Below are 72,089 nucleotides of genomic sequence, written 5' to 3' on the forward strand. Positions count from 1 at the left end.
ACTTACACTCCAGAGTGGCAGACCACACTAGACGAACGCAATGACAGAACAGGAGACAACAACATAAACAAGTTTCATTTTGCAAAAACAAAAAACTATACATGAACAAGAAGGTCACCATTGACTGGTGAGGCAACCACGTTACAGGCACACCACTGACGAACAAAAAAGCGACGGCGGCAATGAGAATGAAAACGTTTGAAGAAAATCGGAAGGTGAAACCGAACGCGTGCAGGGACGTTTGCTAACACATCGATGGCGTTAGGACGGACATTACGAAACCAAAAATCATTGCGAGCCAGCCAGAGGAAAAACTTACACACATTCAAAATATAAACGAAAACTCTTGGGATGTTGGAAAACTCACCAGAATTAAAGCCAAACCGCACATGACGAACCAGTAAAGACGGAGCAGCCCAAAACCATCGAAACATAAGAGATTGAAGCCAGGAAAGAACAGACTGAGGGAGAGGGCATTCGAAAAAGAGATGATCGATGGATTCGGGAGCAGAATTACAAAAACGAGATAACTGAAGGGAGTAGCCAAAGGAAGCAAGACGATCAGCAGTGTAGAGAACTCCATGCGCAATTTTCCAAGCTAAATCAATGACAGGGCGATCAACATCGAACAAAAACAACTGATACCAAGTGTACGAGGCGAATTTGGCAACACAATGAGGGACAGAAATATTATCAGACAACAAAAAGATATAGACCGACTTCGTGGAAACAGCACAAACCGGAGATACAGTCAGGCAGGAAGAAACTCCAATGGCGAGAGAGCCATGACAAGCAGAAAACCCCCCGTCTACAGCACGCCAAGCAGAAAGGAAGGAGCGATAGAAAGGGGTTAGGGGGCTAGGGTCAAAGGCAGCAGGCCAGGAAAGAACATCCAGAGGAGACGCACCAAGACAATTCCAAAAATAAAAGTACAAAAAATGGACCACGAAGCCGGGCAGGTAACGAGACGCCTGGCCCACTGCACATGAAGTGCCCAAACTTTATGCTTAACGGAGACAACCAAAAACCCACCAAGAAGGGAAGGTTGACAAACAATGTTCCGTGCAACCAAGTCCCTTTTACCCTTCCACAAAAACGTAAAAGTCGAAGTGTTGAATTCATGCAGAACCCAGTCAGGCATGTGGACTAGAGACGCCACATACCAGATCCGGGAAAGGGCTAGTGCATTGAGAACAAGCCATCTGCCATGATAGGACAGGTGGCGCTGACGCCACGAATTAAGGGTGTTATCCACTGCAATGATCTGCGGACGCCAATTAGCTTCCTCCACGTCACCACGCCCAATAAACACACCCAAAACCTTGGTCATACCAGACGTCCACTCTAGAGGAATTGGAGGGTCAAGACGGCCGCTCCACCCCCCAATCCACAAACCCTTAGATTTAGATAAATTCAATTTACTCCTGGACCCAAGCTCAAACACAGAATATGTATCAAACACAGCTTTTATGGAATCATTAGTGGTAACAATGAGTGATGTATCATCAGCATACTGAGACACAACAGGCAGCGGAGAAGTAGAACCAGGGAGGGATAGACCAATGATGCGACGGTTGGCGCGAATGTTACAAGCCAGAACTTCAGCGTATAATACATATAACAAAGGAGAGAGGGGACATCCCTGCCTGACACCACGGGATAAACAAAAGAAAGAAGACCGGTAACCATTAAATTTTACAGCACTTTGGACCCCAGAGTAAAATAAATCAACCCAACCAATAACGGAGGACCCAAAACCCATGCGGACCAAGGCGGATTGGAGAAAACCCCAGTCCACCCGATCAAAGGCCTTTTCTTGATCCAAAGATAAAATAGCAACAGGGGTGCCAGACAAGGAAGTGTAAGAGACAACATCACGGAGAAAGGCCACAGAATCACCAATATAACGCCCCGGAACACCACAGGTTTGATTAGGATTAACGACTAAATGAATGACTTTAAGCAATCTACCAGCTATAGCACATGACGCAATTTTGTAATCGACATTAAGTAAAGTAATAGGACGCCAATTGAGGGGATCAACACGATCCCCCTTTTTAAAGGACAAGGCAATAAGACCACGGCGTTGACTGCGAGACAAAGACCCAGACAGATAACAAAAATTTAAAACTTCAACGAGGTCCGCCCCCAAAACATCCCAGAACTTTAAATAAAATTCGACTGGCAGACCATCGCAACCCGGGGCTTTTCGGAGGGCAATACCTAACAAGGCAGAATGACACTCCGAAAGAGAGAGCAGACCATCACACAGACCAGACACCTCGGAAGACAATGAACTTTCGAGGTTACCTAACAAAAAGGATTGAGCCGAAGGAATGGTAACCTCAGAAGAGAAGAGAGACGAGTAGAAAGAGGACAACAAACGAGAGATACCATCCACATCAGCATGAATGATGCCATTCTCGTCCTTTAAAGCAGAAATCCAACGGTCAACTCTATTTTTCTTTTCAAGGCGGAAGAAAAACTTAGAAGAGGTCTCACCCTCCTCTGCCCACTGGACCCTTGCATGCACACGAGCACCATTGGCGACTTCAAGGTCCAGTTTACCAAGATTACTTAAAGCTGATTTGTAAGCATCAATACATGAAGTAACGCCATTATCTATTTTACGTTTAAGATGATCTACTAGGTTTGATAACAAATTACGTTTCTCCCTCTGAGCAGCAACACGTTTTTTACAGTAAACTACAGTTAAACCCTTAACCTTAGATTTGCCCAATTCCCACCAATCAACAACCGAAACAAAACTGGATTTTCGAAGTTGCCACGAACGCCAGAAGGAAGAAATTAGATCAAAATAATCATCGTTCTGCAGAACAGAGATGTTAAGCTTCCACGTACCAGGTCCCGGAGGGATCAAGGACGTGAAGGAACCAGATAGGAGAACAGCACAGTGGTCGGAAAAAGGGAAGGGCAGAATATCACAGGATGATACAGAAGGGGCCCAAGCCACAGGACAACCAATTATATCTATGCGAGAGGCCAAGGAGCCGTTCCAAGCAGACCAAGTAAATTGATTTCTAGTTGGAAGTAGGTAGCGCCAGATATCCAAAATGCAACATGCATCAAAAAAATGGGACAAGGCACGCGTGCTCTCGCGGGAGTAATCTGATGCATCTGAACCACGTCTGTCCATGGACCTGTCCAAGAAGTCCCCGCAAACAAAGGTGGGGAACGATAAATCAATAACCTCGACCAGTTCGTCGAAAAAGTCATCACGAGCGGGGTTCCAGTTAGGGGCATACAAACAGGAGATATTAAAGGTGATATCTCTAAACGAAAAAGAACAAAGCAAAAACCTGCCCTCTAAATCAACATGTGAACTGAGCAAAGTATAAATGGGACGGTAAAGGATGATACAACCACAGGACCTGAGTGAGCCGCAGGAGGACACCACACAGTAACCCGAGGAAGAGAACCAAGAACACGCCTCTTGATCCGTAACACAATGAGTTTCCTGAAGACAAATGAAATCAGTGTGGGATGGAAGAGATCTCAACCATTTAACTAAACCGGAACATTTATCCACATCACGAAGACCATAAACGTTTAATGACAAAACTGTGAAAGACATGACAAGGAAAGAGAATAAACCCATTATCGTGGCACGTGTATAGAAGCCACTGCAGCCTTAAGGGCGCATTCCGGAATATGAAGGGGCTGACTCCGTTTTATGCCAGGATTTGCAACACCAGGAGTAGACCGATCTTTTTTACGTTGGCCCGGGTCCCCGGAATAACCCGGCCTTGCTCTTCTTTGGGAAGAACCAATGTTTGTTACAGAGGACTTTCCAGGATCATCATCTAAGTCCATAACATCCATAATCAAATCTGAGTCCCAGCTACTCAATTGTACATTGGAAAGATCCTCCGCCGAAGATGGAGGAACACCAGCAATTTCAGCCCAAGAACGATTGTCAGAGGAAGAGGAAAATGACTCAATTTGAGTATCGGAGTTAATCCCCGAACCACTAGATTCATTAACTTCAATTTGTATAGGACTTTCACAAGAATTAGTAATAGACATACCACTAGATTTGTTGACTTCACTTTGTACAGGACTTTCACTAGATTCATTAACATCACTTTGTGATTGATTTTCACATGACTTAGTAACAATTAAAGAACTAGATTCATTAATTTCACTTTGTATTTCAGCGTGGCTGTTGCTTGGTTTATCATTGACAATATTTTCCATTTCACTATCATTACTACTATCATTTACTTCATTACTACTATCATTTACTTCATTATAGCATTGCTCATCAGCCGAAAAGAGAGGCTGACTATCGGTGAACATGGCCTTGGAAGGCTGGCTGCTTGGAACACCCTCAGCGGCCTGACCCTCACTTACACAAGATGTATTATATACAGGGGGTCGTTAGGAAGCGCCTCAACGGTAGACTCAGGCGCAGTACTCTCTCCAGCCTTAGGGTTTAAACACTCCCTTCGAAGATGCCCGGACTGGTGACACCAAAGGCATTTGCCTCTGAGTGGGCAGTCACGAGCCACATGACCCTGTTCATTACAAATGTCACACTCTACAGGCTGACCATAATACGAGACTTTAATGCAAAAGCCATCCACAACTAGATTACGAGGAATGGGCTCTGAACGGATAATGGTGACAATACGGACACTGTCACAAACATCAAGCATGTGTAACCAGCGGCGGTGCGAGATATCTTTTACCTCGCCATAACGCCTCATAACAATGGAGAGAGAGTCCGAGCTAGCTTCGAACGTATAATTGTGCACGAAGATTTTTCGGGGGCGCGGACCACCCCCCTTTACAGGACAGGCAACATCACCAATATGGACCGACTCCAATCACATAACTAAATCTTTACTAGCCGTGTTGGCAAACAGAACCCGCGCAATATTCCCAACTAATAGAACAGCCGAAACCTTTAAGGAGAGAAACCGATTGGCGATAGCTGACGCGACCACGTTCCGATTGATCGAGGCCGGAAATCCCGAAATATCCAATGCAACAGTACGAGCAAAGTTTTGTACCATAATGACAATAACTACAATCCCACAACGACGAGAAAATGGAGAGGAAAGACCCAACCGGGCAAGACTAGACAGTAAAGCCGGATGGGCGACCCCAAAAACGGGGGGACATACTGACCAGACGAAACTAGAAAGTTAAGCTGGACAGTGCACCCAAGTTTACAAGAAAAAGGGAAAAGCAGAAAAAAGCAACAACTACGAATTACAAATATACTTAGGCAAATTCCTGACTTGAAGGTCAATCAGAATTTGGGTCTTCGAAGGGAACGCACGAGTAACCAAGCCCACCACTACTTACCACACGTAGAAGATACGCGCGTCAGGTAAGTATAGACTTTTTCAGCCTCTCCATGGACCGCAAAATGCAACTGCTCTGCACATAGCTTGTGGTGGCTTCTTGTCGTCCCAGAACTGGTAAGGCAGGCCGGTGACTCGCTCCTTCCTAGGGAAGACAAGAGAAGGTGGAAGCTGGTCAGTCAGTCTGTCTGTCAGTCAGTTGTTTTACTTTCAATTGTTTATTTCTTCCCCGGAGGGAAGTGGGCCACACTCGGAGGTAGTGCTATACCGAGGCAACCCGTGGCCGGGACGAGGCAAGCCTCTTTTCCACGGCCCAGTTCCAAAAATCAGTTTAATATATGAGCTGCTCGATGAGCAGCGTATCAGATATTAAGCTGATAAGAACAGATTTTTTTTCGTAAAAGGAATTTATTCACAATTAAAATTATTTACAAGAATCAAACAGATACGAAAATCAAGCAGGTTACAGATATCCTAAGTAACTGAGTAAGGCGAATTTACAAGCATTCCTTAATAACTTAAGCGTTACGTAAAGCAAATTTACAGGTATTCCAAGGCGAATTTACAGGCATTCCTAAATAACTTAAACGTTACTAAGTAACAAATAAGGCAACTTTACAGGCATTCCTAAATAACTAAGCGGTTAAATAAAGCGCATTTACTAAATAACTAGGTAGCTAAGCGGTTAAAAAAAGCGAATTTACAGGCTAAATAACTTAAGCCCTACTAAGTAACTAAGTAGAGCGGGTATACAGAAGGTATTAAGTTACTTAATAGCTAAATATCAAAATGCAGGAGTCCATTCTGTACGGAGCAGAAATTATCTGCAGCCCAAAAGTCGGAAAAACAATTATCTGGAAGACGGAAATGATCTAGTCGAATCCTACGCCTGATATCATCTAAAATAAATCGAATTATAGCTTTGGAGTCTTCGTGGCCATTGTGGAAAGTCGCCTTATTCCGAAAAAACCATACTCCGTACGGGAACAGTTCAAAAAACAATGATCAATGGTCTCTCGCCGAGGGCAAGAGGCGCAAATAGCAGAGTTAATGTAACCCCAATTTTAAAGGGAGTCACGGACCTTAACTGCATGCAACACGATGAGCCAGAGAAGGTCATTTTTATGATTCTCGGTAAAACTATCACAGACGAGAGACCATTGATCATCTAAGGAAAAATGGCGGCCCACAAAAGGGGCCCAATGACGAGACAAAATCGGGGAGGCCGAACTAGAAGACAGAAGTTTCAGGTAGATTTTTTTGGAGGAAAGTTCAGAATCGCCAATATCGGAAAGAGTCTGAAGACAGGCACCATAAAAAGGGGTCGGGAAAGAGGCACAAGGGGCAGAATTATCTCTAAGAAAAAACCAGCAAGGACGCAAAGAAGACAAATGACGGCCAACAAAATATTTACAGAGAGAAAACCTACTGTCCCCGGGAGAGTCCAAGGTACCGGCAAGGCCAGCTAAAGAGAGGGCATGGCACTTAAGCAAAAAATTACATAAACCAAGACCGCCAGAGCCAGGACTCAAAAAACAAGTATTGCGACTAACAGTCTCAAGACGGGAACCCCAAAGGAAAGGCCAGGTAAGAGCATTACACGGGAAATAACCCAAGCCGGTAACACAAGGACTCTTGCCAGGTAGAGCAACTTACTTAAACCTAAGACATTAATAATAAGGGCCTTGCCAGGCAAGGAGAGAGAACGCGAGCGTCACAGGTTGAGGGACTTCTCTAACTTGTTAATCTTAGGCTGCCAGTTATCAGCTTCAGTCGGGATAGAACCAAAAACAATACCTAAAATCTTCATTTTATAAACCCAAGTGAGGCCTAAGGGCTCGTCCGTACGAGACCTCCAGTCTCCAAGCCACATTTATTTAACTTGGCACCAGTACCGCGCTCATAAATAGAAAGGCAATCAAAAAGTCTGGTGAGGGATCGAAAGTCTTTCAAAATAGTTGTCGTATCATCGGCGTAGAGACGAACCTTAGCTTGGCAACCAGAAGAGCCGGGTAAGAGAAACCCCTCAATCTGTGGGGAGGTACGGATAAGATTAGTTAAAATCTCAACACACAGAACATACAGGAGGGGGGACAGGGGGTCCCCCTGTCGAACCCCCCGTTCAAGGGGAATCTGCGCCGTGAGCCAGTCATTTAAAATGATACGCATATTTTCGCCAGAATATAGGGTGGCGACCCAGCGGCAGAAACTAGGGCCGAAGCCAAGCGAAGGCAAGAGCTCAAGTAGAAAGGAACGGTTAACTCGGTCAAAGGCCTTCTCCTGGTCAAGGCTCAATAGAATAGCAGGTTCATTAGTTCGTTCAATATAATCGAGAGTGTGATGCAAAAGAAAAGTATTCGCTAAAATTGAGCGACCCGGAATGGAACATGTTTTATCAGGGCCGACGACGTATTCTAGGACCTTGGAAAGGTGGACAGTGATAGCTTTAGAGATAATTTTGTAATCAACATTGAGCAAAGAAATTGGTCGCCAATTCTTAAGATCTTTAATGTCGCTGCGTTTTTTAGAAAATAGACGGGTGACACTTCCTTTCATTGAGTTAACCAGCTCCCCACCACGGTAGCAAGAATTCGCCACACGAAGGAGGAGAGGGGCTAAAAGATCCCAGAAAAATAAATAAAATTCTGTTGAAAAACCATCAGAACCCGGCGACTTGCCCAGGTTAAGACTTCTGACAGAAAAGGAAAGTTCATCAAGCGTGAGAAACCCCTCGCACGAATCGCGTTGTTCACAAGAAAGGACTTTTAAAATAGATGCTAGACAACGTTGTTTACACTCGTAATTAATGGGTTCTTCAGAAAAAAGCATTGTGTAAAAATCAACATGGGCACACTCAATCTCAGCACGTGCAAAAACTTTGTCACCATTTGAATTTAGAATAGAGGAAACAGAATTGCGGTCAATGCGCTCACGCTCGAGGTGAAGGAAAAAGCGCGTGGGTTTCTCACCCTCCTCAAGCCATTGAACACGGGAACGGATCTTACAACCTTCGAGATCATTCAAGGTGAGTGTCTTCAAATCTGATTCAAGGCAAGAAATCTCAAAACTTAAATTATTTTCACCTGAGGCAAGTTGCTGTTTCAAAACAATCAAGCGGTTTGTAATTAGTACACGTTCCCTGGAAGAACGTCTGCATTTATCTTTTGAAAAAGCAATGATTTCTGCACGGAGAGAAGATTTAAAGAACTCCCACCAATCTTTGATGTCGGAAAACAAATCAACAACGCTTGAAAGATCAACAATGCGAGACTTAACAAGGTCACAAAAGGCGGAATCTTGCAACAAAGAAGAATTAAATTTCCATAAGCCAGGACCACGGTGAATAATATTATCAAAGCGCACGTGTAAATTAACGAAATCATGATCAGATAAACAGCACGGGAATATAGACGAAGATATGATATTATTCCGTAAATTGCGAGAAACAAAAAATTTGTCAAGGCAAGAGCCAACAGAAAAATTGGAATTAAACCAAGAAACATCGCAAGGACGGGGATGCAATTTGCACCACGCATCAATAAAATGCAGCGAGGATCGAAAGTCAGTCAAATACTAGGCAAGAGGAACATTGCCGCCAAACTTATCGAGATCATGTTCGTAGCAGTTAAAATCACCGCCTAAAATAGTAAAATCGGCGGGTAAGAAAAAATGATGAATATTCTCAAAAAAAGTTGTGGGGGCATAAATATTGATTAAATTACATGTAACGCCATTAAAATCAAGAATAAGGGTAATAACGCGCCCACTTGAATCTCTACGCCATGACGAAACGTTGCAGTTGAAATTATCAGAAAGCAAAGTGATAACACTGCCCTGTCTGCTGATGGCTGGTGACCAAAAGGGGCGTCCAGACCATCGACGCGACAGGGATTGGAAGAAAACAGGATCAGAAATCTGAACCTCTTGAATAAAACAAACATCAAAAGGTCGATCAAAAATTAACTTCTCCTTAGCCGAATCAAAACCACGAGAGTGCAAGGCTAGATGCGAGGCAGACTTACAAACGGAGCAATGAATGATATCTGGGCAATTCTTAGCCACATGGCCATGCTGATCACAATTAAAACATACAACACGGTCACACGCTTGAGCCAAGTGATCGGGAGAATTACAGAGGCGGCAAGTTTTCGGCTGACCTCTGTAACTAAAACGAAGCAAAAGACGACCAAAACGCAGAAAACAAGGAATAGGAGAGACAACTTGTACTTGAAGAATACGGAGACCATTGAAAATACCAGGATAATTAAAAAGCATTCCATGATGACACGCAATAACATTACCATAAGGCTTTAAACGTTCAATAATAGCACTATCCGGAAGTTCATGGGGGGCATCATGCACAGTAACAAAGGTCACAGGACGAAAGGACGAGCGAACAGAATAACTACCATTACCAACATTGAACGTGGTTAAGGACAAAAACTTTTCACAGTGGAACGGATTATTAAAGGTCAACATCACACCATTGTTGGGTTTACGCTGGAGACAACGAATACATTGTGGAGCAAATCCCCCACGATCCAAGGCATCAAAAATCACACTAGTATCAATCCATTGAGACGGGAAAAAAAAGGCAGTACACGGACGATCAGGTAAAACGTTGGCAGGGTGATTGTGTTCCTTCTCAAAAGTAGACATATTCTCCACAGGACGGTTCGGCGTATCAGCAAACAGAAGAGAGGCATTTGAGGTCGAGGACTTATCAACATTTAAAACAGCATTATCAGCAGCACGTACTAATTGTGTATCACTCAAGGAAGATTCACACTCCACAAGGTAGACATAGCTGGGCCGGCGTGTTTCCGAAAAACGGCCGGCAATCACAAGTACCACAAGGAAGAGCACAAGAACAAACTGGTAGGGCTTCACCCTGGGCTAACCCGAGAAACGCACGACCAAAAGGACTTAGCCAAAAGGCGGAGAATCGATGCCATAACATGCTCGCAGCAGACGAAGTGCTGCTAGTCTCCTGGTCGCGAGATATGGTGGTCTGATTATAATCCGTCCCAAGTAGGGAATCTACAAAGCCACAAGTACCACAAGGCAGAGCACAGGAACAAACTGGTAGGGCTTCGCCCTGGGCTAACCCAAGAAACACACGACCAAAAGGACTTAGCCAAAAGGCCGAGAATCGATGCCATAACATGCTCGCAGCAGATGGAGTGCTGCTAGTCTCCTGGTCGCGAGATATGGTGGTCTGATTATAATCCGTCCCAAGTAGGGAATCTACAAAGCCAACCTGAAAGCGAGGCCGGCACACACAACGATTGTCTACTTGCACAGTGGATGGACTGACGGACGAACGGACGGCAGGCAGCCACAGGCACCAGCACTGCATGCCATTTGCGTTGACGGCAAGAGGACAAATCCACATGGTGTTTCCTCTGACCTCTTTTTGACTTTCCCCTTATAAAAGAGTAAATTTTCACGGCAAATTACTTGTCTACGACCATACCACAGGGAAAACACCGGTTCTCGTCCGATCACCGAGGTTAAGCCCTGTCGGGCGGGGTTAGTACTTGGATGGGAGACCGCCTGGAAATACCCTGTGTTGTAGGCTTCCGTTTTTCGTTCTATCAACTTCATCATCTCAAAGAATCTCAGTTCCCCCCACCAAAGAAAGTTCCAATACAGCTTTTTTAAAACACAACATGTCAAGCAAATGTCAAAAATGAGAAATGCAATGAAAACAAAATAGTTCACACGGGAAAGGCGAACTTGTATTCCCGAGGGAGCGCATGCATGCAAGATCTTATCAAACCAACGTTTATGACATCAAAGCTATCTTTTTGTCTGAGCAAAGAACAGGACACGGCAAGTGTGAATTTGACGCACTGTTATGCATTGGATGAAAAGACAAACTAGTTAGTGGGGAACATGTGGATACAACGACGGCTAGAAAATTATAAAATTGATCTAGCGAAAACGTCACTTGGTGGAGTTGACATTTTCACTGTTCTCTGCTCAACACGGACAGTATTCAGGCCCCATTTGTTCAAAGGGTGAACAACATTATTCAGAAAATAAGTCACTATCCTTCCTGAGTATAATACATTTACTTTCGCGATAACAATTCAATTAATTCATAACACAGAGAAATGACAACGTGCGTGTTGGCCACAGAAATGTGACGCCAACTGCCCTGGCAACTTCTCGTGTTACTCAATGCACGCCGGATCGCCAGAAGGCAACATAGTACAAGGGAGGCATAAGAAATCTATCACGCTTACAGATAGGCGATCGAATATTGCAAACATACATCTACTTACGTTTTCCAAACGATGGAAGAGGATAAGAGCTCGATCCGCTCTCCGGTACTTTCTTGTTTCACTCGTCGATCGATCTATCCTCGATGATTTCTCTGCAGCAACGAAGAATGCAAGAAATGAAGTGAGGTTCCGCTCCGCACTGCACCCACCAAATAACTCAAACATTCAACGAGATTTCAATTCACGGCAAACTCACCTTGTCCTTGGTTACTCCGTTCCGTCCAGTCCCGTGGCGTCAGTAAACGACAGGGCATCTTTCCATTCTTGCCTGACTGACTGAAATCACACCAACAAACCATCCCATTAGTGTCATTCCTTTCCCAAGGGGGGTGCGGGGACACGTAAGTTTTTTTTATGTTTAAGGCGAATGGCAGCCTCCCAGTAGGGTGAGTGCAATGGCTGCGAGACATTCAGACTCATCCATCAACAACAATGGTTTGCCTCAAACGGGGGTTCACCAGCACGTCAAACGTCACCGGGGAATCGAACTCCGCCCCTACAAACAAGAAACAAAAACAAACTAACAAAGAAAAGCATTCACGAGACGCCTTGTCCGACTTACACTCGAGAATGGCATTTCCACAAAACACACAAACAAACAAAGCAACAGGACAAACAAAACAGCTGAACTGATCAGCGGCGAATGGCAGACCTGACAAGGACGCCAGTCAGAAAGACTCATCCTACAGGAGTAGGTACGCCGCGAACAAGCAACCAGCCTAGGGCGATAATGGGACTAAAACAGGGACAGAGAAAAACGACCATTGCAAACAGAGCCGATAATGCCAGACGCACCCCACTGATGATGAAAATAATGTAGACGACGTGGGGACTTGAAACCCTTAAAAAGGAGAGGAAGATTGAACTTGACACGAGAGCGAACCTTAGCAATAACATCGAGAGCACTAGGCGGCACATTACGGAAACGAAAGTCGTTCCGAGCGAGCCAGATAAAATACTTACAGACACCTAGGATGTACACGAAAACACGAGGAACTCGACAGATCTCAGCCGGGTAAAACCAAACAGCACGTGACGGCAAACCAAAGAGGGGGAGGAAGACGAAAAACCAAACAAGAGAGACTGTAGCCATGAAAGAACACTATGAGCAAGAGGGCAGGAGAAAAACAAGTGAGACGGACATTCAGAGGCAAGACGGCAGAAGCAAGACGGGTCGACCGAGTACCCAAAACCAACAAGGCGATCGGCAGTGTACAACAGGCCATGGGCGACCTTCCAGTTAAGATCGATCACCGGGCAGTCAAGATCAAAGAAGACCAATTGGGACCAGGTCGAAGGCCAGTAGAGTAAGCCATATAATGGGAAAAACTTGTCAACACAGTGGGGAATCGGACGATCCTCAGAAAGCAAAAACAAATAAACAGATTTTGCAGAGATAGAGGAAACAGCAGCAACATGAGGAGGGGACAAAGATGCAATGACAAGGGACGAACGCCGGCGGGAAAAGGAACCACCAACCAAACGCCAAGCAGACAGAAGAGCAGAGTAAAAAGGGGGGAGGGGCTTGAAAGAAAAGGCCTCAGGACGGGACAGAACATCAAGAGTAGGAACACTAAAGCGAGAATCACACCAAATGGAAAAGAAAGAGACCCAACTACTCGGAGAAACAGTGAAACGCCGAACCCACTGGACAAGAAGCGCAGAAACTTTAAGACAAAGGTCAATGACAGAAAAACCACCAGCAGATGTAGGCTGAACAACAACAGCACGAGAAATCATATCACGCTTGCCCTTCCAAAAAAACCCAAAAAACAGTTTACAAAGCTTGGAAGAAACCCAAGGGGGGACATGAATTAGGGAGGCAATGTAAAAACCCTAGAAAGGAGCTCTCCCGCCGTAAGACAGGGAGCGTTGCCTCCAGGAAGCCAACACATTCTCCACGGCATCAATCCTAGGACGCCAGTTCATTTCCTCCAAATTCCCAGGCCCAATAAAGACGCCCAGCACTTTGATCTTGGCCGAGGTCCAGTCCAGGGTGACAGGGGGGTCAGTCCTGCCACACCATGAACCGAGCCACAATCCCTTGGATTTGGATTGATTAAGTCTAGCACCAGAACCCCTTTCAAAAAGAGCATAAACCTCAAAGATAGCAGTAATAGCAATATCAGACGTGACAATGAGAGAGGTGTCATCGGCGTACTGCGAGATCAGAGACAAGGCCCGCGGGGCCCCAGGGACAGAAAGACCAATGATACGTGGATTGGAACGAAACAGCAAGCACTTCAGAAACTAGAACATACAATAACGGAGACAAAGGACAGCCCTGATGCACGCCACGAGACAAAGGAAAAAACCGAGACAGATAACCATTAACAACTACAGAGCTTTGGACAGCAGAATAGAACAGAACAACCAAACGGACAAAAGATGGGCCAAAACCGATCCTCGACAAAGTACCAAACATGCAGGACCAATCCACTCTATCAAAGGCCTTCTCCTGGTCTAAGGAGAGGACGGCAACCGGGATGTCAGATTCCATGGCAAAGGCAACCACATCATGAAAAAGAGCAACGTTCTCGCCCTTAAACCTGCCAGGAACACCGCAGGTCTGATCCCCGCTAACAACTAGATGGATGACTTTGAGAAGGCGCCCAGCAATGACACGAGAGGCAAGCTTATAGTTGACGTTAAGAAGGGGGATGGGGCGCCAGTTACGAGCGTCCAACCGATCACCCTTCTTAAAGATTAAAGATATGAGACCCTGCCGTTGAGACAAGGACATAGTACCCGACATATAACACAAAATCAAGACCTCCACTAAATCAGGCCCAAGAACGTCCGAGAACTTCAAGTAAAACTCCATGGGGAGGCCATCGGACCCCGGAGCTTTACGACGAGCCATGCCAACAAGGGCACGATGACACTCCTCAAGAGTCAGAAAGCCCTCACAAAGATCAGCTTGGGCAGATGAAAGGACTGAGGACACATTACTGAGAAGAGTATTTTGAGCGGCGGAATCAGTAGGACAAGCAGTAAAAAGGGAGGAGTAGAAAGTGGCAAACGAAGAACACAGATCAGAGGGTGTTGAAACAATGGACCCATCAGGGTTCCAAAGTGCAGAAACCCACCGGTCAGCGGACCGTTTTTTCCCTAGACAAAAAAAGTAAGCCGATGAGACTTCGCCCTCCTCAACCCATCAGACACGCGACCGTACTTGGGTACCTTGAGCAGCCTTGATGTCATAGGCGGAAAGCTGTTCAAAGGTGGATCGGTAAACACCTAAAACTGGCAGGCAACCAGCATCAAGCCGTGCCTTGAGGTGTGCCGCCAACCTAGCCAACAAATCACGTGACCAAGAATCTTTCTGCGACCGGCGCACACAGTAAGATACCGTAATGCCCTTGATCTTTGCTTTACCGGAATCCCACCACTTGGAAAGAGAGGAAAAACAGACCTTGCAGTCCCTCCAATCGGCCCGAAAGTCAACAGTATTCCTCCTCCTCCAGGACTGAGGTATTAAGCTTCCAAAGCCCCGGACCACGAGGAATAACGTCAGGAACGGTGAGAGAACAGGACACAGCACAATGGTCCGAAAAGGGACACGGAAGAATTTCACAAACAGAGACAGACGCAACCCAGACATAAGGACACCCGAATAGATCTATACCGGAGGAGATAGAGCCATCCGCCTTAGTCCAGGTAAAGGCGGAAGAAGACGGGTGGAGGTATCTCCAAATATCAATACAACAGACATCGTCAAAAAGACGACCAAGGGCAACAACACTCTCACGCGAGGTATCACTGACCACGGAGCCTACACGGTCAGCAGCGCGATCAAAGACAGTATTAAAGTCGCAGGCAAGGAGGGTGGGAACCGAAGGGTCTAATCGGGAAGAGACCTCGTCCAGGAAGGCGTCACGATCAGGGTTGCAATTGGGAGCATAAATGCAAGCAACCCTGAACACAGCGCCACGCAAAGAAAACTCACATACCAGAAACCGGCCACAATTATCAGAGGAACATTTAACAAGGGACAACACTGGATGAGACAAAATAATACAACCACAAGACTGGAACCAGGACTGACACTCATTGAGGGAGATGCAATGGGCCTTTTGGAGGCACACTACATCAAGAACAACAGGTAAAGAATGGAGCCACTGTACAAACCCAGCTCGCTTAGACTGGTCCCGCAGACCGTTGACGTTGACAGAGACAACTGACAAAGCCATAATGGAGTACAGTAAAAGAATAACTATGCAGGTGCTTTGCGTTGGGGGAGGCAAACCGACACATCAGGCAAACCTTCATCCTTCGCAGACGTGACGGTATCAGCTGAAGCACGTGTCTTCGATTTAGCAGAAGAGGGCCCAGCGCCACCCTCCTTAGCCACCTTCGTAAAAGCCTTCTGGGAAGGAGTAACAGAGGAGCTATCGGAGGAGGTCTCAACGGAATCACAACCACGTTTACGAGGAGCGGACGACTTAACCATGTCCACCTCCAAAGGTTCAACAGATTGGGAGAATGGAGAAACACCCGAAGAAAGAAGACCATCGGAACCACCACTAACGACAGTACCCTTACGACGCACAGTTGTATTCTCAGCCACTTTACATGAAGTGCCACCACTTGGTGGTTTTTTAACATTTTGTAATTTTTTAGCAGAATTCTCAGTACCTTTGGCTGCTCCCTTATCAGCTGCATTAACTAGGTTGCCATTATCCAGTGGCTTTAACAGTATTTCTTTTAACATTGTTTAAATTATCACCATTTTGTGAGCTCACACTAATATCATTACGTTCAATGGCATTTTCGCCAGTTTTTCCACCGTTATTTAAATTGCCACTACTAGGCGGTTCCTTAACACTACTATCACTAGGATTAACACTACTAATGCTGCCGTCACTTTCCGGCACCTTAACGTTACTTTCAGAGTCATCGTTGGATTCCAGCTCACTACTGATATCAACGTCGCTCAGGGGGCTAAACATGTAATCACTCTCTAGACCAGATGCACGCACTAGATCGTCATCAGCAGAGCATGGGGGCAACTCGCTGTCGCTGAGATCGGAAGCAGATCCCCAGGACCGGAGCCCGTGGCGCAAGCAACACCGCCTGAGCCAGGGGCGTCCTCACCAGCAGACACAACAACACACTCCATGGAGGGTGGAGCGGTCTCAGAAACAGATGAACCAGTGGGAGGCAAAGCAGAAGGAGAGGAAAACAGGAGAGGGAAGGCCGGCGCCTCCCCCTGAGCTTCTGCAGGATCGGGGTTAGCCCCAGCATCCACCCCACCACCACTGGTACTCCATGCATTTGGTGCATTGGTGCAGTCACACTGGACATGGCCAGGTTGGCGGCACCGCATGCAGACGCCCTTGTAGGGGCAATCCTGGGCTTTGTGAGAGGCCGAACAAATGTCTCAAGAAATCGGCATTCCTTTATACCATACTTTACACTGATGGTCCTTAACAAGAATAGTACGCAAGATGCCGCAAGCACGGGTCATACGAACAATGCAGGAACCATCCATGACACCATCAAGATGCCACCAGGACCTATGACGGATCTCATGGACAGTCCCATACTGAGACATGACTTCTTTTAAAACAGAATGTTCGATCTTAAGGGGACAACGGAAAATGAGGACGTTTTCAGGTCTGGGACCCCCACCCCGTACAGGACAAGGGACGCCATCTACAGATAAAGAGTCATTACTTAGGACAGCAGCCTTAATGGACTCATCCTTGAAAGACACACAAACAGATTTGCCAGGCATAAATTGTATCGATACGACATCACCGACACTAAAGGTTGAACAAATTTTCTCAGCAATATAGTTAATGTCACAGTCTTCAGAGAAACCAGACACATCAAGAATAACAGTGCGCCTAAAAAGGCGAGACATGGCTATAAAGGAAAAATGTAAAAAAGGGGGAACGGGCTAGAGCCGGGAAAGGGCAAAAGCCCCACTCACCACAAATCCAAACGGCCAAAAACCAGCGAGCTCGTAGATGGCCAAGAAACGGGATGGGTGACCAAAATGGCTGCCAGTGAAGACGAACCAAAAATCCAAAAGGCGAACGCCAAAAGAAGACACCAACCACGCAGAAAGAACCGAAGAACCACGCAACCAAAATAGTAGGGCCTCTGGCAGCGTTCAGGTAAGTATAAACTTTTGCAACGTCTCCATGGACCGCAAAACGCAACTGCTCTGCACATAGCTTGTGGTGGCTTCTTGTCGTCCCAGAACCGGTAAGGCAGGCCGGTGACTCGCTCCTTCCTAAGGAAGACAAGAGAAGGTGGAAGCTGGTCAGTCAGTCAGTCTGTCTGTCAGTCAGTTGTTTTACTTTCAATTGTTTATTTCTTCCCTGGAGGGAAGTGGAGCACACTCGGAGGTAGTGCTATACTGAGGCAACCCGTGGCCAGGACGAGGCAAGCGTCTTTTCCACGGTCCAGTTCCAAAAATCAGTTTAATATATGAGCTGCTCGATGAGCAGCGTATCAGATATTAAGCTGATAAGAACAGATACTTTTTTTTTTTTTTCCTTTTATTTACATATATACAATGGGCCAGGCGGAGGAAGCTCCGCTGTCGCCCTTAATTGACAATAGTAAAGTTGAAATATAAAATTTGAATGGAAACGAGGCTAAAGTACAATATAATTGTTGGCAAATCCTATTACTAATAAAAGCAAAGGCATTCTGGAGACACCTCGTTTGATTTACACTCCAGAATGCCAAAAATGCTGAGAAATATTATTGAAAGCGACTTCGTAATTTAGAAAAAACTATATACAATTGTTTGTGTAAGCTGATGTCCTATTTTTGCTTATTAAATTACTAAATTTTATTTTGATTGTAATGTTATTAATTTTGGCGTTTTGTGTTTGAAAAGGCAGAACAGGGTAAGGGAGCGATCGAGCGGTCGCATCCGGGGGCCTGGGAGCCCGCCCCTGCAGGGCTCGGTCCCCGGGCTCAGCCGCCACCCTCCGTGTCCCTGCCTAAATGATTAAGCGTAGCTTATCATTGTCTACGCTACACAGTATGCTCATATGGGCCCAAGTTTTTAGGAATTCATTGGGGGGATAATAGGAGTACGCCACGGAGAGACGTGTACGTATCCTTGTTTTCATTTCATTGATTACAGCCTGGGCGGGCGTACCCTTCTGTTTGAAAGTACGAAGGTTCCGCGCCGCCGAGATTTCGTTAAGAGTAATATTAAACAAAAACCTAGAAATTAAGTTCGCTTTGGAGGACTGGTCCTCCTGGGAGAGGCCATGTCCGAAAAAAACTATAGCTGGACTTAAGAGTAAAAACGTTAGAATAGAAAGGATGGACGATTTGAAACACCGACGCCCACACCTGGGGTGCAATAGTGCATTCGCAGAAGGCGTCAGAGAAGGATTCGGTAAGGCCACAGGTAGCGCAACGCTCGCTAACTCGGAGCCGGCGCCACCGTTTCAGGAACGCTCGAGTTTTAATACCTTCATGGGCCAAGCGCCACGCAATATCGGCTTCCCAATTAGTACTCAGGCCACCATATATACTCGGCCAGATACTGTGCCAGGGTAAAGTGATAGACAAGTTCCCCTCCCAGGCGAATGTGCAAGGCAATCGCCAGGGTGAGGGATTCACGAGTTTCTTGTAGAAGGTTTTAACGGTATAGTCTGGTAGCAGGGTTAGATCTAGATTAAGGTGGTCAACCGCTGTGAGGATGTGTTGATAATACAAAGGGGGATGACCCCCGATGTATTTCGGTACAGAGTTTGACCTCAGGAAAGACCAGCTTTTAGTCGTACGACTCAAGGCTAAGCCAATCCAGAATCTAGCGAAATAGACCCACTTAGAGTCGCAAGTTTGGTCCCCTTTACAGGGAACCCAATGCAATTTTAGGGCCCGGGCCTTCTCTTGCGGGTTAACAACTGCCAGGCCTCCTTGAGCTAAGGGGAGCTGACATGTCGACCTCGCCACCAGTTCTGTCTTGCTGTTCCACAAGAAGTCATAGATCGCTTTATTAACTCTTGTGTGAACCCATTCGGGCATCGGGTAAACTGAAGCTGTGTACCAGAGTCCCGAGGCGCCCAGAATGTTGGTAATTAGCACTTTACCGCGTAGCGATAAAGTGCATTGTTTCCAAAGGTCAAGGCGATTCACCAATTTAGATAAGCGATTATCCCAGTTAGTGTGATCTAGGTTTTCGTTACCAAAATACAAACCAAGGATTTTAAGCTTGTCTGTTACCCATGTGATGTTTACAGGGCCGGTTGGCCGACCGGCTGATCTGCCAATCCACAAGCCCTCGGTTTTTGTTGCATTGAGGTGCAAACCGGATCCCTTTTCGAAGATGTTGACAATGTGAAAACATTGTGTGATGGAATAATCGTTAGCTAAAATTAGCGTCGTGTCATCAGCGTACTGTGACACTTTACTTTGTTGTTGGTTTGAACCGGGGATTTGAATTCCCTGGATTGTTTCGTCCCGGCGAATCACTTGACCTAAGGTATCAATTACCAAGCAGTACAGTAGTGGTGATAGTGGGCAACCTTGCCGAACGCTTCGTCCGAGGCGAAAAGGCAAGGAGAGCCAGCCATTGTTAATGACGTTAGAGGTAATGTCGTTATAAACCACATCAACCCAGCGTCGGAAGTGAGGCCCGAAATTGAAACGGGTTAACACGTGTTGTAGAAACCAGTGGTTAACTCGGTCAAAAGCCTTTTCCTGATCCAGACTAATAATTACGGCCGATAGTTCTTTATGTTTGACGTAGTCGATAGTGTCCCGTAGTAAAAAGAGATTCTCGTAAATACTACGGTCCGGAATACCGCAAGTTTAGTCTTTGTTTATGATCCGTGGCAGAACATGACGTAATCTATTTGCTAACACTTTTGTACAGATCTTGTAATCAGTGTTTAGTAAGGAAATAGGTCGCCAGTTCTTAAGCTCAAACGGATCTTCTTTCTTATATAAGAGACGAATGATCCCTCGGCGTTGGGTCTCCGACAAAGAGCCATGTTGAAAGGAATAATTTAGTATTTCTACCAAATCAGGTCCTAACAATTCCCAGAAACGGCGATAAAATTCGACCGGTAAGCCATCGCTCCCCGGAGAATTATTTGTTGACATTTGTGAAGCCGCTTCAAAACACTCAGCGAGTGTGAGTTCGCCTTCATAAATAGCCTGATCGTTGCTAGTTAGAAACTGGTCTAATTGGTCTAATAGCCAGTCTTGGCTTTCCAAGTCGACAGGTTCGGCGGTGTAGAGATTTTCGTAAAAATCTCTTCATTCCCGGAGAATATTTTTATCGGTCTTGATTGAGGTGTTGTTTACACGTAGTTCAGAAATTGCATTCCGTGACTGACGCTTATTTTCGAGTTGGAAGAAATATCTAGTAGGTTTTTCTCCCATCTCGATCCATTGCTCTTTGCTACGGATCATAGCCCCTTCTACGGCGCAATCATCGATTGTTTTGAGGAGATCTTTGATCTCAGCAAGGCGAACGTGATCGGCGGCGGTGTTTGAAGTACCGCGAGCTGTTATAAGCCGGAACTCGTGTTCTAAATTTGATCTTTCTCGTCTTTTCTCACGGCTTTGTTGAATGCTGTGCGAGATGGCGATTTCTTTGAGTTGTAATTTTCCGGCGTTCCACCAGATCCGTAGATCTGTGAAGGCCGGCTGGTGATCTTTCCAGACTGGCAAGAAATTATTGACAGCTGAACAGAAAGTTTCAGATTTTAACAGCCGAGTGTTTAATTTCCAGACGCCACGTCCTCTCGGGTTTGAATTTCCGAGTGTAATTTTACGGCTAATTATATGGTGGTCTGAGTATGCGAATAGTTGCATTTAAAATCGCTGATGCGTGGTCTCCAGGCTTTCGGAGTATAAAACCGGTCCAGCCTACAGCCTACACTGTGAGGGCCGTTGAACCACGTAAACAAACGCCCAGTAGGGGAATTGACAAGGTAAAAATCTTCTAAATTTAAGGAATCCGTGAACGCATGGAGTTGTGTGACAGCTCTGTCTCCAAAGCTGTCATCGCCTCCCCATTTGTCCAGCTGGATATTAGGAACGCAATTAAAATCCCCAAGGACTACATTGTCTAGGTTGGGAGATGTGAAGCACCAGAGGGTGTCAAAAAATGATTCGTGTTCTGCATGGCGATTCGGCACGTACACGTTCATAATTTGGAACTCCCGATTTTCGAATTCTAGCTTCGCGGTGACTATTCGGCCTGCTAGATCGGTTTTAAAATCGGCAATTTTCACTGAGCTGTTCGGGTGAACAAGCACAGCTACTCCCACCAATCGGTTTGAACCTGGAGACCACGCGCAATGGCCTCCCCAATCCATCTCCCAAGCCTCGCCGGAAAAGGTGTCAGCGAGGTGTGTTTCTTGTAAGAAAAATAAATCGAAATGATGGGATCTCAAATATTCAAAAACCTTGACTCGTTTGGGTCGTTCGGCGATGCCGTTGACATTAATGGATGCTAAAGAGACCCCCATGATGATGAATAAGGGAAAAAAACTAATTAAACTGAATCGCGACACGCGAGTGACAATGCAAAATAATCGATAAACATAAGGTTAACATTCAAAATAAGTCTGGTTGTGCCTTATGTATCTCCTCGTATCCAGTGAGCAGATGGGCGTATCCATCTTGCAGGATGACTCCTAACAAGGTGCGCCACTTTTCCTGTTTCTTGGTATTCACATTTAGGCGGCCCAGCGCGCGAGAATCAATTTTTGTGATGTCTCCCAATTCATGTTGTAAGTAAAGGGATCTCAGAGAATAGAAATGATCGCCGTCCACTTTCTGCATCAGTTTCGTACGATTCATTCCCTTTTCCTTTAAGGCCTGAAGAAAAGCTTGCAGGAAAGTAGGCGTTTTCTCGGAGGTTGTTGGTTATTAGGCGGTTAGGTTGTCATCTGCTGGTGGCGAGTGAGGTCGGCGCTTGCGATATCCTTCGGTAACTTCACTCTGCGTTATTGCGGCGTAGCTGGGAGTTTCGGTGGCTGGAGAGTCCTGCGTTGTACTGTTGGTGTTTTCCTGTGATTCGGGGCTTTCTGCAGTGTCCATGTCTGCGACGATTGTCTCTGAGTTTTGGCTTGTGGTGGCATTGTTGTCGGTTCGGTTCCTTAGCGGTTTGGGACATGCTTGAACTAGATGTTTGTTCGATCCACATCGGTAACAAGCCATCGGTTGACCCGTATATTTGAAATGTAGCTCGACTCCACCAATGACCAGTTTTCGTGGCATATCCTTGTCGATTTTTGTGAACTCTGCAACACGAATGCCACGCTCGATATGTGTGAAGCCCGGCTCTGTGTAGAATAATCTTCTCAAATTTTCCGATTTTAGTTGGCCATATCCCTTAAGCAAATTAATGAGATCCACATCTGGATATTCCACAGGCAAGAATATGGACACATGGATTGTTTTCGCCCCCAGTAGTCGCAAAGGCCTGATTGTCGATTCATAATCAAAGCCAGTTGAAGCCAGTCGTGTAGCGCTCTCTACCAATCTCACAGTAATATCAAAGCAACATCTGCCAAATAGGGGAACGACGCCGGTGATTTTGCCTTAACATTGTGGTAGCGATCGAATTATGGATAGCGCATCCACCTCCATATCGCTCTCCACAACCAGACGTACGGATGTTTTAGGAACGAAGGCATTTCGATTCCTCGCCACCATGGACAGTCAATCGTGCTAAACACGCGTGACTGGAAAAGCTCCGAAAAAACACACTAGAGCTTGTAAAAAAACGCGAAAAAACTCTCACTCAGAAAAACTTGAAATGTTACGCCCTCAAAACATTTGAAAAATCGCAGATCCAATAGGGCATAGATAGCTCGTGCGAAGTTAAGCACAGAGCTCACCAACACACGCGTATCTTAGCCAAAAGGCCGAGAAGCGATGCCATAACATGCTCGCAGTAGACAGAGTGCTGCTAGTCTCCTGGTCGCGAGATATGGTGGTCTGATTATAATCCGTCCCAAGTAGGGAATCTACAAAGCCAACCTGAAAGCGAGGCCGGCGCACACAACGATTGTCTACTTGTACAGTGGATGGACGGACGGCAGGCAGCCACAGCCACCAGCACTGCATGGTATTTGCATTGACGGCAAGAGGACAAATCCACATGGTGTTTCCTCCGACCTCTTTTTGACTTTCCCCTTATAAAAGAGTAAATTTTCACGGCAAATTACTTGTCTACGACCATACCACAGGGAAAACACCGGTTCTCGTCCGATCACCGAAGTTAAGCCCTGTAGGGCGGGGTTAGTACTTGGATGGGAGACCGCCTGGGAATACCCCGTGTTGTAGGCTTCCCTTTTTCGTTCTATCCACTTCATCATCTCAAAGAATCTCAGTTCCCCCCACCAAAGAAAGTTCCAATACAGCTTTTTTAAAACACAACACGTCAAGAAAACACATAAGGCACCCAAGCAAACGGACAACCGATGAGGTCAATGCGGGATGCAAGAGTCCCATCGGGCCGGAACCAGGTGAAAGCAGAATCATTTGGGTGCCTTTCATGCCAAATATCCACACCACACAACAATCCGAAAACATAGCCGACAACAAAACAGAACTTTCGCGAGAGACATCAAAAGGACAAGACCCACGGCAATCCCAAACACGGTCCAGGACCGTGTTGAAATCGCCGCACAAAAGAGTAGGAACAGCAGGATCAATAGAGTCAACACAGGGAACCAAAATAGAGTCACGATCAGGATTACGGTTAGGAGCATAAATAGAAGCAACTCGGAAAACAGAACCACGAAGAGAAAACTCAACCAAAACAAAACGACCATCAAACTCGCAAACCACAGACTTACACTCCAAAACCGAACGATACAAAACAACCATGCCACGAGAGTGATTGGTACCAAAAGAACCAGCACACAAATAACCAAACCGGGAAAACCAAGAAAGAAGATAATCATTAGAGACTGCGTGGGTCTCCTGTAGACAAACTACCGAGGGAGAGAGATGGGACAGCCACTGGAGAAACCCAAGACGCTTGTCACCATCTCTCAAACCATTAACGTTTACAGAAATTACAGTAAGAGCCATAATATAACAAAAAAGTAGAGAGAAACCCATAACAAAAACTAAATGGTGGCGAGACAACAGCTAAATTAACGGCGCCTAGCAGGGCTAGGAGAAGGAGCACGACGACGGGACCTATGAGGATCCGGGCTAAGAGGAAGCCTCTTGTCCCCGGAACGAGACCGGGAACAAGAGGACGGACGAAGGGTCATCCCCGGGCCAGAACTACAAGAACTGACCCGGGGAGGAAGAGGTACGGTAAAACCATGCGAAGGCTGGGAAGAGCTCCCAGCCTGCCCCGAAACAATGAGATCGTCCGTGGATGACGGAAGAGCTGCCTTCAACCTCTCAACCATACCGACAGTCTCTTCTCTTGACACAAGAGGGGGATGTAACCCCCCCAAACCACTACGTCCAACTTTGACGGGAATGTTAGACCTAACAGGTCTAGCGTCCACCAAAGAGGCCGGAGCATCATCACGCGGGTCAGATAATACAGACCCTGAAAGGGGAGAAAAAGACGGGGAGGAAACCTCCTCCTGAGGCACACCCATCTGACCCGTGGAGGCCCCCAAAACACTGACAGAACCCGGGCTAGGAGAGGGATCCAGAGCCCTCTCCTTAGCCCCCCCCCCCCCCTGACCCACTGGCTTACTACTTCGTCGAGCTCGTTATCTCGAACATCGACACTCATTTCCTCAATAGCATCAGCAGATCCAGGCTCAGGCGGATTCCCAGCAGATACAAGCTCCGGGACAACTGCTGGCTCAGCAGCAGCAGACACAACAACAGGGGCAGCCGCAGGCGCAACTTCAGCACCAGTAACCTTATCAATAACATCATTATCATCATCATTTTCATTTTCGCTATCGGCGTCAGTGGCCGGGTTACCCGGCACGTACCAGACTGGGTTAGGGCATTGGCGAACAAAATGCCCAGCCTCGTGACACCGACGACATTTACCCTTTAAAGGGCAATCGGCAGCCTTATGGTTGTCATTGCAGATGTCACACACCAGGGGCTGCCCCCTATACCACATGCCATCAATTTTGATACTCCTGGGGATTTCATACCAGTACGAGTACGATTACCAGTATAGACACCAGGGACATTAGTCCATTGCTGGTGCTTAACTTCCCTTACGTCACCAAAAAATTTGAAAGCCTCTTTGACTTTATCATTACTGCCCTCAAAAGGGAACAGATACAACATGACTAACGTGACTGGAGCTGAAGAGATGATCGCACAGCGGACATCACCAAAAAGTATGGACCCGGCATCCTCATAGGTCTTTTTATGAGATGGGTCTATGAACGAAATGCGGATAATTCCCCCTGGACAGACCTGGATTGAATCCACCAGACCAGCCAGGGAGTTAGCTATGGTGCTGGCAACCCCGGCATGGGAAGTCCCAGCGGGGAAGCCAGACTTAATGATTAAAGTGCGCGTGTTGCGCGGAACCATTATGAATAAATAACTAAATGTTTAAATATATTCTTTTATAAATGAATCCTTTTATAAGTAACAGTAGGAATCTTTTTAACAGTAAACTAAGAGTAAACCTTAAGCAGCTGCTAAAGGACTAATGCTAATTAATAATTATCGTTTTGATGTTTCACACTAATATTCCAGAAAAATATCACTCAATTATTAAAATACAATATAATACAATTTAAGCCACACTAATACGGAAGAAAAATACTCAATAACACACTAAATGGTCGCTCACTTAAAGAGTAAGCGATCACAAAAAATTGTAGTAATAAAGTTCACCTTAATGTAACACTCGAATAGCCAGAAAAATGACCTTGAACAAAAAAGCTCAAAGCTCAAGCCAAAAAATTTTAGTAATTTAATACCACACTAGAAAATCCAAGAAAAACCACCACAAAAATAAGACAAAACCACTCAAGAGAACCAAAAAGACACTCCAATGACGTACTAAATGAAGGATCAACCAAAAATCGGGCTCAAAGAGCCCTGAAAGCGAGAAAAATGAAAACAAAAAGACTCGGCTTACCCCGGGTTACCGCAGAATGCGGAGCATTAGTCCTCGGGAGGGTCACCGAAAAAATAAAAGAAAACCAAAGAGACAAAGAAAAAACTACAACAAAGACCTTACCACACTCCAAAATATGAATAATGAAACCACACTCCAAAAATGAAAAGAAAAGGTCCAGGCCACACTCCAAATGGAACGTCTCCCAGCAAAAATGAGAGCTTACTGTGCACTGTTTGACTTTTTACAGCCAAACCCGCGTTCAGGTAAGTGTTTTATGTTTAAGGCGAATGGCTGGCCCCCCGGTAGGGTGAGTGCAATGGCTGCCAGACATAACGACGAATCCGTCAAACACAACGGTTCACCTCAAACGGGGGTGCACAACCACGCCAACTTCGCCGGGGAATCAAACCCCTCCCCTACCAACAAATAACAAAAGACAAACACACAAACAAGGAATTGCATCTAGGAGATGCCTTTCCTGACTTACACTCCTAAATGACAATTCGACAAAACGACAAAAAAGACTCAAAAACAACTGGACAAACCAAAACAAGCACGACCCAGCAGAAGGGTGAAAAGCGACCCACAAAAGGCCACCTGTCAACCGACCTACCCAAAGCCAAGACGTTGGTTCACCCCTGAAAAAAGGCCAGGACACGCACACGCAACACAAAACCAGTACCTAAATATGAACAAACAGAGCATCATTATGTAACAACGCCACCACACCACGACCACCCCTCTGACGGACAAAATAACGACGACGGCGGTCACACCGGAAACGACAGAAAAACAACGGAAGATTAAACCGAACCCGAGACTTCACACCCTCCATAACATCCACAGCCGAGTGACGAACACCCCTAAAACGAAAATCATTCCGAGCCCCCCAAATACAAAACTTGCAGACATTCAACATATAAACAAAAACCCGCGGAACCACAGACAACTCATCAGCCGAGAAACCAAAAAGCGCATGACGAACCAAGATAGAAGGACAAAAAGGAGAAGCCAAGAACATCAGAGATTGAAGCCACGACAAAACACTGACAGCCAGAGGACAGTGAAAGAACAAATGGGAAAGAGACTCGACAGGAGCAGAACAAAAACAAGCAGTTGATAGAGCATACCCAAAACCAGCAAGCCTCTCGGCCGTGTAAAGGACCCCGTGAGAAATTTTCCAGCACAAATCAATAACTGGACGATCCAAATCAAAAAAGAAAAGCTGACACCACGTAGAAGACCAATAAAAAGAACCAAACAAAGGAAAGAACTTCTCCTCACAATGAGGAGAAACAGCATTCTCGGACAAAAGAAACAAATAAGCAGATTTCGTGGTCATAGTAGAAACAGGACAAAACTCAATACCCGAACCAATACCCAAAGAAGACGCAGTAAGGGATACTTTACACGCCCGCCAAGCAGTCAACAGAGAACGATAAAACGGAGGCAGAGAATCCGGCGAAAAACAAAGCGGAGCAGAAAAAACGAGATGCGGAGGAGAGGCAAGCCGAGAAGAAAACCAAAAAACCATGAAAGAGACCCAAGAAGACGGAGAAGAAACAAAACGACAAACCCACTGAACATGAAGAGCCATAACCTTACACTGAAAATCCACAACAGAGAAACCACCCAAACAAGAAGGCTGAACCACAACACGACGAGCGACCAAGTCCCGCTTACCGCTCCAAAAACATTTAAAAATTAACGTATTTAATTCGACACTGACCCACCGGGGAACATGGATTAGAGAGGCCACGTACCACACACGGGAAAGGGCCAAGGCATTGATAACACATGCCTTGCCCTTATAGGATAACGATCGCTGACGCCAAGAGTTCAAAGCATTCTCAACCACGGTGATACGCGGCCTCCAATTGTCCTCCTCCAGATTGCCCTCCTCCAGATTGCCCAGACCCAGAAAAACCCCCAACACCTTCAACTTCACCGACGACCAAGTAATGTTCACCGGTGAGTCAGTGCGCCCATTCCAACCACCTAACCACAAACCTTCACATTTACCATAATTCAATTTAGCCCCAGACCCCCTCTCATACAAAGAATAAACATCAAACACAGCCAAAATACCAGGAACAGCAGAAACAACCAGCGTAGTGTCATCAGCATAGGCAGAAACAACAGGCAAAGAAGACGAAGAACCAGGAAGAGACAAGCCAGAGATTAAACCACTAGGACGAATATTACATGCAAGTACCTCGGCAACTAAAACATAAAGGAGGGGGGACAGGGGACATCCCTGCCTCACCCCACGAGATAACTTAAAAGAGTTAGAAATATGACCATTAACATTAACACAACTACTCACATGATGGTAAAATAAATTAACGCACCCAACAAATGACTGCCCAAAACCCATAGCATATAACGTAGAACGAAGGAACGCCCAATCAGCTCTGTCAAATGCCTTTTCTTGATCGAGAGAGAGAAGAGCAGCAGGAGTACCAGAAGAAGAGCAAAAATCAACTACATCCCGAAGAAAAGGAACATTTTCCCCAATGAAACGGCATGGAACACCACAAGACTGATCCTTATCAACAACCAAATGAATAACTTTAAGAAGACGAGCAGCAATAGACCGAGAAGCAATTTTATAATCGACATTCAACAGGGAGATTGGACGCCAGTTTTTGAGATCAAGACGATTCCCTTTCTTAAACGATAAAGTAATGATACCTCGGCGCTGAGAGCGAGACAAAGAGCCCAAACCAAAAGCAGAATTCAAAACACAAACCAAATCCAAACCCAAAACATGCCAAAATTTTAAATAAAATTCCATGGGAAGGCCATCACAACCAGGAGCTTTACCACGGGCCATGCCCTGAAGAGCCGCAAAACACTCCTCCTGGCTGAGAAGACTGGAACCAGGTGAAAGCAGAATCATTTGGGTGCCTTTTACGCCAAATATCCACCACACAACAATCCGAAAACATAGCCGACAACAAAACAGAACTTTCACGAGAGACATCAAAAAGACAAAACCCACGGCAATCCCGAACACGGTCCAGGACCGTGTTGAAATCGCCGCACAAAAGAGTAGGAACAGCAGGATCAATAGAGTCAACACAGCGAACCAAAAAAGCGTCACGATCAGGATTACGGTTAGGAGCATAGATAGAGGCAACCCGAAAAACAGAACCACGAAGAGAAAACTCAACCAAAACAAAACGACCATCAAACTCGCAAACCACAGACTTACACTCCAAAACCGAACGATACAAAACAACCACACCACGAGAGTGATTGGTACCAAAAGAACCAGCACACAAATAACCAAACCGAGAAAACCAGGAAAGAAGATCATTATTTGAGACTGCGTGGGTCTCCTGTAGACAAACTACTGAAGGAGAGAGATGGGACAGCCACTGGAGAAACCCAAGAGGCTTGTCACCATCTCTCAACCCATTAACGTTTACAGAAATTACAGTGAGAGCCATAATATAACAAAAAAGTAGTGACAAACCCATAACAAAAACTAAATGGTGGCGAGACAACGGCTAAATTAACGGCGCCTAGCAGGGCTAGGCGAAGGAGCACGACGACGGGACCTATGAGGATCCGGGCTAAGAGGAGGTTCTCGTCCCCGGAACGAGACCGGGAGCGTGAGGACGGACGGAGGGCCATCCCCGAGCCAGAACTACAAGAACTGACCTGGGGAGGAAGAGGTGCGGTAAAACCATGCGAAGGCTGGGAAGAGCTCCCAGCCTGCCCTGAAATGACAAGATCGTCCGTGGATGAAGGAAGAGCTGCCTTCAACCACTCAACCATACTGACAGTCTCTTCTCTTGACACAAGAGGGGGATGGAACCCCCCCCCCCCCGAACCACTACGTCCACCTTTGACTGGAATTTTAGACCTAACAGGTCTAGCGTCCACCAAAGAGGCCGGAGCATCGTCACCCGAGTCAGATAGTACAGACCCCGAAAGAGAAGAAAAGGACGGGGAGGAAACCTTCTCCTGAGGCACACCCACCTAACCGGTGGAGGCCCCCGAAACACTGACAGAAACCGGGCTAGGAGAGGGATCCACAACCCTCTCCTCAGCCCCCCCAAAACACCCAGAGAAACCTGAATGGTACCATCGTAAGTCCCAAGAGAAACATGCCATTCACCTCCGAGCTAGCCAATGAGAGTGTACGGAAAGCATCATTCACTTGTGTGGTATGTACTATTGTTCTCTCCTGTTTCCAGACTGTATGAATGTCTTGAATCTACACAAACTCTAACAAGGAGTCTTAATGAAGAGAATTAGCTAATGAATGGCAATTTGACGAGAACATGAGGTTGAGGCATTGATTTATACTGTGTCATCATATCAATGTCTCCTACGTTTTATGACCGGAGCCAGGACGAACGCATACATTTCGAAGAGTTGACTTGAGAGAAGGTGATACACGAAAAGCACAGGCTAGCCACACGAACACAAAAACGACACCCATCTCCTCCTATGAACTTTTTCAGCCTCTCCATGGACCGCAAAACGCAACTGCTCTGCACATAGCTTGTGGTGACTTCTTGTCGTCCCAGAACCGGTAAGGCAGGCTGGTGACTCGCTCCTTCCTAGGGAAGACAAGAGAAGGTGGAAGCTGGTCAGTTAGTCTGTCTGTCAGTCAGTTGTTTTACTTTCAATTGTTTATTTCTTCCCTGGAGGGAAGTGAGCCGCACTCGAAGGTAGTGCTATACCGAGGCAACCCGTGGCCGGGACGAGGCAAGCCTCTTTTCCACGGCCCAGTTCCAAAAATCAGTTTAATATATGAGCTGCTCGATGAGCAGCGTATCAGATATTAAGCTGATAAGAAGAGATTTTTTTTTTTTGTCAAAAGAGCGTTTATTCACAAATAAAAATAGAGCTATTACATATTCAGGAATACAAAAAAGTCTACAGAGTTACAAAGCCGGAGTAAGCAGGTAGCCGTAAGGGCCAGGCGCCCTAACGATAAAGTCCAAGAACAGTGCAAGTTCCTTAAAGAGAGCCCCGGATTATGGGCACCGCAAACAGTGCACAGACAAAGCAAAACGAGAATTAAGTGTACGCCTAAATAGTAATGCTAGGAAGACCATTCTCTACGGTGCAAAAGCCTGGGAGAGACCACAAAGAAGAAAAGCGACTGTCTGAAAGGCGAAAGTGATCTAGCTTAATTCGACTACAAAGATCATCAGAAACAAAACGGATAATAACTCGATGATCTTCTTTACCGTTATAAAAGGTGGCGTTATTGCGAAAAACCCAAACACCGTAGAGAATTGTCTTGATAATGTGACGTGCAATGCGAGCCCTCTTCTTAACGAGAGGGGGCCAAATAAAAAAGAACACAAAAGGGACATTTAAGGTAAGCTGAAAGCCGAGCACACGATCTAAAATTGGGGAAAAACGGGACCAAACCCGCTTAACCCGAGGGCAATGCAAAAAACAATGATCGATAGTCTCTCGTCTAGGGCAAGAAGCACAGAAAGCCAAGTTAATGTATCCCCAATTAGCAAGGGAATCACGAACTTTAACACCGCGAAGAGCATTTAACCACAAGAGATCATTTTTAGGATTTTCAGTAAAAGAATTTCGAACGAGAGACCAATGATCATTGAGTGAAAAAGAAGAGCCACAAACCTGGGTCCAAACTCTATGCAAGATAGGGGAGGAGGAATTCGAGGAAAGTAGTTTCAAATATAAACGCTTAGAAATTAGGTCGCAACTACCAACGGACAAAAGAGTTTCGAGGCAGCAGGCGTAAAAAGGAGACAGAAAGAAAGCAGAAGGGGGAAAATTATCACGCAAACAAATCCACTGGGGGCGAAGGGAAGACAAAGGTCGACCAACAAAATATTTATAAAGATATAAACTAGAATCGTAAGGCGAGTCCAAAGTAAAAGCCATCTCTGCTAACTGCAAGGCAAGGCACTTAACACTAAAGTTAATAATACCTATACCCCCTTGCGCAGCACTTAAATATAAAGTATTACGAGCAATCGTCTCAATTTTACAGCCCCAAAGAAAAGGCCAGATGAAATTATTGATATGGGAGAGGACCCAGGTAGGGGGAAGCAAAACCCTAGCAAGATACATTAGCTTACTTAACCCTAAGGTGTTAATAAGGAGAGCCTTGCCTAGGAAGGACAGAGAACGAGATCTCCAAAGATTGAGGGACTTCTCTAATTTGTTTAGCTTAGGTTGCCAGTTATCATTGTCAACAGAGATAGTACCAAAAAAGACCCCAAGAATTTTCATTTTCTTAACCCAAGTAAGTCCAAGGGGTTCGTCAGTTCGAGAGCGCCAAGCACCGAGCCACATGGCCTCCGTTTTCGACTTGTTTAGCTTAGCTCCAGAACCACGTTTGTAAACACTAACGCAATCAAAAAGTTTATTTAGAGAGAAAAGGTCTTTCAAAACAGCAGTAGTGTCATCAGCATAAAGGCGAACCTTGGCCTGCAAACCCCTTGCACCAGGAAGCAGAAACCCCTCAATCTCAGGAGATCTACGGATTAGATTAGCAAGAACTTCTACACATAAAACATAAAGTAGAGGAGAGAGAGGATCCCCCTGACGGATGCCCCGTTCGAGGGGGATACTCTCAGTAAGCCAATCGTTAAGGATGATACGCATGCAAGCACCATTATAAAAGGTACTAATCCAGCGACAAAAATCAGAACCAAAACCGTAAACATTGAGCAGCTCTAGAAGGAAAACACGATCGACTCGGTCGAAGGCCTTTTCCTGATCTAAACTAATCAAAATAGCAGACTCATTTGTTTGCTCAATGTGGCTAAGAACATCGCGCAACAACGTTACATTAGAAAAGATTGAACGACCCGGAACAGAACAAGATTGATCAGGAGAAACTATGTGATGCATAACCGAAGAAAGACGAATTGTCATGGCTTTAGAGATAATCTTATAATCCACATTGAGCAAAGAAATGGGCCTCCAGTTTGCTTAAAATCCCCCATGTTTCTTATAAATAAGGAGAGTAACGCTTCCCTTCATAGTATCCGAAAGTTCAGAGTCGCGGAAAAACACTGGTTTGCGACTGAAAGTTAAAGGGGGACCAAAATGTCCCAAAAACGCAAATAAAATTCAACAGACAGACCATCAGAACCAGGTGACCTTCCTAGGCTAAGGCTCTTTAACGAAGCGGTCAATTCATCTAAAGTTAAAAGTCCCTCGCATGAGTTGCGCAGAGGAGGAGAAAGCGACGAAGGAATGGAATAAAAGCAGGATTGTTTACACACAGGATCAATAAACTCCTGCGAGAAAAGATTTGAATAAAAGCGCACGTGTGCACGTTCAATCTCCTCCCGAGTGAAAACTTCAATGTCATTGTCATTCAAAATAGAAGAAACGTTATTACGGCCTAAGCGCTCACGTTCTAACTTGAGGAAGAAGCGTGAAGGCTTCTCGCCCTCTTCAAGCCACTGGACGAGCGAACGGATTTTAGAACCTTCTAAAACACGCAAGGTAAGAGCCTTCAGTTCAGATTCGAGCCGAGAAATTTCAGGGGCGACCGAAAGGTCGCCACAGACAAGACGGCGCTTGAGACCAATTATTGCATTAGTAATAAGGATGCGCTCATGCGAGAGACTTCTACGTTTATTCCTAGCAAAGGAAATAATTTCCGAGCGAATAGAGTCCTTTAAAAAGTCCCACCAACATTTGACTGACGGAAAATAGTCAACACAATCGGAAAGCTCGTGAATCTTAGCATCAAACGAATGACAAAATTCGCTATCATTCAAAAGGGAGGAATTAAATTTCCATAAGCCCGGACCACGCATATAATTAGAATCTAATTTTAAAGAAAGCTTAACAAAATTATGATCAGAAAAGGCGCAAGGAGAAATGTCACAAGACTGGACTAAAGGGAATAAATTTCGGGAAACAAAGAATTCGTCAATGCGCGAGCCAATGGAGAAATTAGAATTAAACCAAGAACACGCTCGGACACGGGGATGCAATTTACGCCAAGCATCTTCAAGGTAAAGTGAACGACGAAAATCAGAAAGATATTTTGCAATAGAAACGTTATCACCAAACTTATCCAAATCAGATTCATAGCAATTGAAATCACCAGCAATAATAGTAAAATCAGCAGGGAGGCAAAAGGCATGCAAATTCTCGAAAAACACTTTCCGGTCAGTCAAAAGGGTGGGAGCATAAACATTGATAATATTAAACTTACGATTATTATATTCAACAAGTAAACTAAGGACACGTCCATCATGATCTCTACGCCAAGATAAAACTTGACCATCAAAACGATCGGAAATCAAAACAATAACACCGAAATGTTTACCAACAGCAGGGGACCAAAAAGACGGCCCACTCCAGTCAGCAACCAGGGAATTAAAGGCAACAGGATCAGATATTAAAGTCTCCTGAATGCAAATAATACCGAAACCAAAACGAACATAGTCAAGTAAAGCTTTCCGGGTAGCCTGATTAGAACCACGTGAATTAATTGAGATTAAATTAAATAAAGAGGTCATGATGGACGGCTTTTTTTAGTGGGCACACGCGAAGGATTCGTTGACTTACGAATAGGTACATTGGTTGGAATGACATTAGCAGGCGCCTGGTTCGATCCTCTCTTGACGGCCCGTCCCAGCGTGCGAGACAGGAAAGGGTCAGGCGAAGGGGCACAATCATCTTTTAAGTCAGAATCATCGGAAACAATGAGAGGATGGCCAGATTTAACAGAAACACAAGGGTCAGAAAACAGCGAGCGCGAGGTCTGTGAAGGCAGTTCAGCGTCAGGATCAAGGTCAGGATCAGCATTGTGAGTAGAATCATCGTCGGAAACAAGGTCAACATCAGGATCAGGAGCAGCATCAGGAACAGGGTCACCGTAGGGAGCAAGGACATTATCAGGATTAGAGTTGTCATCAGGGTAGTCGGGAAGGAAGTCAGGTGGATGGTCGGCAACATCCGTAGCGTAGGCCACTTCGGCAACAGAGGCAGCTTCTACCAAAGCTGGATTGGAGGGCGCATAGGAAGCCAAAATACTCTGTGACTGAGAAAGGTCAGAAGAAAGTGGAGGGGAAGATTGCATCTGTGAAGGGGCCGAGTGCAAAGAGGAAGACTGCGACGAAGATTGCAAAGAACAGGATGAAGACAGGTGGCTGGAGGGCTGTGAAGGTTGATTAGGGGGCTGAACAGCAGGTTGAAGGTCAGAAGTTGGCTGGGGAGGACGATCATCCGGGTTATCAGCGTCACGGTAGGACCAAGGACGACGGTGCCATGAATGCTCACAATCAATGGCCCTATGGCCCTGGTCACGGCACACAGAGCAAAAGTCATCTTCAAGACAATCATGATACACATGACCAATGCGCTCGCTGTTAAAACAGAAAGTATTAGGGCAGTCTTTTGCAATATGGTCAGGGAGGTTGCACTTCCGGCAAGTAGGCGTCTGGCCTTGATAACGAACACGGACTTGAAACCGGCCAAAGGGCAGAAACGAAGGAATAGACTTAGTCAAGACCATACCAAAAACTCGAGTTCCATTGTCCACCGCAGGATAGTTCTGATGCTTACTGCGGCGAGCAAACTTCACAGAGCCAAAGTGTGCAAGACGCGTTTGAAGAGCAGTATCCGGAAGCTCATAAGGGGCACCAAAAACAGCAACATAAACAGTACGGGGGGCAGCAGAAGACGTAGGAGCACCGGAGCAGTGAAAGCGAGGCACCAACGATGAAGCTCGAAGAAAGGTATTGCGGTAATCCTCTTTCGTAAACGTGACACATACTTGATTCGGAGAAGTGCACTGCACGCAGCAAACAGCAGTTGTAGGGATCTCGCAAGTCTGCATGTCGGTAAAAAGATCCTTTAGGGGGAAATCACCATCGGGCTTTGGAAAGAAGGCAGAACACAGTCTCTCTGGCAAGCGGTTATCTACATGAAAATTTTCTCTCTCAAATGCAGATGGAATAAAACGATTGTGAACAGGGAGCTGACTAACAGGCGGAACAGGGTCACCTGACCCAGCAGTGACACCAGCATATGAAGCAACAGTATTCGATGAGGCGGCGAAAACATCAGAGAAAGGATTCACAACGGGCAAAACAACATCTTCAGAAACATGATCGGTAGGGGCGTCGCCCCAATTAACACGTGTATTGGTATCCATAAATCGCAATAGAAGGGATAGGCACAAGGACGCAAAACCTACTACCAAAATGGTAGGGCCTCGCCCTGGGAGATCCCACAAAACATCGGCCAAAAAGACGGAGTGCTACTAGTCTCCTGGTCGCGAGATATGGTGGTCTGATTATAATCCGTCCAAGGTAGGGAATCTACAAAGCCAACCTGAAAGCGAGGCCGGCGCACACAACGACTGTCTACTTGTACAGTGGATGGACGGACGGCAGGCAGCCACAGCCACCAGCACTGCATGGCATTTGCATTGGCGGCAAGAGGACAAATCCACATGGTGTTTCCTCCGACCTCTTTTTGACTTTCCCCTTATAAAAGAGTAAATTTTCACGGCAAATTACTTGTCTACGACCATACCACAGGGAAAACACCGGTTCTCGTCCGATCACCGAAGTTAAGCCCTGTCGGGCGGGGTTAGTACTTGGATGGGAGACCGCCTGGGAATACCCCGTGTTGTAGGCTTCCCTTTTTCGTTCTATCCACTTCATCATCTCAAAGCATCTCAGTTCTCCCCACCAAAGAAAGTTCCAATACAGCTTTTCTAAAACACAACATGTCAAGTAAATGTCAAAAATGAGAAATGCAACAAAAACAAAATAGTTCACAAGGGAAAGGTGAACTTGTATTCCCGAGGGAGCGCGTGCGCGCGAGATCTTATCAAACCAACGTTTATGACATCAAAGCTATCTTTTCGTCTGAGCAAAGAACAGGACAAGGCAAGTGAGAAATTGACGCACTGTTATGCATTGGATGAAAAGACAAACCAGTTAGTGGGGAACATGTGTATACAATGACGGCTAGAAAATTATACAATTGATCTAGCGAAAACGTGACTTGGTGGAGTTGACATTTTTACTGTTCTCTGTTCAACACGGACAGTAGTCAGGCCCCATTTGTTCAAAGGGTGAACAACATTATTCAGAAAATAAATCACTATCCTTCCTGAGTATAATACATTTACTTTCGCGATAACAATTCAATTAATTCATAACACAGAGAAACGACAATGTGCGTGTTGGCCACAGAAATGTAACGCCAACTGCCCTGGCCACTTCTCATGTTACTCAATGCACGCCGGATCGCCAGAAGGCAACATAGTACAAGGGAGGCATAAGAAATCTATCACGCTTACAGATAGGCAATCGAACATTGCAAACATACATCTACTTACGTTTTCCAAAAGATGCAAGAGGATAAGAGCTCGATCCGCCCTCCGGTACTTTCTTGTTTCATTTGTCGATCGATCTAGCCTTGATGATTTCTCTGCAGCAACGAAGAATGCAAGAAATGAAGTGAGGTTCCGCTCCCCACTGCATCCACCAAATAACTCAAACATTCAACGAGATTTCAATTCACGGCAAACTCACCTTGTCCTTGGTTACTCCGTTCCGTCCAGTCCCGCTCCGTCAGTAAACGACAGGGCATCTTTCCATGCTTGCCTGACTGACTGAAATCACACCAACAAACCATCCCATTAGTGCCATTCCTTTGCCGAGGGGGTGCGGGGACTAGCGCGAACGCAGGTTCCCACTACCAGAAATTATACGCTCGAGTTACCCACATTTGGGGTAATCGCAAGGGTCAACCCAATCCAAGTGCAATGAAAGAGCCTCACCTTGAGAGGACTGCCTCCCTGATCACAGTGCCTCCCGCGTCAGGTAAGTTTTTTTGTAACTAGGCGGTAGGTGCAATGCCCACAGGCCATTAAACACAGGAGTAGAAAGACAGGAAAAAAATGACAGAAATACAGGAAGAAGAATACAGGACGAAAGACAAGAGGGGAAGACAAAATACCGAGGTAAAAATGACCGCCTACAGTGAGGGGGCACCCCCTAAACGGGGCTGGCCCGCCCAACTTCGCCAGGGAGTCGAACCCCGCCTCATAAAAGAGATAAAAAGGGAACAAAAACAAAAACAAAATAAACATGCAGAGTAGCTGTAAAAGGGAGACACCTCGTTTGATTTACACCCGCTAATGACAGGTAAGACTGCAATGTACAAAAACATAAAGACGACACGAACTGAAGATACCTTGCTCGATTTACTCTTCAGACCATGATGAGGATAAAAACTAAGATTAAAAGTACAGACGGGCTCAGGGGAAAGAGACCGTAAAGCATGAGTCGTTGAAAGAGCCGAGCAGTCCATCGGCAGCCCACTGAGGTAAGAAAAAATGGCGCCGTCTTGCAGAAGAAAAGCGCTTGGCAAACAACGGGAGATAAAATGCCAACCTGGCTTTGATAGAGGCGATGAGCTGGAGCGCGCTGGGGCGACCAGAGTGAAAATGGTAGTCATTCCTCTGTAGCCAAACGAAAAACTTGCAAGTGTTAAGCATGTAGGAAAAGACTTTAGGGATGGAACGGAGTTCCGCGTCCGAGAAGCCTAAAAGCATGTGACGGGCTGCTATGGAGGGGCCCTGGGGGTAGGACCTAGAAAGAAGTGACTTGATCCAGGAGATGCCACTCTGGGCCAATGAACAGGAAAAAAACAGGTGTTCAAGCCCGTCGGGTTGCACACCACAGAAACAAGCTAACTGGAACTGGTAGCCGAATGAGGCAAGTCGTTCTGCCGTGTACAGAACTCCGTGAGCGATCTTCCAATTAAGATCAATGACCTTCCTGTCTAAAGGCATTGAATGGAGGGTCCCCCAAGTGCAATCCCAATCCCACGGTCCAAAGGAGGGGAGAAACTTCTGTACACAGTGGGGCCGGGGCGGGTTTAAACTTAGCAAGACCTGGTAACAGGACCGGGAAGTAAGGGAGGCTATTAGAAGGGGGCTACCAGCAGAATCTGGACCGACAGCCAAGTCACCAGAGGAGGAGCGCCCATCTAGGGCGACCCACGCATTGAAGCAGGCATGAAAAAAGGGCGGGAGAATGTCCAGGGTAAAATCGGACGGCTTAGCAAGAACAGTCTCAGGGAGCAGACCGAAACGATCAAAGCACCAAAAGGTTAGTAAGGACACCAAAGCACCCGGGCTCGCAACCATTCTCCGGAACCACTGAACAAGTAAGGACTGAACCTTGAAAGTGACAGAGACCACAGAAAAGCCTCCGAGGTCATGCGCATGATGAAGCACCCTTCGGGCGACAAGATCTTTTTTCCCAGCCCAAAAGAAGTTAAAAGTCAATGACGTCAGCTCAGAAAGAACTGAGGGAGGCATGGGTACTAAGGAGGCCACGTACCAAACTCTTGACAGGGCAAGAGCATTGAGAACAATGGCTCTACTGGAGTAGGAGAGGTCGCGGGAGCGCCAGGAGTCGAGACAACGCTTCACCACACCAATGTGAGGATCCCAATTAGCGGCAGATGTATCACCATGGCCCAGGAAGACCCCAAGTATCTTTATCATTCCGGATGTCCATTTGATGGCGACAGGCGAATCTGCACTGGCGCGCCAGGACCCCAGCCATAGCCCCTCACATTTGCCTAGATTAAGCTCACGGAAAACCTCATGAATGGCAGCATCTGAGAGGGCGATGACCGACGTATCATCAGCGTAAAGCGAAACTACCGGCAAGGGCTCGGCAACTCCAGGAAGTGCCAGGCCCTGGATAACCTTCCTGGTCCGAATGCTGGCGGCTAGAACTTCGATGGAGATCACGTGAAGAAGCGGCGAGAGGGAGCACCCCTATCGCACACCACGAGAAGGGAAGAAAGGATCTGAAGTATAACCATTCACAAGCACAGCACTCGAGATACTGGAATATAAGAGCCGGACTCATGAGATAAAAGAATGGCCAAAGCCCAGGTGGGAGAGGGTACGAAAAAGGAAATTCCATTCGACTCTGTCAAAGGCCTTCTCCTGATCTAATGAGAGGATTGCACCAAAAGTACCAGATTCGGTGGAAAAATCTACAATGTCACGAAGCAAGACTACGTTCTCCCCAATGTATCTCCCACGGACTCCACAGGACTGGTCCGGATGGATCACATGTTGGAGAATATTAAGTAAACGCCCGGCAAGAGCCCTAGCACAGAGTTTATAGTCGCAATTCAAGAGACTTATCGGGCGCCAGTTCTTTGGATCAGATCGATCCCCCTTTTTAAAGGTTAAGATGATGAGAGCACGGCGGAGAGACGGCGGAAACATCCCAGACCGGTAAGAAGCATTGAGGACTTCCACTTGATCTTCTCCCAAGACATGCCAAAATCGAGTATAGAACTCAACGGGGAGCCCATCAGAACCTGGAGATTTACCTTTTGCAGCGCCATCAAGGACTTTATGGACCTCTGCTACTGAGAGTAAGCCGTCGCAAGAGGAACCCAAACCCGGAGGAAGATGAGACGAGATATTTCCCAAAAGCTCATCCTGAACAGAACTGTCAGTAGGACAAGCCGTAAACAGCGTACAAAAGAAAGACACCCATGAGCGGCAAATACCATCAATGTCAGAGACCAGGATGCCGTCAGGGTTCAAGATGGAGGGCACCCATTCTTTAATACCATGCTTCTTTTCCATTCTGAGGAAGAAACGTGTGGAAGCCTCGCCCTCTTCCACCCATTGTACCCTGGAGCGGGCACCCTCGGCATCTTGGCAATCAAGAGCAGCAATGCGGGCCAAAACACCTTCATATACGTCCAGAAGGGAGACAAAGCCGGAGTCGATTCGACCCTTCAAGTGATTAGCAAGGGCGGTAAACAGCGAGCGTGAAGAAAGATCAGCTTTCTTCTTTTGAGCACAGAACTCCATGGCAATGCCCCTAACCCGTTCTTTCCCACGATCCCACCAAGCCTAAAGGGAGGGAAAGGAGCTTTTACGAGATTTCCAGTAGGTCCAGAAGGCTTCAACTGAGGATACGAAAGCATCATCCCGCAATATGGCCACATTAAGCCGCAAGCGGCCCGGGCCATGCGGGATGGGAGCTGGGATAGAGACATAAGGACAGAGACATAAGGACAGCAGAGTGGTCTGAGTAAGGGCACGCAAGAAGGTCACAAGCTGAGACACTCGAAATCCAGGGAACCGGACAACCAAAGAAGTCAATTCTGGAGGCAAGTGCACCGTCCGAGCGCATCCACGAGAAAGAAGCACGATCAGGATGCAGGTACCTCCAGGTGTCAACAACGCAGCACGCACGGAACAAAGGAGAAAGGGCAGCTGAGCTGTCTCGGTAGAGAGAGTAAGCGACAGACCCCGACGACCTAGGGCCCTGTCAAAAACAGCGTTAAAGTCGCCACACAGCACCGTTGGAACTGAGAGATCGACAAGATCAACACAGGAAGCAAGGAAGGAATCCCTCTCAGGGTTCCTGTTCGGGGCGTAGACACAGACCACACGATAGAAGAGTCCCCGATCGGAGAATTCAGCCATCAAGAATCTGCCACTCAATTCCACCCAAGAACGGTTAAGGATCAGACGAGGGCGGAAAAGAATGACAGATCCACATGAATGGGAAGAGCCTGGAGACGAGACCGAAAGAAACCCAAAAGGGGAAAACCATGAGGCTGCCTCAACAACGGAGACAACATGCGTCTCCTGTAGGCAAACAATATCGAGGTTCGAGTGGGATAGCCACTGCAGCAAAGACAAGCGTTTGTTAACGTCACGTAAGCCACACACATTAAGGGTTAAGAAGTTCATGAATGTTAACGGGAGCGGGACCGAGATCAACTCGAGACATCAGAAATATGCTGCGGCATGTTATGGCAACCAGGTTTTGTCCGACGAGAAGATCTAGCCTTGCCCCTAGCCCTACGAGGGAGGGGAGGGGAGGGGAGTCAGAAGCAGTAGGAGTGTCAAGGACACTTTGGGATTCCTCCTCTTGGGAGAAAGGGAGGATCTGGCCATCATTGGTACTGCATTGGCTATCCTCCGGACCAGTACCAGCAGGCGGCTGAGAGGGGTCGGCCCCAGAATCCACGCCACCATCACCACTGACACCAGTCTGAAGAACTTTGATAACCTCATTTTCGTTAAATACAGATTCTTTATTTACATCATTATAATCAATAACCACACTGTTTTTAATTTGGGTCTCATTACCAGTATTATTACCCTCCATACTATTAACTGGACGTCCAGAAACTACATTGTCACTAACATGAGTATTATTTACTACAGGTTCGCAAGGCTCAGCCTCGGCACTAGAATTCGCACCACAACTAACATCTCCGTCATGGGCCAGGCCAACTAAGTCGTTGCCCGGCTTAGAGATAACACTGGCGACAGAGCTTGCACTATCATTAATTACGCAATGTGAGTCTGGACCAACGTGATTGCTGGTCACACCACCATTTATGTTATCAGAGAGGTTCTTGTGGGTACTCTCTTCCCCAATAGTAGTGTTAGCAGCTCTATTGATATGGGCTTCATCACCCTTGCTAACATCCATACTAATATGAACACCACTACTATCTACACTTATGTCATTACCATCACTAATATCCATACTAATGTTATTACCATTACTAATATCTTTACGATCTGCTCTCTCGACTTACCGGCACAGACCTTGCCGGTCTGAACGGTGAGGGTGCGTTGGAGCACTGTGGAAAAAGACCTTGACGGCCAAAAAAAACGCAGAAAGATCGGCTTACCCTGGGTTAGGGCGGAGATCCCCGCATTAGTCCCCGTGAGGGTCACCCCTATATACAAGTACAAAGCAGCAAAGCGTATAATACAAGCAAAAAGGAAGAATAAATAAAGATATGTACAAACTTACACTCCCACAAGTGAATCAGGGGGATAAATATATGAATACCACGAAAACCACAACTCAGCACAAGCCACGCTCAGCTACTTACCAAGGGCAAAACCCGTGTCAGGTAAGTTTTTTATGTTTAAGGCGAATGGCCCCGGTAGGGTGAGTGCAATGGCCGCCAGACATAATGACGAATCCGTCAAACACAACAGTTCACCTCAAACGGGGGTGCACCAACACGCCAACTTCGCCGGGGAATCGAACCCCGCCCCTACCAACAAATAACAAAAAGACAAACACACAAACGAGGAATTGCATCTAGGAGATGCCTCGCCTGACTTACACTCCTAAATGACAATTCGACAAAACGACAAAAAAGAGTCAAAAAACAACTGGACAAACCAAAACAAGCACGACTCAGCACAAGGGTGAAAAGCGACCCACAAAAGGCCACCCGTCAACCGACTTACCCAATGCCCAGACGTTGGTTCACCCCCGAAAAAAGGCCAGGACATGCACACGCAACACAAAACCAGTACCTAAATATGAACAACCAGAGTATCATTATGCAACGACGCCACCACACCACGAGCACCCCACTGACGGACAAAATAACGACGACGGCGATCAGGCCGGAAACGACGGAAAAACAACGGAAGATTAAACCGAACCCGAGACTTCACACGCTCCATAACGTCAACAGCCGAAGGATGAACACCCCTAAAACGAAAATCATTCCGAGCCCCCCAAATACAAAACTTGCAGACATTCAACATATAGACAAAAACCCGCGGAACCACAGACAACTCATCAGCCAAGAAACCAAAAAGCGCATGACGAACCAAGATAGAAGGACAAAGAGGAGAAGCCAAGAACATAAGAGACTGAAGCCATGACAAAACACTGACAGCCAGAGGACAGTGGAAAAACAGATGCTGAAGAGACTCGACAGGAGCAGAACAAAAACAAGCAGTGGAAAGAGCATAACCAAAACCAGCGAGCCTCTCGGCCATGTAAAGGACCCCGTGAGAAATTTTCCAAGACAAATCAATAACTGGACGATCCAAATCAAAAAAGAAAAGCTGACGCCAAGTAGAAGACCAATAAAGAGAACCAAACAAAGGAAAGAACTTCTCCTTACAATGAGGAGAGACAGCATTCTCGGACAAAAGAAACAAATAAGCAGATTTCGTGGTCATAGCAGAAACAGGACAAAAATCAATACCCGAACCAATACCCAAAGAAGACGCCGTAAGGGATCCTTTACACGCCCGCCAAGCAGTCAACAGAGAACAATAGAACGGAGGCAGAGAATCCGGCGAAAAACAAAGCGGAGCAGAAAAAACGAGATGCGGAGGAGCGGCAAGCCGAGAAGAAAACCAAAAAACCATGAAAGTGACCCAAGAAGACGGAGAAGAAACAAAACGACGAACCCACTGAACATGAAGAGCCATAACCTTACACTGAAAATCCACAACATAGAAACCCCCGAAACAAGAAGGCTGAACCACAACACGACGAGCGACCAAGTCCCGCTTACCGCTCCAAAAAAATTTAAAAATTAACGTATATAATTCGACACTGACCCACCGGGGAACATGGATTAGAGAGGCCACGTACCACACACGGGAAAGGGCCAAGGCATTGATAACAAGTGCCTTGCCCTTATAGGGTAACGATCGCTGACGCCTAGAGTTCAAAGCATTCTCAACCGCGGTAATATGCGGCCTCCAATTGTCCTCCTCCAGATTGCCCGGACCCAGAAAAACTCCCAACACCTTCACCTTTACCGACGACCAAGAAGTGTTCACCGGTGAGTCAGTGCGTCCATTCCAACCACCTAACCACAAACCTTCACATTTACCATAATTTAATTTAGCCCCAGCCCCTCTCTTATACAAAGAATAAACATCAAACACAGCCAAAATACCGGGAACAGAAGAAACAACCAGCGTAGTGTCATCAGCATAGGCAGAAACAACAGGCAAAGAAGACGAAGAACCAGGAAGAGACAAACCAGAGATTAAACCACTAGAACGAATATTACATGCAAGTACCTCGGCAACTAAAACGTAAAGGAGGGGGGACAGGGGACACCCCTGCCTCACACCACGAGATAACTTAAAGGAATTAGAAATATGACCATTAATGTTAACACAACTACTCACATTATTGTGAAATAAATTAACCCACCCAACAAACGACTGCCCAAAACTCATGGCATATAGAGTAGAACGAAGGAACGTCCAATCAACCCTGTCGAATGCCTTTTCTTGGTCAAGAGAAAGAAGAGCAGCAGGAACACCAGAAGAAGAGCAAAAATCAACAACATCACGAAGAAAAGCAACATTTTCACCAATAAAACGGCCAGGAACACCACAAGACTGATCTTTATCAACAACCAAATGAATAACCTTAAGAAGACGAGCAGCAATAGAACGAGAAGCAATTTTATAATCGACATTCAACAGGGAGATTGAACGCCAGTTTTTGGGATCAAGACGATCCCCTTTTTTAAACGATAAAGTAATGATACCCCGGCGCTGAGAGCGAGACAAAGAGCCCAAACCAAAAGCAGAATTCAAAACACAAACTAAATCGAAACCCAAAACATGCCAAAATTTTCAATAGAATTCCATGAGAAGGCCATCACAACCAGGAGCTTTACCACGGGCCATGCCCTGAAGAGCCGCAAAACACTCCTCCTGGCTGAGAAGACCTTCGCACACCTCACTATCATTGTACGGAAGAACTGAAGAAATGTTAGAAAGAAGCTCAGCACGAGCATTGGAGTCACAAGGAGCAGCAGAGAAAAGATCCGAAAAGAAAGAACGAAAAACATCACACAACCCATCCTTATCCGTAACCAAAGTACCATCACTAGCCCTCAGCGCCGAGATATTATGGTCAGTGCCGTTTTTCTTTTCGAGCCGGAAGAAGTAAGCAGAGGAGGACTGACCCTCCTCCACCCACCTCGACCAGGCACGAACTTGAGCACCACGAGGAACCTCAACATCCATAGCACGAAGACGAGACAAAGTAGAAAGGTACACAGGAAGAAAAGAAGGACGACCAGAATCAATATGACTTTTAAGATGAGCAGCAAGACTAGACAAAATACTACGTTCCACAACTTTACTTTTACCACGATCTTTACAATAATTTATACTAATACGTTTAATATGAGCTTTACCGCTGTCCCACCACCTAGTAAGGGAAGGAAAAGAAGACTGACGAGACTGCCAGTAAGACCAGAAAGTTGAGATGAGGTCGATATACTCGGCCTCATCCAGAACAGAAAGATTGAGCTTCCACAGCCCCGGACCCGGAGGAATGGAGCTGGGGAGAGCCCATGAAAAAGAAATAGCACAATGGTCAGAAAAAGGACACGGCAGAATGTCTACAGAAGACACATAAGGCACCCAAGCAAACGGACAGCCGATGAGGTCAATGCGGGATGCAAGGGCCTCATCGGGCCGGAACCAGGTTAAAGCAGAATCATTTGGGTGCCTTTCACGCCAAATATCCACCACACAACAATCCGAAAACATAGCCGACAACAAAACAGAACTTTCACGAGAGACATCAAAAGGACAAGACCCAGGGCGATCCCGAACACGGTCCAGGACCGTGTTGAAATCGCCGCACAAAAGAGTAGGAACAGCAGGATCAATAGAGTCAACACAGCGAACCAAAAAAGCGTCACGATCAGGGTTACGGTTAGGAGCATAAATAGAAGCAACCCGAAAAACAGAACCACGAAGAGAAAACTCAACCAAAACAAAACGACCATCAAACTCGAAAACCACAGACTTACACTCCAAAACCAACCGATACAAAACAACCACACCACGAGAGTGATTGGTACCAAAAGAACCAACACACAAATAACCGAACTGGGAAAACCAAGAAAGAAGACCGTCATTAGAGACTGCGTGGGTCTCCTGTAGACAAACCACCGAGGGAGAGAGATGGGACAGCCACTGGAGGAACCCAAGACGCTTGTCACCATCTCTCAACCCATTAACGTTTACAGAAATTACAGTAAGAGCCATAATATAACAAAAAAGTAGCGACACACCCATAACAAAAACTAAATGGTGGCGAGACAACGGCTAAATTAACGGCGCCTAGCAGGGCTAGGCGAAGGAGCACGACGACGGGACCTATGAGGATCCGGGCTAAGAGGAAGCCTCTCGTCCCCGGAACGAGACCGGGAACGAGAGGACGGACGAGGGGCCATCCCCGAGCCAGAACTACGAGAACTGACCCGGGGAGGAAGAGGAACGGCAAACGGAGCTGACTGCTGGGAAGAGTTCCCATCCCGCCCAGAGCAAACAAGATCATCAGCAGAAGACGGCAGGGCTGCCTTCAACTTTTGAACCAAGGCCACCGTTTCCTCTCTGGACACCAGAGGGGGCAGCAACTCCCCCGAACCACTATGCGTAACTTTGACTGGGATTCTCGACCGCAAAGGCCTAGAATCTGTATTCACAGAGGCCGAACCGTCACCAGCCAAGCCCAACACACTAGAATCACCCGACGAAGGTGTCTCACCCAAGACAGACCCCGAAAGGGGAGAGAAGGTAGGGGAGGAGTCCATCACCTCCTCCTGAGACTCACCGGCCTGACCGGTGGAAGCCCCCAAAACACTGTCGCTGGGAGAGGGATCCAGAGCCCTCTCCCCAGCCCCCCCCCCCCCAAAGACACTCACAGAATCCTGGCTAGGAGAGGGATCCAGAACCCTCTCCTCAGCCCTCCCCAAAACACTCACCGAACCCTGGCTAGGAGAGGGATCCAGAACCCTCTCCTCAGCCCCCCCCCCGACCCACTGACCAGCAAAGGCTGGCTTATCACGTCGTCAAGTTGATTATCCCGAAGGTCAACACTCATACTTTCACCCGCAGAAGAACCAGACTCTGGGGCAACTGGGGGCTGAACAGAGCCAGGCCTCACAACAGGGGCAGCCTCAAAATCAGCATTAAGAACACCCTCATTCACGTCATTATCATTCTCATTATCATTACCATTATCATCATTATCATTGTCGCTGTCGACATCCGTAGCCGGGTTACCCGGCACATACCAAGCTGGTTTGGGGCAATTGCGAACAAAGTGCCCTGCTTCATGGCAACGACGACATTTACCCTTTAAAGGGCAATCCGCAGCCTTATGATTATCGTGACAAATATCACAAACAAGGGGCTGCCCCCTATACCAGACCCGACAATTTACCCCGTCAATCTTGATGTTGCGCGGGATTTCATGTTTGCGCACCATGCGCACCAACCGCGTACCAGTATAGACACCAGGGATATTAGTCCATTGCTGTTGCTTAACCTCTTTTATTACACATAACATGAGAATTTTATTCCATAAAGCTCATTTGTACAAATCTATACGCTTTATTTTCACATGTGAAAAAGGCCTATACAGCCAATCAGAATGGCGTACAGCTCTTTCACATGTGGAAGTATAACCAATCAACGAAAGCGTAAAGGCGTTTCCATGCCAATCACTCGTGCATCTCGTGCAAATCGTGCAAATCGTACTTTGTTATTGAATTAAATTAAATTTGCATTTGGTTCTATTGTTAGTGAGTTTTTGTTTCTAATTCGCGTTCAGAAAACTATTTTAATGAAAATTCTCATGTTATGTGTAATAAACAGTTCACGACATAGAAAGTGCTTTGTACGGGGTTTTATTCACTCGTTGTTTGTGTCAAAAACCCTCACTCGCTCGTTCCTCGCTCGTTCGGGTTTTTGACACAACCAACTCGTGCATAAAACCCCGTACGCCGCACTTTCTATGACGTAAACTATATTTACGTCACACGTGAAATAGGAGCAGAAAGACGACCATTACAAATAACGCGAGAGAAGACATTGTGATAAAAGAGACTGACCCATTTGCAAAAGGAAGGACCGAAGCCAAAACTGGATAAAACACGCATGAGGAAAGAGTGGTCAACGCGGTCAAAAGCCTTTTCCTGGTCAAGGGTAATAAGAATGCCAGTTTCATCGGTTTTACAAATCATGTCAAGAGTGTCACGAATGAGCTGGAGGTTCGAAAAAATCGACCGACCGACTACCCTGCAAGTTTGGTCGCGATGAACAACCGAGTGCATTACTGGCTTTAAGCGCTCGGTAATTGCTTTGGAGGCGATCTTATAGTCAGTATTCAGGAGTGAAATTGGTCTCCAATTCTTAGGTAGACGTTTATCATCTCTCTTATAGACTATGCGCAAAAGGCCTTCACGCTGGCTGTCCGTCAGGGAACGGGAGCGATAATCCTCATTCAAGACCCAAGTGAGGACACTGCCCAGGTCCTCCCAAAAAGCAAGGTAAAATTCTGTTGGCAGACCATCAGAGCCTGGCGATTTGCCAGTCTGGAGACCATTTAAGGCAGTCAAAAGTTCATCTTCTGTAAATTCACCCTCACAGCTCAAACGTTCAGAATCAGAAAGAGAGAAATCCAAGCCGCCAAGAAGTTCAGACTGGATATGAAGATCGAGAACATCTTTTGTGAATAAATTCTTGTAAAAATCGACAAGAATTGATTCGATGTCATCCTGAGCTGTCTTCTCCACGCCAGCGGCATCGAGAAGGCAGTCAAAGGAATTCTTCTCGGCTCTCTTTTTCTCAAGACGAAAAAAGTATCTGGTCGGTTTCTCTCCCTCCTCGAACCACTTAGCGCGTGATCGGATCATAGTGCCCTCGGCCTCACGGGAGACAAGAGAAGCAAGGGCACTTTCAAGGTTCCTAATTTCAGACGCAGCAGAAGAGACACCATTAGCGAAACGCCTTTTAGCAGAGACTAAACAATTGGTCAGTCGATTCCGTTCTCGGTTGGCCAATTTATGCTTCTGTGAGCAAAAGTTGATACAGAAATTATGGATGCCAGATTTTAGATGATCCCACCACGTGCCAAGAGATTCGAAGCAAGCGAAGCGCTGCTTCTGTTCCCTAATGAAGTTTGACATTTCATTTTTAAGGCAAGTGTCAGATAAGAGACTACAGTTAAACTTCCAAATACCGTTTCGGGGGCAAGAGAAATTATCAAGGGACAGATTCAAGGAAATAAAATCATGGTCGGAAAAAACGCAAGGCAAAACATCAGAAGCTGACACATGAGAGACGAACGCGCGAGAGATCAAAAAGTGGTCAATTCGGGAAGCCTGCGTATGGCTAGGGTTCGCCCAGGTATACGAAACCCCACTGGGGTTCCGTTTACGCCAGATGTCGATAAGCGAGTTGTCAGCTAGCAACGATTCAAAGACAGCCTTATCAGGCAAGGAGACATTAGAACGTGACAAGCGATCGAGCAGGTTATCAACGCAATTGAAATCGCCAGCAATGATGCGAACAGGTGACAAGAAAAAATTGTGTAACTCTTGAAAAAAAGTCTTGCGCTCCGAAACAGTATTTGGGGCATAAATGTTAACTACATTAATTCTATGCGGCCCCAATAGCACCAATGCGCTAATGATCCTCTCATCAGAATCGAAGACAAAGCGAGAGACTGAGCCTTGAAAGGTGGGGGAGACAAGCAGTCCAACGCCGGACGACCTGCCTCTCCCAAAGGACCAAAAGCATTCCCCGGGCCAGTTTCGTGAAAAATCGTCGGCTTGACGTTTACAAGACACATGAGTCTCTTGGATCAAAAAAATATCGAAATTCAGACGAGACAGTTCTTGTAAAAAACGATCACTTTTAGTGGGCGTAACTAGCCCACGGGCATTTAGGGAGAGTAGCCTCAACATTGGTGCTATCGACACCGCTTAACAGTAGTGAACCCATCATTTTCATCACTATCTGATAAATGCTCCGGGCGCTCGCGGGTTGTCGAGTGCTCGCGATCATTGCCACGCTCGGCACGCGGCTCGAGCCGGCGCTCCCGGTCCCGAGCACGAGCGGGAGAACCGCCCGGAGCATCGCGACCAGAAGCACTGCGCTCAGGCGAGCCAGAGCGAGGCTCACTACGAGACACCCAAGACCCCGCGGACTCAGAAGACTCCTCTAGAGGTACGTTACCAGACTGTGTTTCAGGGATGACCTCCGGAGAGGGCGAGTTACCACCATCAGTAAACACCGCTTCTTGAACAGGAGCAGGCTCACCAGCGGCCTCCCCACCAGCAGGGGCAGGAGTCTCCGACGGTAGGGCAGGAGACCCAGCCCCCGCCGGAGGCAAGGACGCAGGCGGCTTTGGAGGAACAGCAATGGTCTTTGTATCATCAGTGTAGGTGAAAGCACGAGGAGGACGTGTGATATTAACACTGAGCAGCACAAATGGACAGTCACCGCAAAGATGATCCGGAGAAAGGCACACGGACCAGAGATGAGGAGAGGGACAGTTACACGAATGGTGGCCCGGTTGTTGACAATTGAGGCACCGAATGCTCGTGCATGAGTTTGCCAAATGCCCCAGGCCGCCACAGCGGCTGCACGTCTTCGGCTGGCCAGGGTACCAGATTCTAATCGCTTCGCCTGCAATAAGGACAGATGACGGGATTGATGTGCGCAAACGCATACAGCCCGTTCGCACCCCATTCTCAATACCATCGCTGACTCGATCGTGCCTAAAAGACAAGACTTTTCCATCCTGTGACAGATGACCTAAAACAACAGAGTCCGGCATTTCGGGAGGTGCCTCATGGACCTTTACTATGACCACCCGGTTGTCACAATCGCCTGCGAAAACCTGACAGCCAGAAATAAACATATTGGTGGAACCGATAACTTTGCTCTTAGCAAGAGCATTATTGAAAGTGACGACCCAGGAACCACTGGAGTTTTGGCGCTCAATAGCGGTAATAAAGTCTACATCGCCACCAATAGCATCATAGCCGATAATGATCTCCTGGCTCGTACACGTGGTGTCCACAGAGAAGTAGACAGACAACTCCTTGTTAAGGCAGACGGACATGCCATCATTTTGCCAATACCACGTTGATGTCGGGGCAGCAGAGAAGACAGCACCATTATCTCTAAGGTTGCGTATCACTTGTGGGACGTTGGAATCGGAAGCAGTGGAAAACAAGGACGGAGAACGGGAACACAAAGGATCGGCAGAGGCAGAAGCTCCATCAGCAATAGTATCATCATCATCATCACGCACGCTCATTGTTTCCGCAACACTTCTCTCATCAGAAACTCCTTCGTCTTCCATGGTGGAAAGATGTAGCTTCCTTGTGGGCCTGCAATTGGACAAAAAAGGTTAGCCAAAAGGCCGAGAAGCGATGCCATAACATGCTCCCAGCAGACGGAGTGCTGCTAGTCTCCTGGTCGCGAGATATGGTGGTCTGATTATAATCCGTCCCAAGTAGGGAATCTACAAAGCCAACCTGAAAGCAAAGCCGGGGGCACACAACGATTGTCTTCTTGTACAGTGGATGGACGGACCGCAGGCAGCCACAGCCACCAGCACTGCATGGCATTTGCATTGACGGCAAGAGGACAAATCCACATGGTGTTTCCTCCGACCTCTTTTTGACTTTCCCCTTATAAAAGAGTAAATTTTCACGGCAAATTACTTGTCTACGACCATACAACAGGGAAAACACCGGTTCTCGTCCGATCACCGAGGTTAAGCCCTGTCGGGCGGGGTTAGTACTTGGATGGGAGACCGCCTGGGAATACCCCGTGTTGTAGGCTTCCCTTTTTCGTTCTATCCACTTCATCATCTCAAAGAATCTCAGTTCCCCCACCAAAGAAAGTTCCAATACAGCTTTTTTAAAACACAACATGTCAAGCAAATGTCAAAAATGAGAAATGCAACAAAAACAAAATAGTTCACCCGGGAAAGGCGAACTTGTATTCCCGAGGGAGCGCGTGCGCGCGAGATCTTATCACACCAACGTTTATGGCATCAAAGCTATCTTTTTGTCTGAGCAAAGAACAGGACACGGCAAGTGTGAAATTGACGCACTGTTATGCATCGGATGAAAAGACAAACTAGTTAGTGGGGAACATGTGTATACAACGACGGCTAGAAAATTATAAAATTGATCTAGCGAAAACGTGACTTGGTGGAGTTGACATTTTCACTGTTCTCTGCTCAACACGGACAGTATTCAGGCCTCATTTGTTCAAAGGGTGAACAACATTATTCAGAAAATAAGTCACTATCTTTCCTGAGTATAATACATTTACTTTCGCGATAACAATTCAATTAATTCATAACACAGAGAAACGACAACGTGCGTGTTGGCCACAGAAATGTAACGCCAACTGCCCTGGCCACTTCTCATGTTACTCAATGCACGCCGGATCGCCAGAAGGCAACATAGTACAAGGGAGGCATAAGAAATCTATCACGCTTACAGAGAGGCGATCGAACATTGCAAACATACATCTACTTACGTTTTCCAAACGATGCAAGAGGATAAGAGCTCGATCCGCCCTCGGTACTTTCTTGTTTCACTCGTCGCTCGATCTATCCTCGATGATTTCTCTGCAGCGACGAAGAATGCAAGAAATGAAGTGAGGTTCCGCTCCGCACTGCATCCACCAAATAACTCAAACATTCAACGAGATTTCAATTCACGGCAAACTCACCTTATCCTTGGTTACTCCGTTCCGTCCAGTCCCATCTCGTCAGTAAACGACAGGGCATCTTTCCATGCTTGCCTGACTGACTGAAATCACACCAACAAACCATCCCATTTGTGCCATTCCTTTGCCGAGGGGGTGCAGGGACTAGCGCGAACGCAGGTCCCCACTACCAGAAATTATACGCTCGAGTTACCCACATTTGGGGTAATCGCAAGGGTCAACCCAATCGAAGTGCAATGAAAGAGCCTCACGTTGAGAGGACTGCCTCCCTGATCACAGTGCCTCCCGCGTCAGGTAAGTTTTTATGTTTAAGGCGAATGGCAGCCCCTCAGTAGGGTGAGTGCAATGGCTGGCAGACTTATCTGTCACACACTAACGGTACGCCTTAAACGGGGGTGCACCAGTACGCCAACTTCGCCGGGGAATCGAACCCCACCCCTACAAACAGAGAACAAGGACGAACAAACATGACAAGGGGAAAAACGTATTCAGGAGATGTTTCGTCCGACTTACACTCCCGAAAAGCGGTTCCAGCACAAAGACACAAAAGGAGGCAAAAGGAAACGGGGGCAAGATGCACAGGACAGAAGGACAAAACAAAACGACCGAAATGGGCAATGGCGAATGGCAGACCAGGCCAGGTCACCAGTCAGACAGACTCATCCTGAAAGTTCAGGTTCGCCAGAATGCAACCAGAACGGGGAGAAACGCAGGGTATTAACGGAGTAGATTAAAAGCCAGCAAGGTAAAAAGGACCATTACGAACGGAGCCAATAACACCAGAAGCGCCCCACTGACGGTGGAAATAGCGGAGGCGACGGGGAGATTTAAACCGTTTGAACAAAAGAGGGAGGTGAAACTTGACTCGGGAGCGCACCTTTGCAACAACCTTCAAAGCACCAGGATGCACATTGCGGAAGCGGTAGTCATTACGGGCAAGCCAGATAAAGTATTTATAAACACCAAGCATGTATACAAAGATACGGGGGACACGACGAATCTCATCGGGGCTAAAACCAAACAGCACATGACGGCAGACTAGTGACGGGGAGGAAGAAGAGAACATAAACAAGAGGGACTGCAACCAGGAGAGAACACTCTGGGCAAGAGGACAGGAGAAGAACAAGTGGGAAGGGCACTCAGGGGCCGAACTGCAAAAGCAAGAGGGGTCAACTGAGTACCCAAACCCAATCAAGCGATCAGGGGTGTAGAGGACGCCGTGGGCGACTTTCCAGTTCAGGTCAATGACGGGGCAATCTTGCTCAAAGAAGAATAACTGTGACCAAGTCGAAGGCCAATAGAGTGTACCAAACTGTGGAAAAAACTTGTCGACACAATGGGGGGTTGGGCGGTCCTCAAAGAGCAAGAACAGGTAGGTAGACTTACAAGAAATAGAGGAGACTGGGGTCACATGGTGGGGGGACAAAGACGCAATAACGAGGGACGAACGACGAGAAAAAGAGCCATCAACCAAACGCCAAGCGGATAAAAGGGCACAATAAAAGGGGGGAAAGGACTTGGGGGAAAAGGCATCAGGGCGGGACAGGACATGGAGGACAGAGGCACAAAAGCGAGAGGAACACCAAAAAGAGAGGAAGGAGACCCAGCTGCATGGAGAAACGGCAAAGCGTCGAACCCACTGAACAAGGAGGGCTGCAACCTTCAAACGAAGGTCAACCACGGAAAAACCGCCAGCAGAAGGGGGTTGAAGAACGACGGTATGGGAGACTAAATCACGCTTGCCCTTCCAGAAGAAACTAAAAATAAGCTTGAGCAGCTCCGAGAAAACCCAAGATGGAACATGGATCAGGGAGGCAACGTACCAGACTCTAGAAAGGGCGAGTGCATTGATGACAAGAGCCCTCCCACCATAGGACAGGAAACGTTGCCTCCAAGAACTCAGGACATTGTCCACGGCGTCAATCCTTGGTCTCCAGTTTGCCTCTTCGAGATCTCCAGGACCGATGAAAACACCAATCACTTTAATTTTATCGAAGGTCCAGTCCAAGGGAACTGGAGGGTCATCCCTGCCAGACCATGAACTGGGCCACAGACCCTTAGATTTAGACTGATTCAGTTTAGCGCCGGAGCCCATTTGAAACAAAGAGTAAGTCTCAAAGACTGCAATGATGGCATCATGAGAGGTGACGATAAGGGAGGTATTGTCAGCGTACTAAAAGATCGGTGATAAAGCCTGCGGGGCCCCAAAATGGGAAGGCCAGTGATACGAGGATTGGCACGGATATTAACTGCAAGAACCTCGGAGACCAGAACATACAAGAGAGGGGACAACGGACAACCTTGACGCACACCACGGGACAGAGAGAAAAAGGAGGATAAGTAACCGTTAACGTTAATACAGCTCCTTTCACCAGAATAGAACAGTTTGACCCAACGCACGAAAGAGGGGCCGAAACCCATCGTGCGGAGAGTCGAATCCATAAAGTGCCAATCCACCCTATCAAAGGCCTTCTCTTGATCGAGGGAGAGAATAGCCACAGGGATATTACGGTAAGACGCGTAGTCCACAACATCCCGCAGAAGAGCAACATTCTCCCCAATGAACCTCCCTGGGACCCCACAAGTCTGATCACTATTAACCACAACATGGATAACGTTAAGGAGGCGCCCAGCGAGCTTATAATCGACGTTAAGGAGGGAGATAGGGCGCCAATTGCATGGATCTAGCCTATCTCCCTTCTTAAAGACTAAGGAAACAACACCAGAACGCTGCGAGAGGGACAGAGAACCAGAACGAAAACAGAAATTCAAGACGTCGACCAGGTCCGAGCCAAGCAGGTTTCAAAAACGGAGGTAGAACTCCATAGGCAGGCCGTCTGAACCTGGTGCCTTATTGCGGGCCATGCCAACGAGAGCTTGATGGACTTCAGCACAAGAGAGTTCACCCTCACAGAGGTTCACTTGATGGAATGAAAGGGTGGCCGAGACATTACTAAGAAGAGAAGCCTGAGCAACCGGATCAGTGGCTGAACCTGAGAAAAGATCCTGATAGAAGGAGCAAAAGGACGAGCAGAGATCAGCAGGGCTGGAGACAATGGATCCGTCGGACCGCCTCAATGCCGAAACCCTACGATCAGAGCCGCGCTTTCGCTCAAGACGGAAGAAAAAGGAAGATGATACCTCCCCCTCCTCTACCCAACGGGTACGGGAGCGCACCTGGGCACCCTTGGCCAGATCGACATCGAGTTTGGACGACTGGGAAAGAGCAGCCATATAAGGGTCGAGACAGGAAAGCAAACCATTGTCAAGCCGCTCCTTGAGGTGCGAGGTAAGTCGAACTAGAAGGTCGCGGGATGAGGAAGTGACCTGAGCACGCCTGGTGCAATATGAGATAGTAAGGCCTTTGATACGGGATTTCCCGGCCTCCCACCACTTGGCGAGGGACGGGAATTTATCCTTGTGCTTCTTCCAATCACTCCAAAAGTCACCAACAGCAGAGACATACTCGGCCTACTTCAGGACAGCAGTATTGAGCTTCCAGAGACCGGGCCCGGGAGGCACAGTACTGGTGACAAAGACACAAAGAGATACAGCAGAGTGATCGGAAAAAGGGCAAGGAATCAAATCGCAGGACGAGACAAGGGCAACCCACGAGTAGGGGCAGCCAATGAGGTCGATGCCAGATGACAGGAGGCCGTCAGCCCTCGACCAGGAGAAGCCGGCAGAGGACGGGTGGAGATACCTCCAGATGTCAGTACAACATGCATCATTGAAAAGGCGGGATAAACCAACGGAGCTCTCCCGAGACGTATCACTAACAAGAGAACCACGCCTGTCTAACGACCGGTCAAAGACCGTGTTGAAGTCACCGGCAAGGATGGCTGGAACATGAAGGTCGATGTTATCTGAGACATATTCGAGAAAGGAATTCCGGTCGGGATTACGATTAGGGGCATACACACAGGCGACCCCAAACCGGACATCCCGAAAGGAGAATTCACAAAAAAGAAAGCGCCCATCGCTATCGGAAAAGGAAGAAGCCAGGGAAACGGTAGGACGGAAGAGCACAGCACAACCACAAGATTTAACAGAACCGGGCGACGCAAGACAAGAAAAACCGGTTGACAAAAACCAAGACTGGCACTCGGCACTGGATGCACAGTGTACCTCCTGGAGGCATACAATGTCAGGAATGGTCGGCAAAGACCTCACCCACTGGAGAACCCCCCCCCCCCCCCCCGCGGGTGTCGGCATCACGCAACCCATTGACATTGAGGGTGACTACACAAAGCGCCATAAGTAGGGTTAGGTGAGACTAATTACGAAAGCACGCAGGCTTATCGGAGACTACCTTCGGTAAATTAACATGAACAGCACCACCTGAAGGGCGGCCAATGGAAGAACCAGACACTTTTTTAGGAAGACGCCCAACTGCGGTCCCCTGCTTTTTAGCGATCTTTTTTGAACTCTTCTGGTCGTCCGAAGAGGAGTCGACCTGGGACAAGGTGCGCTTAGAGAGGGCCGAAACCTCAGACATCTCTGAGTCGGCCACTTCATTAACAGTATTATTGGTATCAGTATTGTTATTTGCAACCTCAGTCTCTAAATTATGCTTAAGTAGAGGAGCCGAACCAGGCAACTCAGAATCACTGGCCTCAGGCCCATGACTACTATATAATATAATCTCAGAACTACTATTATTATTTACTTCAATACCGTTGTTGCTCATTCTCAAAGCCTTATCGGCTTCGATATCTACGATCTTATCAATCATATCAGAGTTCCCCTTAAGGATACTTAAGCCATTTTCACTATCATTATTTCCATTTTCATTTTCACTACTTTTACTAGGATTTTCATTTTCACTATTTTCATAAATATTTTCGTTATCGTTGCATGAGGGAGGGGATAGCTCATTATCCCTTGTCTCGATAGTTGTTAAATCGAGCATAGAACCCCAGCTGGAGGGCTGGCCATCGCCGGCCACGGACATAGCAGTAGCATCAGGTTGGGATCCGGCCACTGAGTCAACAGAGGGGGGCGCCTCCGCAGAGGTCCCAGAGCCCAGGCCGGAGCCAGTAGCAATAATGGAGGAGCCAAGGCTGGGAAAAGCATCGTCGACAGAATCACCAGGGGCGGGGTCACTCATGGTAGTGGGCTGAGAAAGACCCACGGGCACAGCCGGGGGAGGGTTGACTGAGGAACTGGAAGGGCCCCAGGCACGAGGAAAATTTTGGCAATCTCGAGCCACATGCCCCTGCTCCTGACACCTGCTACATTTCCCAGGCATGGGGCAATTTTTGCTAATGTGACTTCCCCGGCAGATGTTGCACTCCACCGGTTGGCCCGGATACCAGGCCTTGCACCGATAACCAGAGATATTTAAATTACGGGGGATGCTCCTATGCCTCAGCATCGTCACGATACGGGCGCCCGTAGAAACAGAAGAGAGGCCAGGATAGTGTTGATACCTGATGTCCTGGATAACTCCAAAAGATTTTAAAAACAATTTCAACTTCTCATCACTCTCTTCATAAGGATAGTGATATAACATTACATTCTGGACCTGAAGCCCAGCCCCCAAATCTTACAACGAACATCATTAATATTAATAAATTCATAACGTTCAACAAACTCCTTATTTGAATCATGCTCAAACGTGACTTGGGCCTTTTCCACTGGCACAAATTGAACGGATAGTACCACCATAGATTTGAAATGGTCGACAATTAAACGGGCAACTTCCCCCCGTGAAAGGGGAAAAGATACCCCAGACAGATCAACAACAATGGTTTTCTTGAAAACCATAATGAAGGGGGAGGATTAGAGACCAAATGCAAGAGGACACGGCTTACCCTGGGTTAGGGCTAAAAGCCCAGCATGAAGTCCCCAGGAGGGTCACCGTAAGAAAGAAAATAGAAGGTCTCACCAAATCCAGGCTTGATGGGCGACGCCAATGAAGGTCTTCGCGAACAATGGTTCCCCAACAAGAGGCAATTAACCAAGCACTGCCTGAAACGCGTCAGGTAAGTTTTTTGTGTTTAAGGCGAATGACAGCCCCCCAGTGGGGTAGTGCAATGGCTGTCAGACATGTAGACAAAAGAGCAGAACAAACCGGAGGGACCTCCGCTACCATAAACAAGGGGAATCGAACCCCAACCCCGGCAGGATAACACACAACAACAAACAGGAGGCCTGAAAAGGCAAAAACATCAGAGAAAGACATGGAAAACAAACGGCAAAAAACTCGAAAAAAGGCCAAAAGGCAAAATACACTGAAACGGCAACAGGCATACAACAGTCACAGGCGAAGACATAGCAGGCACAGATGGAGACAAAACAGGCGAAGCAGGCACAGGCAGGAACCTAACAGGCACATAAGCAGAACCAGGCGAAGGCATGACAGGCACAGGCAAGGACGAGACAGGCGGAGACGCAACAGGCACAGGCTTGACAGGCGAGGACATAACAGGCACATGCTAGGACGAACTGGAACGGGAAGGGACGAGGCAGGACGGGTTGACTCAGCTACGAACTTGACAGGACGAGGACGCAAGGACAAAACTGGTACAGCAGATAAAAGGCGGAACTGGGACAGTAGCAGACGGGGGATGAAACAGAGGGGACGGGGATGAAACACAGCATAAACCTTGAGTAGACTCAGCAACAGACTTGATAGGCACAGACGTTGACGACGAAACAGAAACAGCAGAAACTGGAGGCATGACTGGCACGGACGAGGAGATGCCAGACAGACCAGGTGTTAACACAGCAGAAGACTTCATGTACAATCATACTTAAGACGGCAATACTCATGAATAACATCCTTTAACCGTAGAGACATATCTTATACCTAGCAGGCACTTCTTAACTGACAGGCACTTAAAAACCCCACTTACCCTGCAGGCTTCCGATAGGTACAAGCCCTAGTGCGTTTAGCCTTCGTCAGGTAAGTTTTTTTTATATCTGAGGCGAACAGGCAGCCCCCCGGTAGGGTAAGTGCAATGGCTCCTGGACATGACATCTAATCCCTCACCGTATGAGGGTGAGGGTACGCCTAGACGGAGTGTGCAACCAGCACGCCAACTTCGCCGGGGGATCGAACCCCGCCTGCACAAAAATTAAGGCACACACAACGGAGACAAAACAGTACAAAACGAAAGAACCGCACACTGGAGACGCCTCGTCTGACTTACACTCCAGAGCGACAGTTCACACTAGACAAACATAACGAAAACAAAAAGAAAAGGACTTCAGCCCGGGGAGGAATCGCCAGAGGCCTCGAAACGCCGAAGATGGGCATCGGCACGGACCATGAGAGTAGTGACCGTATCTTCCCAGACACTTTTGAAGGTCCTGGCAAAACGGATCGTGTTGCGCTCACGATGGTCAACGTCCATAGGGAGGACGGCACGGTTTCCGCCAGGCTCGGAAAGGGCACTGGCAAAAGAGAACCGGCGTGAGGAAAACTTCCGCTTATGCTTAGGCCTATGCCGCCGAGGGGGGGTAGAAGACGCCTCACCAGAGTCAGACTCCCCAGGAGTAAACACCAAGGGGAGAATGATCGTCTCCGCCCCAGGCTCGACCTCCTTGTCAGAAGAAGCCGGACTAACATCCGGAGCCTCCTGGCTGCACTGCAGAGGAGGACGAACCTCCTCCATTGCATCGTCAATGACAGCATCCGGACTTTCGTCTGGATCCTCCACGACCTCAGTGCCAGGGGGACTGGCATCAGGGGCCGGAACCCCAGCCTGCTCCTCTTGACGAGAAGACACTGGAAGAACTCCAGAGGCTGGTTGAGATGTAGGCTGCCCCCAGGCGTTCCTACATTCCCGGGCCATGTGACCGGACTGGCCACAGCGCCGACAACGTCCACTGAGTGGGCAAGCACGACTCCGGTGACCGGTCTTTCGACAGATGGAACAGTAGGCGGGCTGACCACGATACCAGACACGGCAGTGGAAGCCAGCGACACGCACGTCACCAGGAACGTGTTTGGACATGGAGATCTCGATTAAGCGGTTGCCATCACTCAGGCCGGGGAAACCATGGTGCTCACTCCTCTGGACAGAATGAACCTGACCAAAGGAGGAGAAAAACGCACGGACGGCATCATCTGGGACCTCAAACGGACAATCCCGGAGATACACCAGACGGGACGAAGTATCGGCGCTGCATAGGCGAAGCTGGACATCACCGTAGAGAATACCACGCTGGATGGTAGACAGACAAACAGATTCTTCCTTGAAGGTCAGGCGAGCGGCACCATTCCTCAGGAACTGGACAGAAGCAAGCTGGTCCTTCTCAACACCCTGAAGCAGGCGGGGAAGAACATCAGACGACCCAACGGTACGATACACGTCAGCAGGAAAAAAAGCCACCAGGCTTTTAGGGCACTGGATGGACTGAGGCATGCTGGGCCGAACCAAGAGAGGCCAAAGCACACTCAAGGAAACGGACCCAGACAAGCACGAGCGTTCAAAAAGCTATCTAGCCCCAGAGAGCTATTAAAGATAGCACCGCAAGTGTAAGAAAGTGAGCACCACAAGTGAAGCACTAAAGGAAACTCACAAACAACTGCCGAGCCCTCGCGAGCTCAAATGGCAGAGATACTTATGACGTCAACAAACCAATGAAGAGCGTCAGGTAAGTTTTTCATGTTTGAGGCGAATGGTAGCCCCCCAGTAGGGAGAGTGCAATGGCTACCAGACATAGGCAAGACTTATCCGTCACACAACAACGGTTCACCTCAAACGGGGGTACACCAATACGCCAAACTCGCCGGGGAATCGAACCCCGCCCCTACAAACACAAAACATAAAACATCAAACAGAACACAAAAATAGAGAAGGGGCCGCATTCAAGAGATGCCTCGTCTGACTTACACTCAAGAATGACGAACCCCACACAGAACGGAAACAGGATGGAAACAGGACAGGAGATTGGTCAAGTATAACAAATGATCTCGACAAGTTTTACGACGGTCGGCAACAAAGAGAAAAGACGAGTTGAGCTAATTCACTTTGGGAAATGGACACTTGGTGGGACTTGGCTAACTTCTTGGCAAGTTCGGAAACAGTAGACTTGTTGGCACCGGGTTTGACATTTAAAAGGACCAAACGGGACAATTTCTGGAAATTCGTTTCAGGAACAGTAATGGGCAGTTCAGGCACAATTTTACCCTCTTCGACGTCGACAGACGATGGTGGAGGAGATGGGACGGAGACGGGAGGAGGAGACGACGATGCACGGACTTCTATAGGACACTTGGAAACAGGAGCAGGAGACGAGATAGGAGCGGGAACAGGTGGCGAAGCAGGAAGCGGACTAGGAGCGCTGAACGAAAATGACGGGACGGATGGAACAGAAGACTCAGGCGGTGGTACAGCAGGAGGACTGGAGTGAGACGGGCCCCAGGCCTGCTTGCAATCCCGAGCCTTGTGACCTGGCTGTTTACAGCGCAGGCACCGGCCCGAGAAAGGGCAAACCTGAGGCAGATGACCAGGTTCACGACAAATAGAACAGATAACAGGTTGACCGGCATGCCACACACGAACAGGAAAGTTGGACACGGACAAAGAGAACGGGATGGACTGGATAGACTCATCAAACGACATAAGGAGGATGCGGGTGCCACTGGCCACGGACGGAAAATCACGAAAGAACTGAGGACGGATAGAATGAACAACACCAAAAGACTTGAGGGCAGACTGAACATCAGCATCGGGAACCTCGAAGGGCAGGTCTCGAACATACACGGTACGGATACGGACATCGGAAGCAGTAACGGGAACGGAGATATCACCAAACTTGAGCAGGGACTTCTGAAGGATTCTGTCTCTGGACTCGGCGGTCGAGAAAGTGACACGTACTTTGTAACCACGAAGGAACTGGATAGCAGACACACTATCTGAGTGTAGGACATGCAGCAACTGTGGGATCAACTGCGAGGAACCAATGGAACGGAAGTCCTCGGGAGGGAAGTGAAGGACGACACTCCGAGGAAACGCCATACCACACGTACTGGACAGCAGGAACCACAGGAACAACTGCCAAGCCCTCACGAGCTTTTCACGGCAGAGACACTTACCTGAGCCAACAAACCAATGAAGAGCGTCAGGTAACTATAAACTTTTTCAGCCTCTCCATGGACCGCAAAACGCAACTGCTCTGCACATAGCTTGTGGTGGCTTCTTGTCGTCCCAGAACCGGTAAGGCAGGCCGGTGACTCGCTCCTTCCTAGGGAAGACAAGAGAAGGTGAAAGCTGGTCAGTCAGTCAGTCAGTTGTTTTACTTTCAATTGTTTATTTCTTCCCCGGAGGGAAGTGGGCCACACTTGGAGGTAGTGCTATACCGAGGCAACCCGTGGCCGGGACGAGGCAAGCCTCTTTTCCACGACCCAGTTCCAAAAATCAGTTTAATATATGAGCTGCTCGATGAGCAGCGTATTAGATATTAAGCTGATAAGTACAGATTTTTTTTTTTTCCTTTTGATAAAATTTATTTACAAGGGCCGAAGGGCCCAGGTAAAAAGAACAGATACTCAAATAACAGTGATGGACCAAAGAGAAACCGAAAAAAAAATTACAGTGATGGACCTAAAAGGAACAAAAAGATTACAGTAATATAAAGGAAAGTTCATGTTGAGCTCAAAGTCCAAACTAACTAACCTAACCAAAAAAACCTACCAAAAAACCAAAGTCCAAAGTCCAAAGTTCATTAAGGCAAAAGCCATACTAAATATCTAGCGACGGAAACTAACGATAAAAACTAAAGATGAAAAGTAATTTTATTGTCCTGAGAGACAGAACAAACAACACTTGAAAAGGACCAAAAAAGATTTCACCCTATCCAAAGATTCACCCTGTATGCGTGATCTAACATCCTTAACAACATTGTTGATAATTGAACGAAAGCCTAGGGTTCTATTACGAAAAGTTGCAAGATTGCGCGCATGCCAAGCGAAAAAAAGGACCGTCGCAGCCAAATAATAAAAAACTGAAGAGCCAGGAGAAGACGAACAGACAGAAAAAGGAAACAAGACAGAAGACAAAGACAAAACAAAAGGAAAACCGAGAAGACGAGAAAATGAAGCTGTAAAGTAGTTCCAAACCCGCACAGTCCTACGAGAATCAACAAAACAAAGTTTAGCAGTTTGAGGTCGCGAGCAAACAGCGCAAAGGTCCGCGTCGATATAACCCCAGGCGCTGAGATTATATCGAACGCGGACCGCATCATGTAAAAGAAGCCAGATCAAATCAGATTTTCTATTCTCAATAAACTTCAAACGGGACTTTCGCCACACCGAGGCCCACCGATTAATGGGGCGGCCGACAACGGCGCCCCAGTAGCCAGCACACCTCGGTGCAGGATCAGGAAAAGCATAGAGCAGAGAGTAAATGTTTTTAGAGGACAAATCATCAGGCAGGGCACCATTTCGATCGAAGAAAGATTGAAAAACCGACAGACAGAGACGATAGAATAAGGAGGGCTCGGGAGAAACAGGAACAGAATTTGAAGAAAAGGAGAAATGAGGATCAAGCTTAGCGAGGCTGCGTCCAAGAAAATAGCAGGCCAAAAAGTGCCATTTTTCAGAGCCGAAGCTATCACGTAGAGAAGAAAAACAAGAAAGGCGCAAGCTCGCACATTTTGTACGGAAGTCGACAACGTTGAGGCCCCCCATCTTTAATTGGGCGCAACAACGCTGCCGGCTTACATTCTCCATCCTCCCCTTCCATATAAAAAGCCAAATCAAGCGGTGAAAACGATCACAAACCCATCGGGGGGGATGGAGAATCTTAGCAACATGCCAGAAACGGCTAGCACCAAGAACATTGACAATCGTGGCACGACCGATGAAAGAAAGCTCCCTTTGTTTCCACAGGTTTAAGACAGTCTCAAGTTTATCGAGTTTGGATTTCCAATTATCAGATTCGACCGAAAGCAAACCGTTAGCAAAATAGACACCCAAGATCTTGATCTTGGGAACCCACTTCAAACCAAAGGGGGAACCCCCCTGTGACCGCCAACGGCCGAGCCACATGGCCTCACTTTTGGAGGTATTAAGTTTAGCACCAGAACCCAATTCAAATCTACGAACGACCTCCAACAGTCGACAACGAGAGCTTTTAGTCTTTAAAAATATTGTAGCATCATCGGCATATTGCGAGATTTTAAATTGAAGTCTGGAAGCGCCTGGAAGCCGGAAACCAATAATCTGGTCGCACCGCCTAATTTGGGTTGAGAGGACTTCAGACACGAGTACATAAAGGAGAGGAGACAGGGGACAACCCTACCTCACTCCCCTTTCCAGAAACACTGGGGCCGAAAGATTACCGTTGAAAATTATACGAGAAAAGACATTGTTGTAGAAAAGAGGGACCCATTTACAGAAAGAAGGACCAAAACCAAATTTTACAAGAGTACACATAAGGAAAGAGTGATCAACGCGGTCAAAAGTCTTCTCCTGGTCAAGAGTCACTAGAATTCCAGACTCATTAGTTTTGTCAATCATATCCAGGGTGTCTCGGATAAGTTGTAAATTGGAAAAAATCGATCTTCCGACAACACCGCACGTCTGATCCCGATGAACGATGGATTCGATCACGGGTTTCAGACGCTCGGTGATGGCCTTAGAAGCAATTTTGTAATCCGTATTGAGCAGTGAAATAGGACGCCAATTCTTAGCTAAGCGTTTATCGTCTCTCTTAAAAACTAGGCGCAAGAGGCCCCCATGTTGACTATCAGTGAGAGAACCCCGGCGATAGCACTCATTTAAAACAAGAGTGAGAACATCGCCGAGGTCCTCCCAAAAAGCGATGTAGAACTCAGTGGGAAGGCCGTCTGATCCAGGCGACTTCCCAGTCTGAAGGCTATTAAGGGCCGAGAAAAGTTCCTCACTAGAGAACTCGCCTTCACAACTATCACATTCGGAAGCGGTTAAGGAAAACTCTAGATCGTCAATTAGACTGGCCTGGACCCGCAGGTCGAGAGCATCCTTAGCAAAAAGGTTCTTATAAAAATCGACTAGGATCGATTCAAGGTCAGCAGCAGCTGTCTTCTCCAAACCATTAGCATCGAGAAGGCAATCGAAGGAATTTTTCTCGGCCCTTTTCTTCTCAAGACGGAAAAAATAACGTGTGGGCCTCTCCCCCTCCTCCACCCACTTGGCGCGTGATCAGACTTTGGCGCCCTCCATTTCACGCGAAATGAAGGAAAAGAGAGCGCTCTCAAAATCTCGAATCCTAATTGAAGCCGTGTTATCACCGAAAGCCAGATCAGATTTAGCATGAATCTAACACTTAGATAATCGGTTCCGTTCACGGTTTACGCAGGCTCGCTTACGACAACTCAAGCTAATGCAGAAATTACGGATATTCAATTTCAAATCGTCCCACCATGCGCCAAGGGAAGCAAAATTAGCACGACGCTGTTTTTCAGCATTAATGAGAGTAGACATTTCAATCTTAAAATCATTATCACAAAGCAAGCTAGAGTTAAACTTCTGTGTTAAACACTTTTGGGGACACGCAAAGCCATCCAAAGTGAAATTCAGGGAAACAAAATCATGGTCCGAAAAAGCGCACGGCAAAGTACTGCAATTCTGAACAAAAGAAAGGAGGGTACGGGAGATGAGAAAACGGTCTATACGCGAAGCCTGAGTATAACTGGCATTTGCCCAGGTGAAAGAAACTCCACGAGGGTTTTGCCTACGCCAAACATCGACAAGAGAACAATCAGTGGCAAAGGACTGAAGCATAGTCTTATCTGGAAGAGATGGGTTAGAAGACGATAAACGGTCCAGCACGCTGTCAATACAGTTGAAATCGCCGGCGACAATAGGGATAGGGGAAAGGAAAAAGGTATGCAAATTTTGAAAAAAAGCTTTCCGATCCGAAACGGTGTTTGGAGCATACACATTAACAATGTTAATTTGATGAGAGCCCGTTAGTATCAATGCACTGATAACGCGACCGTCAGAATAAAAAGTAAAACGAGAGACAGAGCCCTGAAAGAAAGGGGAGACAAGCAGGCCTACACCGGCCGACCTGGCGCCCCCAAACGACCAATAACACTTTCCAGCCCAGTTTCGCGAGAATTCATTAGCCTGCTCCAGACGACACACATGTGTCTTCTGAAGCAGGATCAGATTGAAAGACAACAAGTAGATTTCACGAATAAAAAGATCACGTTTTGTGGGTGTACCGAGTTCGCGCGCATTGAGAGAAAGTAATTTTAGCATTGATACTAACGGTGCCGGCCAACTTTCTTCCAATTACCCCGTTCCTCATCACTAAGTGAAAGCCGGTCCTCACGTCCGGGGGTCTTTGAGCGCTCGCGATCACCCCCGCAGGAGCGGTCCCGCTCACGCCGCCACTCCCAGGGCTGGGCCTGGGCAGAAGCACCCGAGGCACAGCCACCAGGAGAGCAACGCTCACCGGCGCCCCTACAGGAGCCACGCTCCCGCCCTGGAACCTCCAAACGATCATGGGACCGGGTACCTTCGTCCAAATGATCTTCATCCTCATCCTCCTTACTTTCCTCATCTTCACTCATCTCATCCTCTGCATTCTTCTCGTCCTCCTCATTCTCGTCATCCTCGTTTTTCTCATCGTTCTTCTTATCCTCATTCTTCTGATTCTCATCACTCTTCTTTACTTCCTTAGACACAGGTACAGCGGCAACAGGTGGTGGGCGGGGCACAGAAACAACCTTAGTAACATCAGCATACGACGAGAATTATGAACAGACGAAATATTACCACCAAAGACGACGAAGGGACAATCCCGAAAACGATGATCACTTTTTAGACACACACTACACATAACAGGCAACGGACACGAGGCAGCACGATGACCAGGTAGCTCACAATTAAGACATCGGAAAGAAGCACACTTGCCAGCAAGGTGATCTTGGGAACCACAGCGACGGCACGTTTTAGGTTGACCCGGGTACCAGACCCGGATAAATTCACCCGCGATGTGAATACAAGATGGGATGTCTTTATTAAGCCGCATCCTTGCGGTACGAACTCCATTAAACATGTGATCACTCAAACGATCGCGACGGAAAGAGAAGACCTTCCCGTAGGCAGACAAGCGGCCTATGAGCACAGTATCGGGCATTTCGCAGGGCGCTTCATAGATCTTGACTAGACGGACACGATTTTCACAATCACCCAGGAGAACTTGGCAGCCACAAATAATTATCTCATCTTTGCCCAGTGCAACATTCTTCGCGCTGTAATCATTGAACGTGACAATCCAAGTCCTATTAGACTGGCGAAACTGGATGGAGGAGATGAAATCAACGTCAATGCCAGCCGCGTCAAAGCCATTGATAATCTGTTGGTTGTCGGTAACTGAGTCGCAAGAGAAGTATACAGAGAGATCCTTGTTGAGACGCATAGTGTTCCCAGCGGAGGACCACCGCTCAGCAGGAACTGGATCAAACCGGACACCAGAGCTCATCAGGTCGGCCAGCACATGTGGGAGTGGTATATCACAGCCAAGACTTTGAGAAAAAAGCTCAGGTGACACAGCAGAAGTAACATCCTCAGGAACAGCATCAGCCCACGAGGGAGAGGCAGCAGCATCAACGGGGGTCTCTGGAACAACAGAAATAACAACAGAATCATCAGTCAATAACTCAGTGTCCCCACTCATGTTACTCATTCGATCGCTCATCTTCTTCTATGTCCCACAAGAGAGGGATATGAAGCCCAGCTTCCAATAAAAGGCGCAATTGGTATACTTAGCCAAAAGGCCGAGAAGCGATGCCATAACATGCTGGCAGCAGACGGAGTGCTGCTAGTCTCCTGGTCGCGAGATATGGTGGTCTGATTGTAATCCGTCCCAAGTAGGGAATCTACAAAGCCAACCTGAAAACGAGGCCGGCGCACACAACGATTGTCTACTTGTACAGTGGATGGACGGACGGACGGCAGGCAGCCACAGCCACCAGGACTGCATGGCATTTGCGTTGACGGCAAGAGGACAAATCCACATGGTGTTTCCTCCGACCTCTTTTTCACTTTCCCCTTATAAAAGAGTAAATTTTCACGGCAAATTACTTGTCTACGACCATACCACAGGGAAAACACCGGTTCTCGTCCGATCACCGAAGTTAAGCCCTGTCGGGCGGGGTTAGTACTTGGATGGGAGACCGCCTGGGAATACCCCGTGTTGTAGGCTTCCCTTTTTCGTTCTATCCACTTCATCATCTCAAAGAATCTCAGTTCCCCCCACCAAAGAAAGTTCCAATACAGCTTTTTTTTAAAACACAACATGTCAAGCAAATGTCAAAAATGAGAAATGCAACAAAAACAAAATAGTTCACACGGGAAAGGCGAACTTATATTCCCGAGGGAGCGCGTGCGCGCGAGATCTTATCAAAGCAACGTTTATGACATCAAAGCTATCTTTTTGTCTGAGCAAAGAACAGGACACGGCAAGTGTGAAATTGACGCACTGTTATGCATTGGATGAAAAGACAAACTAGTTAGTGGGGAACATGTGCATACAACGACGGCTAGAAAATTATAAAATTGATCTAGCGAAAACGTGACTTGGTGGAGTTGACATTTTCACTGTTCTCTGCTCAACACGGACAGTATTCAGGCCCCATTTGTTCAAAGGGTGAACAACATTTTTCAGAAAATAAGTCACTATCCTTCCTGAGTATAATACATTTACTTTTGCGATAACAATTCAATTAATTCATAACACAGAGAAACGACAACGTGCGTGTTGGCCACAGAAATGTAACGCCAACTGCCCTGGCCACTTCTCATGTTACTCAATGCACGCCGGATCGCCAGAAGGCAACATAGTACAAGGGAGGCATAAGAAATCTATCACGCTTACAGATAGGCGATCGAACATTGCAAACATACATCTACTTACGTTTTGCAAACGATGCAAGAGGATAAGTGCTCCATCTGCCCTCCGGTACTTTCTTGTTTCACTCGTCGATCGATCTATCCTCGATGATTTCTCTGCAGCAACGAAGAATGCAAGAAATGAAGTGAGGTTCCGCTCCGCACTGCACCCACCAAATAACTCAAACATTCAACGAGATTTCAATTCACGGCAAACTCACCTTGTCCTTGGTTACTCCGTTCCGTTCAGTCCCGTCCCGTCAGTAAACGACAGGGCATCTTTCCATGCTTGCCTGACTGACTGAAATCACACCAACAAACCATCGCATTAGTGCCATTCCTTTCCCGAGGTGGGTGCGGGGACTAGCGCGAACGCAGGTCCCCACTACCAGAAATTATACGCTCGAGTTACCCACATTTGGGGTAATCGCAAGGGTCAACCCAATCGAAGTGCAATGAAAGAGCCTCACCTTGAGAGGACTGCCTCCCTGATCACAGTGCCTCCCGCGTCAGGTAAGTTTTTTTATGTTTAAGGCGAATGGCAGCCCCCTAGTAGGGTGAGTGCAATGGCTACCAGACATTCAGACTCATCCATCAACAACAATGGTTCGCCTCAAACGGGGGTGCACCAGCACGTCAAACGTCACCAGGGAATCGAACCCCGCCCCTACAAACAAAAACAAAAACAAACTAACAAAGAAAAGTATTCACGAGACGCCTCGTCCGACTTACACTCGAGAATGGCATTTCCATAAAACACACAAACAGACAAAGGAAACGGACGGAGGACAACAGGACAAACAAAACAAAAGGACTGTTCAACGGCGAATGGCAGACCCGACAAGGTCGCCAGCCAGAAAGACTCATCCTACAAAGGTAGGTACGCCGTGAAACAAGCAACAGCTCGGGACGATAACAGGACTAAAACTGGGACAGAGAAAAACGACCATTGCAAACAGAGCCGATAATGCCAGACGCACCCCACTGACGATGAAAATAACGTAGACGACGGGGGGACTTGAAACGCTTAAAAAGGAGAGGTAGATTGAACTTGACACGAGAGCGCACCTTTGCGATAACATCGAGAGCACCAGGCGGCACATTACGGAAACGAAAGTCATTCCGAGCGAGCCAGATAAAATACTTACAGACACCTAGGATGTACACGAAAACACGAGGAACTCGACGGATCTCGGCCGGGTCAAAACCAAACAGCACGTGACGGCAAACCAAAGAGGGGGACGAAGAC

The 72,089-nt window shown here is 47.2% G+C and overlaps 1 protein-coding gene, 10 non-coding genes and 3 pseudogenes across 11 annotated transcripts; 5 read left to right on the forward strand and 9 right to left on the reverse strand.

Annotated features, from left to right (window-relative positions):
• Positions 1–5,567: 5,567 nt before the first annotated feature.
• Positions 5,568–5,741, reverse strand: LOC138001598 (U2 spliceosomal RNA; annotated as a pseudogene).
• Positions 5,742–10,795: 5,054 nt separating this feature from the next.
• Positions 10,796–10,914, forward strand: LOC138001652 (5S ribosomal RNA). The gene has a single exon (XR_011123313.1). It is a non-coding gene; the product is annotated as a 5S ribosomal RNA (ribosomal RNA).
• A 1,445-nt stretch (positions 10,915–12,359) lies between these two features.
• LOC138001466 (uncharacterized) lies at positions 12,360–14,486 on the reverse strand (annotated as a pseudogene).
• A 3,474-nt stretch (positions 14,487–17,960) lies between these two features.
• LOC138001620 (U2 spliceosomal RNA) lies at positions 17,961–18,149 on the reverse strand. Its single transcript, XR_011123297.1, has one exon. It is a non-coding gene; the product is annotated as a U2 spliceosomal RNA (small nuclear RNA).
• A 5,646-nt stretch (positions 18,150–23,795) lies between these two features.
• On the forward strand, positions 23,796–23,914 carry LOC138001532 (5S ribosomal RNA). Its single transcript, XR_011123219.1, has one exon. It is a non-coding gene; the product is annotated as a 5S ribosomal RNA (ribosomal RNA).
• A 7,394-nt stretch (positions 23,915–31,308) lies between these two features.
• On the reverse strand, positions 31,309–31,488 carry LOC138001615 (U2 spliceosomal RNA; annotated as a pseudogene).
• Positions 31,489–37,146: 5,658 nt separating this feature from the next.
• Positions 37,147–37,265, forward strand: LOC138001668 (5S ribosomal RNA). Its single transcript, XR_011123328.1, has one exon. It is a non-coding gene; the product is annotated as a 5S ribosomal RNA (ribosomal RNA).
• Positions 37,266–38,305: 1,040 nt separating this feature from the next.
• Positions 38,306–38,469, reverse strand: LOC138001549 (U1 spliceosomal RNA). The gene has a single exon (XR_011123235.1). It is a non-coding gene; the product is annotated as a U1 spliceosomal RNA (small nuclear RNA).
• A 14,512-nt stretch (positions 38,470–52,981) lies between these two features.
• Positions 52,982–53,100, forward strand: LOC138001653 (5S ribosomal RNA). The gene has a single exon (XR_011123314.1). It is a non-coding gene; the product is annotated as a 5S ribosomal RNA (ribosomal RNA).
• Positions 53,101–54,138: 1,038 nt separating this feature from the next.
• On the reverse strand, positions 54,139–54,302 carry LOC138001553 (U1 spliceosomal RNA). Its single transcript, XR_011123238.1, has one exon. It is a non-coding gene; the product is annotated as a U1 spliceosomal RNA (small nuclear RNA).
• Positions 54,303–54,730: 428 nt separating this feature from the next.
• LOC138001468 (uncharacterized) lies at positions 54,731–56,095 on the reverse strand. The gene has a single exon (XM_068848085.1). It carries the CDS (start codon positions 56,093–56,095, stop codon positions 54,731–54,733), a length of 1,365 nt encoding a protein of 454 aa, XP_068704186.1.
• Positions 56,096–64,281: 8,186 nt separating this feature from the next.
• On the reverse strand, positions 64,282–64,465 carry LOC138001616 (U2 spliceosomal RNA). Its single transcript, XR_011123293.1, has one exon. It is a non-coding gene; the product is annotated as a U2 spliceosomal RNA (small nuclear RNA).
• Positions 64,466–70,035: 5,570 nt separating this feature from the next.
• LOC138001539 (5S ribosomal RNA) lies at positions 70,036–70,154 on the forward strand. The gene has a single exon (XR_011123225.1). It is a non-coding gene; the product is annotated as a 5S ribosomal RNA (ribosomal RNA).
• A 1,043-nt stretch (positions 70,155–71,197) lies between these two features.
• Positions 71,198–71,361, reverse strand: LOC138001541 (U1 spliceosomal RNA). Its single transcript, XR_011123227.1, has one exon. It is a non-coding gene; the product is annotated as a U1 spliceosomal RNA (small nuclear RNA).
• Positions 71,362–72,089: the final 728 nt, after the last annotated feature.

The sequence above is a fragment of the Montipora foliosa genome, chromosome 4 (assembly GCF_036669935.1).
Source record: "Montipora foliosa isolate CH-2021 chromosome 4, ASM3666993v2, whole genome shotgun sequence".
Lineage (NCBI taxonomy): Eukaryota > Metazoa > Cnidaria > Anthozoa > Scleractinia > Acroporidae > Montipora > Montipora foliosa.

Excerpts from the sequence above, each read along its gene's own strand:
- LOC138001468 (XM_068848085.1), bottom strand. The coding sequence starts at position 56,095 with ATGGGCTCCGGCGCTAAACTGAATCAGTCTAAATCTAAGGGTCTGTGG.